The 57,773-nt window shown below is 45.1% G+C and overlaps 1 protein-coding gene across 1 annotated transcript; it reads left to right on the top strand.

Annotated features, from left to right (window-relative positions):
- The first annotated feature begins 19,963 nt into the window (after positions 1 to 19,963).
- On the top strand, positions 19,964 to 51,712 carry LOC141086531 (keratin, type I cytoskeletal 19-like). Its single transcript, XM_073572668.1, has 7 exons — positions 19,964 to 20,493; positions 30,156 to 30,238; positions 32,480 to 32,636; positions 34,879 to 35,040; positions 43,475 to 43,600; positions 47,741 to 47,958; positions 51,647 to 51,712. The coding sequence occupies exons 1-7, from the start codon at positions 20,089 to 20,091 to the stop codon at positions 51,660 to 51,662; spliced, it is 1,167 nt and encodes a 388-aa protein (XP_073428769.1). The 5' UTR covers positions 19,964 to 20,088; the 3' UTR covers positions 51,663 to 51,712.
- The last annotated feature ends 6,061 nt before the right edge of the window (positions 51,713 to 57,773 follow it).

Raw genomic sequence — 57,773 nt, 5'->3', positions numbered from 1 at the left:
TAGCATGCATGTAGTATATATGTAGTATGTATGTAGCATGTAGTATGTATGTAGCATGCATGTAGTATGTATGTAGTATGTATGTAGTATTTTTTTTTTTTTTTTTTAACATTTAACACATTAGCCGGATGATGGGACTACTACTGTCCCATCATTGGCTAATGTGTCAATCACTGTCATGGTAGCAGGCATCGCCAGATGGGACTTACTAGTCCCATCGGACGATGCTTGCACAGACCCCCGGACATCAGCACAGCCCCCCGGCAGGCCGGCACAGCCCCCCGGCAGGCCGGTACAGACCCCCACAGGGTGCACAGACCACCGGCAGGCCGGCACAGCCCCCCGGCAGGCCGGTACAGACCCCCACAGGGTGCACAGACCACCGGCAGGCCGGCACAGCCCCCCGGCAGGCCGGTACAGACCCCGGGCAGTCCACACAGCCCCCCGGCAGGCCGGCAGAGACCCCCGGAAGGCCCGAAATGACGGCGCATCATGATGCGCACACACCGCGCATCATGATGACGTCATTTCGGCTGTCAATCAACTTTGAACTTCAACTTCCGATTCCGATGCCGACTTCCGATATTGAAAAAATATCGGAAGTCGGTATCGGAATTCCGATACAGCAAGTATCGGCCGATACCCGATACTTGCGGTATCGGAATGCTCAACACTACTCACCACACACGGGGATATGAACACACACACAAAATGCGCCACACACTCCACGTGCTTCAACACATATACCACCCTCAGCACACATTTCACCACACATACACCAACCTCGCCACATAAAAGTCGAAACACAAAAGTCGCCACTCAAAACTCGCCACGCTGTCCCAGAGCTGTTTAAAAGATGAAAAATGAGCTGTGATTGGTTGCTATCAGCAACAGTTTTCTTTGTAGACAGTTGTGGTAACTGAGGCCTATTATTCTTATCATTTCTATGGTGTTATCGTCCTTCTCTAAAGCTGAAAATAACACAATTTATTACTGTGCTAACACAGACCACCCTCTGACACAGACTGCAGGGGGAGCCCAGTATCACAGAGGATAGGATTAGATACAAGGCTCAGCAGTCAGTATCACACAGGATAGGATTAGATACACAGCTCAGCAGTCAGTATCACACAGGAGAGGATTAGACACATGGCTCAGCAGTCAGTATCACACAGGATAGGATTAGATACACGGCTCAGCAGTCAGTATCACACAGGATAGGATTAGATACATGGCTCAGCAGACAGTATCACACAGAATAGGATTAGATACACAGCTCAGCAGTCAGTTTCACACAGGATAGGATTAGATACACAGCTCAGCAGTCAGTATCACACAGGATAGGATTAGATACACAGCTCAGCACACAGTATCACACAGAATAGTATTAGATACACGGCTCAGCAGACAGTATCACACAGAATAGGATTAGATACACGGCTAAGCAGTCAGTATCGCACAGGATAGGATTAGATGCACGGTTTTTATGTGCAATATAATCATAATAATTTGTTATAACTAACCACAGTTGGTTACTATGCCCAGGCAACGCTGGGCTTTTCAGCTAGTATAATATATATACTGTATATATTTATACAGTGGGGAAAAAAAGTATTTAGTCAGTCAGCAATAGTGCAAGTTCCACCACTTAAAAAGATGAAAGGCATCTGTAATTTACATCATAGGTAGACCTCAACTATGGGAGACAAACTGAGAAAAAAAAATACAGAAAATCACATTGTCTGTTTTTTTTTCATTTTATTTGCATATTATGGTGGAAAATAAGTATATGGTCAGAAACAAAATTTCATCTCAATACTTTGTGATATATCCTTTGTTGGCAATGACAGAGGTCAAACGTTTTCTGTAAGTCTTCACAAGGTTGCCACACACTGTTGTTGGTATGTTGGCCCATTCCTCCATGCAGATCTCCTCTAGAGCAGTGATGTTTTTGGCTTTTCGCTTGGCAACACGGACTTTCAACTCCCTCCAAAGGTTTTCTATAGGGTTGAGATCTGAAGACTGGCTAGGCCACTCCAGGACCTTGAAATGCTTCTTACGAAGCCACTCCTTCGTTGCCCTGGCGGTGTGCTTTGGATCATTGTCATGTTGAAAGACCCAGCCACGTTTCATCTTCAATGCCCTTGCTGATGGAAGGAGGTTTGCACTCAAAATCTCACGATACATGGCCCCATTCATTCTTTCATGTACCCAGATCAGTTGTCCTGGCCCCTTTGCAGAGAAACAGCCCCAAAGCATGATGTTTCTACCACCATGCTTTACAGTAGGTATGGTGTTTGATGGATGCAACTCAGTATTCTTTTTCCTCCAAACACGACAAGTTGTGTTTCTACCAAACAGTTCCAGTTTGGTTTCATCAGACCATAGGACATTCTCCCAAAACTCCTCTGGATCATCCAAATGCTCTCTAGCAAACTTCAGACGGGCCCGGACATGTACAGGCTTAAGCAGTGGGACACGTCTGGCACTGCAGGATCTGAGTCCATGGTGGCGTAGTGTGTTACTTATGGTAGGCCTTGTTACATTGGTCCCAGCTCTCTGCAGTTCATTCACTAGGTCCCCCCGCGTGGTTCTGGGATTTTTGCTCACCGTTCTTGTGATCATTCTGACCCCACGGGGTGGGATTTTGCGTGGAGCACCAGATCGAGGGAGATTATCAGTGGTCTTGTATGTCTTCCATTTTCTAATTATTGCTCCCACAGTTGATTTCTTCACTCCAAGCTGGTTGGCTATTGCAGATTCAGTCTTCCCAGCCTGGTGCAGGGCTACAATTTTGTTTCTGGTGTCCTTTGACAGCTCTTTGGTCTTCACCATAGTGGAGTTTGGAGTCAGACTGTTTGAGGGTGTGCACAGGTGTCTTTTTATACTGATAACAAGTTTAAACAGGTGCCATTACTACAGGTAATGAGTGGAGGAAAGAGGAGACTCTTAAAGAAGAAGTTACAGGTCTGTGAGAGCCAGAAATCTTGATTGCTTGTTTCTGACCAAATACTTATTTTCCACCATAATATGCAAATAAAATGAAAAAAAAAACAGACAATGTGATTTTCTGGATTTTTTTTTCTCAGTTTGTCTCCCATAGTTGAGGTCTACCTATGATGTAAATTACAGACGCCTCTCATCTTTTTAAGTGGTGGAACTTGCACTATTGCTGACTGACTAAATACTTTTTTTCCCCACTGTATATATAGATATATACCTATATATATATATATATACACTCACTGGCCACTTTATTAGGTACACCTGTCCAACTGTGTGTTAAGACTTAATTTCTAATCAGCCAATCACATGGCGGCAACTCAGTGCATTTAGGCATGTAGACATGGTCAAGACAATCTCCTGCAGTTCAAACCGAGCATCAGTATGGGGAAGAAAGGTGATTTGAGTGCCTTTGAACGTGGCATGATTGTTGGTGCCAGAAGGGCTGGTCTGAGTATTTCAGAAACTGCTGATCTACTGGGATTTTCACGCACAACCATCTCTAGGGTTTACAGAGAATGGTCCAAAAAAGGAAAAAAATCCAGTGAGCGGCAGTTCTGTGGCCGGAAATGCCATGTTGATGCCAGAGGTCAGAGGAGAATGGGCATACTGGTTCGAGCTGATAGAAAGGCAACAGTGACTCAAATTGCCACCCGTTACAACCAAGGTAGGCAGAAGAGCATCTCTGAACGCACAGTGCGTCGAACTTTGAGGCAGATGGGCTACAGCAGCAAAAGACCACACTGGGTACCACTCCTCTCAGCTAAGAACAGGAAACTGAGGCTACAATTTGCACAAGCTCATCGAAATTGGACAGTAGAAGATTGGAAAAACGTTGCCTGGTCTGATGAGTCTCGATTTCTGCTGCGACATTCGTATGGTAGGGTCAGAATTTGGCGTAAACAACATGAAAGCATGGATCCATCCTGCCTTGTATCAACGGTTCAGGCTGGTGGTGGTGGTGTCATGGTGTGGGGAATTTTTTCTGGGCACTCTTTGGGCCCCTTGGTACCAATTGAGCATCGTTGCAACGCCACAGCCTACCTGAGTATTGTTGCTGACCATGTCCATCCCTTTATGACCACAATGTACCCAACATCTGATGGCTACTTTCAGCAGGATAATGCGCCATGTCATAAAGCTCGAATCATCTCAGATTGGTTTCTTGAACATGACAATGAGTTTACTGTACTCAAATGGCCTCCTCAGTCACCAGATCTCAATCCAATAGAGCATCTTTGGGATGTGGTGGAACGGGAGATTCGCATCAGGGATGTGCAGCCGACAAATCTGCGCCAACTGTGTGATGCCATCATGTCAATATGGTCCAAAATCTCTGAGGAATGCTTCCAGCAACTTGTTGAATCTCTGCCACGAAGAATTGAGGCAGTTCTGAAGGCAAAAGGGGGTCCAACCCGTTACTAGCATGGTGTACCTAATAAAGTGGCCAGTGAGTGTATATATATATATATATATATATATATAGCTCTGGCAAAAATTAATAGACCACTGCAAAATGGTCTCTTAATTTAAAAAAAAAAGAAAAAAATATATATATATTACCATTAAATAAATATTTATGTGTAAAAAAACAATGATCTGACCTATTAAACTGTGCCACTAGTTATGCCCTTTAGTGGCAAAATCGATGCTTTATTATCATACTGCTAAACAAAAAGTGGAATAAAACGCGATTAAAAAAATTAATGAAATAAATATTAGTGATGAGAGAGTATACTCGTTGCTCAGGTTTTCCCGAGCATGCTCGGGTGTCCGAGTATTTTGGCATGTTCGGAGATTTAGTTTGCTTCGCCTCAGCTGTATGATTTGCGGCTGCTGGACAACCTGAATACATGTGGAGATTCCCTAACAAACAGGCATTCCGCACATGTATTCAGCCTATCCACCAGCCACAAATCATGGAGCTGTGTCGACAGAAATTAAATCTCCGAGCATGCCAAAATACTCGGAGGTCACCCGAGCAACTAGTATACTCGCTCATCACTAAAAAATATTGTATCTTTGAAAATGGCATCTTGTCCCGCAAAAATAAAGCCACCGTATAGCTCCCTCAGCAGAAAAATAAAAGAGTTATAGCTCTCAGAATAAAGCGATGCAAAAATAATTATTTTCCTATAAAGTAGTTTTTTCTAGAGTTGAGCGACTTTTGGTTTTTTAGGGTCGCGTTTCGTTTCGTGAAACCCGACTTTTCCAAAAGTCGGGTCGAGCAACATCGTCCGATTATAGGGAAAAGTCGGGGTCGTCCCGAAACACGAAACCCAATGTAAGTCAATGGGGAATAAAAGTCGGCAGTGAGAGGAGGACAGGAAACACACCTACAGTGCCCATTTGAATGCCAAAAGCATCAATTCTTCTTACTTAAGCTTGTCAACCTTAATTAACTTCATAATACAAGTTACGCACTGAAAAATGGGGGTTATTTGGCTAAAGTTGTGGGGGGGAGGGCTGGCTGCAGGTTTTCATGTGCCCTGGGCGAAAGAGCGCCCCTTTAACACATACCACAACTCATCATGCTCCAATACGGCAGATAAATAGCGGTATAGTACAATGAAAAATACCTCACTTTTTACATCTCATGACGAGGCCCATCTATTTCTCCATACAGAATCATTGGTCCCATATAATGTTTGAAACAGTATATGATGAGCTCCACATAATGCTACAGTATATGTTGGTCCCCATGGATGAAGCTCCACTGTCTTATGGGCCCAAATAATGCTCCAAACATAATGGGCCCCATTTCTAATGCTCTAGTGTATAATGGGCCCTGTAAATGCTGCTCCAGTGTCTGATGTCCACCTTTGGAATGTTCCAGTGTATGGAGGGCCCCATCTATCATTCTCCAGAGTATAGTGCTCCCCAAAAATTGCTGTCCGAACATTGAAAACAATCAAATAAGTCTCCTCGCTAGGGAATCCCTGTACTTGTCTGGACAGGTGCTGTAGCTTGCTTAACAGCTCGCCAGCCGTTCTCACGCCCAGTATGGATTGCACGTGATTGCACAAAGGTTAGAAAGGGTACCGTATCCCTGGATAACATGTATGGATAGCGTACACATTCAAAATATATGTCTCAGGAGGCAGGCTCAGACGGTGTCAGGCCCAGTATGGATTGCACGTGATTGCACAAAGGTTAGAAAGGGTACCGTATCCCTGGATAACATGTATGGATAGCGTACACATTCAAAATATATGTCTCAGGAGGCAGGCTCAGACGGTGTCAGGCACAGTATGGATTGCACGTGATTGCACAAAGGTTAGAAAGGGTACCGTATCCCCGGATAACATGTATGGATAGCGTACACATTCAAAATATATGTATCAGGAGGCAGGCTCAGACGGTGTCAGGCACAGTATGGATTGCACGTGATTGCACAAAGGTTAGAAAGGGTACCGTATCCCCGGATAACATGTATGGATAGCGTACACATTCAAAATATATGTCTCAGGAGGCAGGCTCAGACGGTGTTAGGCCCAGTATGGATTGCACGTGATTGCACAAAGGTTAGAAAGGGTACCGTATCCCCGGATAACATGTATGGATAGCGTACACATTCAAAATATATGTCTCAGGAGGCAGGCTCAGACGGTGTTAGGCCCAGTATGGATTGCACGTGATTGCACAAAGGTTAGAAAGGGTACCGTATCCCCGGATAACATGTATGGATAGCGTACACATTCAAAATATATGTCTCAGGAGGCAGGCTCAGACGGTGTTAGGCCCAGTATGGATTGCACGTGATTGCACAAAGGTTAGAAAGGGTAACGTATCCCAGGATAACATGTATGGATAGCGTACACATTCAAAATATATGTCTCAGGAGGCAGGCTCAGACAGTGTTAGGCCCAGTATGGATTGCACGTGATTGCACAAAGGTTAGAAAGGGTACCGTATCCCTGGATAACATGTATGGATAGCGTACACATTCAAAATATATGTCTCAGGAGGCAGGCTCAGACGGTGTCAGGCCCAGTATGGATTGCACGTGATTGCACAAAGGTTAGAAAGGGTACCGTATCCCTGGATAACATGTATGGATAGCGTACACATTCAAAATATATGTCTCAGGAGGCAGGCTCAGACGGTGTCAGGCACAGTATGGATTGCACGTGATTGCACAAAGGTTAGAAAGGGTACCGTATCCCCGGATAACATGTATGGATAGCGTACACATTCAAAATATATGTATCAGGAGGCAGGCTCAGACGGTGTTAGGCCCAGTATGGATTGCACGTGATTGCACAAAGGTTAGAAAGGGTACCGTATCCCCGGATAACATGTATGGATAGCGTACACATTCAAAATATATGTCTCAGGAGGCAGGCTCAGACGGTGTTAGGCCCAGTATGGATTGCACGTGATTGCACAAAGGTTAGAAAGGGTACCGTATCCCTGGATAACATGTATGGATAGCGTACACATTCAAAATATATGTCTCAGGAGGCAGGCTCAGACGGTGTCAGGCCCAGTATGGATTGCACGTGATTGCACAAAGGTTAGAAAGGGTACCGTATCCCTGGATAACATGTATGGATAGCGTACACATTCAAAATATATGTCTCAGGAGGCAGGCTCAGACGGTGTCAGGCACAGTATGGATTGCACGTGATTGCACAAAGGTTAGAAAGGGTACCGTATCCCCGGATAACATGTATGGATAGCGTACACATTCAAAATATATGTCTCAGGAGGCAGGCTCAGACGGTGTTAGGCCCAGTATGGATTGCACGTGATTGCACAAAGGTTAGAAAGGGTACCGTATCCCCGGATAACATGTATGGATAGCGTACACATTCAAAATATATGTCTCAGGAGGCAGGCTCAGACGGTGTTAGGCCCAGTATGGATTGCACGTGATTGCACAAAGGTTAGAAAGGGTACCGTATCCCCGGATAACATGTATGGATAGCGTACACATTCAAAATATATGTCTCAGGAGGCAGGCTCAGACGGTGTTAGGCCCAGTATGGATTGCACGTGATTGCACAAAGGTTAGAAAGGGTACCGTATCCCTGGATAACATGTATGGATAGCGTACACATTCAAAATATATGTCTCAGGAGGCAGGCTCAGACGGTGTCAGGCCCAGTATGGATTGCACGTGATTGCACAAAGGTTAGAAAGGGTACCGTATCCCTGGATAACATGTATGGATAGCGTACACATTCAAAATATATGTCTCAGGAGGCAGGCTCAGACGGTGTCAGGCACAGTATGGATTGCACGTGATTGCACAAAGGTTAGAAAGGGTACCGTATCCCCGGATAACATGTATGGATAGCGTACACATTCAAAATATATGTCTCAGGAAGCAGGCTCAGATGGTGTCAGGCACAGTATGGATTTGACGGCCCAGATTACACAGCGGAGGAGCAGGGAGAGGTAAAGATTGCAAATGCTGGGGCCCTGCCCAAGCAAGGAGGGCCCACTCGTGGGCGTCGGTACTGGCACTGGGCCCCTTATAGTACAGCGGTGTGTCTGACGGCGGGTGTGCACCACCACCGTCAGAGACACTTGATTGCACTATGAGGGACCCTGTGCCAGTGCCCGCGCCCAAGAGTCGGCCTACCCACCTGTCCAGGGCAACGGCACTCGCACGGTGTCGTGCGGTAGGTGGTGACCCCGGCCATGGGGGGGAGGCAGCACAGTTAGGGAGTTTTAGAAAGTGGCATATGTTGATGTTGGACATTCAGCTGATGCAAAAGGCGAAATAGGTGAAGTACCAGGAAGAGGTGGACCAAAGCAAGCCATTTTTCTGTCACCCTATGTGTCATCAGGGGAAGGTGGGACAAAATCCTTGGAAACCCATGCGTGGTTCATTTTAATGAAGGTTAGATCATCCACATTTTGGGTTGACAGACGGGTCCTTTTTTCTGTCAGGATTGATCCAGCTGCACTGAAGACTCTTTCCGATAGCACACTTGCAGCTGGGCAAGCGAGCTCCTGTAAGGCATATTGGGCCAATTCAGGCCAGGTGTCCAGTTTAGTGGCCCAATAGTCAAAGGGGAATGACCTGTGTGGGAGAACATCGATATGGGAGGAAAAGTAGTTTGTAACCATAGTTGACAACTGCTGTCTCCTGTCACTTTCCATCGATGCAGTATTACCAGTTGTGTGAGCGGTATTTGAAAAATCAGTCCACAACATTGTCATGAAACCCCTGTCTCCAACGCCACTTCTGCTGTGTGCACCACGAACACCTCTGCCAAGCTGCCCCCGGCCCGTACGGCTCGTGTGAGAACCATCACCGCTGCTGTGTGCTGGGAGTGCCTCAAGCAACCGATTTACCAGAGTTGCTTGTTTATTAGCCAATATTAGGTCAAGGTTCTCCTGTGGCATGATGTTTTGTAATTTGCCTTTATAGCGTGGATCCAGGATGCTGGCCAACCAGTAGTCGTCATCGTTCATCATTTTGGCAATGCGGGGGTCCCTTTTTAGGATCCGCAAGGCATAATCTGACATGTGGGCCAATGTTCCCGGTGTCAATGATGCACTGTGAGTGCTGGGTGGAGGAGCACTTTCTGGCAAATCCACATCCCTCCAGTCACGCACAAACCCTGTACCAGACCTTGCCACGCCAACATTTTCACTTGCCCCACGAGATGCATCCTCCTCCCCTAAGTAATCATCCCCATCATCCTCCTCCTCCTCCTCTTCGTCCTCCACCTCATCCAGGAGAGGTCCCTGAGCAGACAATGGCTGAATGTCATCAAGGATTCCCTCCTCCTCTTCCTCCTCATCAACATTGGCTGCAGACGCCTGCTCCTTAAGGTGCGTCAAAGTTTGCATGAGCAGACGCATAAGTGGGATGCTCATGCTTAGGATGGCGTCGTCTGCGCTTACCAGCCGTGTGCATTCCTCAAAACACTGAAGGACTTTACAAAGGTCTTTCAGCTTCGACCACTGCACGCCTGTCAACTCCATGTCTGCTCTCAAAGTGCCTGGCCGTGTATCCTCCCACAAATGCATTATGGCCTGCCTCTGCTCGCACAGCCGCTCCACCATGTGCAGGGTGGAGTTCCACCTTGTTGCAATGTCGATAATGAGGCGGTGGTTGGGAAGGTGGAGCAATCGCTGCAGCTTCTGCATACGAACGGAGTGTACAGGCGACCGGCGGATGTGCGCGCACAGTCTTCGCACCTTCTGGAGCAGGGCTGTTAACTCCGGATAATTTTTGAGGAAGCACTGCACCACCAGGTTCAAGGTGTGAGCCAAGCAAGGTATGTGGCTGAGTTTTGAAAGGGCTATGGCTGCCACAAAATTACGGCCGTTATCACTAACTACCTTGCCTGCCTCAAGATGTACACTGCCCAGCCATGACTCAGTTTGTCGCTTCAAGTACTCGGCCAGCACCTCTGCGGTGTGTCTGTCGCCCCAAACACATCATCTGCAACACAGCCTGCTGACGCTTTCCACTAGCTGCTCGATAGGGGGACACATCGTGTGCAACAGTGGCAGCTGCAGATGGAGTGCTCGTATGACTGCGCTCTGTGGACGAGCTTTCGCTTCTGGAGGAGGAGGAGGAGGAGGAGGAGGAGGGTCGAACGCCTACAGCCAACTGTTTCCTATACCGTGGGCTAGGCAGCACTGTCCCACCACCGCTGTCCCCTGTGGACCCTGCATCCACCACATTAACCCAGTGCGCAGTGATGGACACGTAACGGCCCTGGCCATGCCGACTGGACCATGCATCAGTTGTGAGGTGCACCTTTCCGCTCACTGACTGCTTGAGTGCATGGACAATGCGGTCTTTCACATGATGGTGGAGGGCTGGGATGGCTTTGCGAGAGAAGAAGTGGCGACTGGGTAGGTCATAGCGTGGTACTGCATAGGCCATGAGTTCGCGGAAAGCTGTGCTTTCCACCAACCGAAAGGGCATCATCTCAAACGAGATTAGTTTGGCAATGTGGGCGTTCAAACCCAGTGTACGCGGATGAGAGACTGAGTACTTTCTTGACCTTCTCATAGTGTCTGGGAGGGTGAGCTGGACTTGAGAGCTGCATATGGTGGAAGTAGCGGTGGACAGGGCGGACTGAGAGAGGGTTGATGATGGTGATGGAGTTGGTGTTCTTTCTGACGGCCTAGAATCAGTCTTTCGTTGATATAACAGTGGGATTCCCTGACTGCTGTGGTCTTGCAACGACACCTCAACATTTGCTGCTGTGCTAACCGGTGGGCTTACAGTGGGGGAAACAATGTAGCGTTGCTGACTACCTTCGTTGTGATCAGTTGCACATGTGGCACTTGAGGTTTGGTGTTGTGTCCACGCTTGCAAGTGCATGCTGGTTAAATGTCTAAGCATGCAACTGGTATTCAAATTTTTCAGATTTTTCCCTCGGCTAAAGGTCTTTGCGCACTTCTTACAGATAACCTTGGCCTGATCATGAGGATTTTGTTCAAAAAAGTGCCACACTGCACTCTTCCTACTTTGGCAGACATTTTGCGGCCTAGCACGCTGTGATCTTTTGACCCTCTGGACAAGCTGTCCAGCAACTCTTTTGATGTTTGGAACCTGTCTTTGGAGTGCTCCGGGCCTGCCAGATAACAGCTGTTGCGATGTCGATGTCTGCTGTGGATGCTCCTCATCTGAGCTATTGGAAGCAGCACCCTCTTCCCCCAATGGATGCCAATCTGGGTCAACAACTGGGTCATCCATCACCTCCTCTTCTATGTCATGTGCACCTTTCTCTGTGTCACCGTGTATGGTGGTATAGTGTGCGGGAAGGGGCACCTGAGTCTCATCAGGGTCAAAATCTGGCTCTGTACACTGCGAGGACAATGTAGTGCTCTGAGTGAATGTACCAGCAGAATCATCCATCAGCGGCTGTGCATCAGTGCACTCCATGTCAGATTCATCTTGGCCTGGGTAATTCACCATTTCACTTGATAATCCAGGCATGGTATGTGAAAACAGCTCCATGGAGTAATCAGTAGTATGGCCTGCGTCATCCTTCAATCTTGGTTGGGGTGAAGGACACAAGGAAAGGTGTGGTTCATGAACATGAGCCTCCAACGACGACTCAGTGCGTTTACTTTTTACAACTGAAGAAGAGGAGGCGATAGAGCTGGAGGCTGAGTCAGCAATGTAAGACAAAACTTTTTCCTGATGCTCTGCCTTTAAAAGCGGTTTGCCAACTCCTAGAAAACTAAGCGTTCGAGGCCTTATGTAGCCAGACGATGACGCAGGGTCAGCACCTCCTGCATTCGGTCCTATTTTGCTCTTGCCACTACCATCAGATCCACCACCAACACCATCATTACAAGCTGCCAACCCCCGCCCAATTCCACGGCCTCTTCCACCAGCCTTCCTCATTTTTGGTAGAAATGTAGACAAAATTCAACAAACTATATAGTAATGTAAAACAAGGTACAAGGTGTCTATAGGACAGGGGAGATTTAGAATTTCTGCACACACTTGTGGACAGTGGACACTTTTGGATTGTGTGAGGCCCACTGATATCTGAGCGCTATGTGACAGGCTCGATGGCACAGCTGCCTGTGACCAAAGTGACGAGAGGATAATGGAGATTTTGAATCTCTGCGCACACTTTTGGACACTGGACACTTGTGGATTGTGTGAGGCGCACTGATATCTGAGCGCTATGTGACAGGCTCGATGGCACAGCTGCCTGTGACCAAAGTGACGAGAGGATAATGGAGATTTTGAATCTGCGCACACTTTTGGACACTGGACACTTGTGGATTGTGTGAGGCCCACTGATATCTGAGCGCTATGTGACACGCTCGATGGCACAGCTGCCTGTGACCAAAGTGACGAGAGGATAATGGAGATTTTGAATCTCTGCGCACACTTTTGGACACTGGACACTTGTGGATTGTGTGAGGCCCACTGATATCTGAGCGCTATGTGACACGCTCGATGGCACAGCTGCCTGTGACCAAAGTGACGAGAGGATAATGGAGATTTTGAATCTCTGCGCACACTTTTGGACACTGGACACTTGTGGATTGTGTGAGGCCCACTGATATCTGAGCGCTATGTGACACGCTCGATGGCACAGCTGCCTGTGACCAAAGTGACGAGAGGATAATGGAGATTTTGAATCTCTGCGCACACTTTTGGACACTGGACACTTGTGGATTGTGTGAGGCCCACTGATATCTGAGCGCTATGTGACACGCTCGATGGCACAGCTGCCTGTGACCAAAGTGACGAGAGGATAATGGAGATTTTGAATCTCTGCGCACACTTTTGGACACTGGACACTTGTGGATTGTGTGAGGCCCACTGATATCTGAGCGCTATGTGACAGGCTCGATGGCACAGCTGTGACCAAAATGACGAGAGGATAATGGAGATTTTGAATCTCTGCGCACACTTTTGGACACTGGACACTTGTGGATTGTGTGAGGCCCACTGATATCTGAGCGCTATGTGACAGGCTCGATGGCACAGCTGCCTGTGACCAAAGTGACGAGAGGATAATGGAGATTTTGAATCTCTGCGCACACTTTTGGACACTGGACACTTGTGGATTGTGTGAGGCCCACTGATATCTGAGCGCTATGTGACAGGCTCGATGGCACAGCTGCCTGTGACCAAAGTGACGAGAGGATAATGGAGATTTTGAATCTGCGCACACTTTTGGACACTGGACACTTGTGGATTGTGTGAGGCCCACTGATATCTGAGCGCTATGTGACACGCTCGATGGCACAGCTGCCTGTGACCAAAGTGACGAGAGGATAATGGAGATTTTGAATCTCTGCGCACACTTTTGGACACTGGACACTTGTGGATTGTGTGAGGCCCACTGATATCTGAGCGCTATGTGACACGCTCGATGGCACAGCTGCCTGTGACCAAAGTGACGAGAGGATAATGGAGATTTTGAATCTCTGCGCACACTTTTGGACACTGGACACTTGTGGATTGTGTGAGGCCCACTGATATCTGAGCGCTATGTGACACGCTCGATGGCACAGCTGCCTGTGACCAAAGTGACGAGAGGATAATGGAGATTTTGAATCTCTGCGCACACTTTTGGACACTGGACACTTGTGGATTGTGTGAGGCCCACTGATATCTGAGCGCTATGTGACACGCTCGATGGCACAGCTGCCTGTGACCAAAGTGACGAGAGGATAATGGAGATTTTGAATCTCTGCGCACACTTTTGGACACTGGACACTTGTGGATTGTGTGAGGCCCACTGATATCTGAGCGCTATGTGACAGGCTCGATGGCACAGCTGTGACCAAAATGACGAGAGGATAATGGAGATTTTGAATCTCTGCGCACACTTTTGGACACTGGACACTTGTGGATTGTGTGAGGCCCACTGATATCTGAGCGCTATGTGACAGGCTCGATGGCACAGCTGCCTGTGACAAAAGTGACGAGTGGATAATGGAGATTTTGAATCTCTGCGCACACTTTTGGACACTGGACACTTGTGGATTGTGTGAGGCCCACTGATATCTGAGCGCTATGTGACACGCTCGATGGCACAGCTGCCTGTGACAAAAGTGACGAGAGGATAATGGAGATTTTGAATCTCTGCGCACACTTTTGGACACTGGACACTTGTGGATTGTGTGAGGCCCACTGATATCTGAGCGCTATGTGACAGGCTCGATGGCACAGCTGTGACCAAAGTGACGAGAGGATAATGGAGATTTTGAATCTCTGCGCACACTTTTGGACACTGGACACTTGTGGATTGTGTGAGGCCCACTGATATCTGAGCGCTATGTGACACGCTCGATGGCACAGCTGCCTGTGACAAAAGTGACGAGAGGATAATTGAGATTTTGAATCTCTGCGCACACTTTTGGACACTGGACACTTGTGGATTGTGTGAGGCCCACTGATATCTGAGCGCTATGTGACACGCTCGATGGCACAGCTGCCTGTGACCAAAGTGACGAGAGGATAATGGAGATTTTGAATCTCTGCGCACACTTTTGGACACTGGACACTTGTGGATTGTGTGAGGCCCACTGATATCTGAGCGCTATGTGACAGGCTCGATGGCACAGCTGTGACCAAAGTGACGAGAGGATAATGGAGATTTTGAATCTCTGCGCACACTTTTGGACACTGGACACTTGTGGATTGTGTGAGGCCCACTGATATCTGAGCGCTATGTGACAGGCTCGATGGCACAGCTGCCTGTGACAAAAGTGACGAGAGGATAATGGAGATTTTGAATCTCTGCGCACACTTTTGGACACTGGACACTTGTGGATTGTGTGAGGCCCACTGATATCTGAGCGCTATGTGACACGCTCGATGGCACAGCTGTGACCAAAGTGACGAGAAGATAATGGAGATTTTGAATCTCTGCGCACACTTTTGGACACTGGACACTTGTGGATTGTGTGAGGCCCACTGATATCTGAGCGCTATGTGACACGCTCGATGGCACAGCTGCCTGTGACAAAAGTGACGAGAGGATAATGGAGATTTTGAATCTCTGCGCACACTTTTGGACACTGGACACTTGTGGATTGTGTGAGGCCCACTGATATCTGAGCGCTATGTGACAGGCTCGATGGCACAGCTGTGACCAAAGTGACGAGAGGATAATGGAGATTTTGAATCTCTGCGCACACTTTTGGACACTGGACACTTGTGGATTGTGTGAGGCCCACTGATATCTGAGCGCTATGTGACACGCTCGATGGCACAGCTGCCTGTGACAAAAGTGACGAGAGGATAATGGAGATTTTGAATCTCTGCGCACACTTTTGGACACTGGACACTTGTGGATTGTGTGTGGCCCACTGATATCTGAGCGCTATGTGACAGGCTCGATGGCACAGCTGTGACCAAAGTGACGAGAGGATAATGGAGATTTTGAATCTCTGTGCACACTTTTGGACACTGGACACTTGTGGACTGTGTGAGGCCCACTGATATCTGAGCGCTATGTGACACGCTCGATGGCACAGCTGCCTGTGACCAAAGTGACGACAGGATAATGGAGATTTTGAATCTCTGCGCACACTTTTGGACACTGGACACTTGTGGATTGTGTGAGGCCCACTGATATCTGAGCGCTATGTGACACGCTCGATGGCACAGCTGCCTGTGACCAAAGTGACGAGAGGATAATGGAGATTTTGAATCTCTGCGCACACTTTTGGACACTGGACACTTGTGGATTGTGTGAGGCCCACTGATATCTGAGCGCTATGTGACAGGCTCGATGGCACAGCTGTGACAAAAGTGACTAGAGGATAAGGGAGATTGGATTGCTTTTAAAAAAGCAGTTTGCGGAGCAGTGGGTAAACAGCAATGCCAGCGTGTCAGGAAGCCTTAAAAGGCAGCCCAACAACCAACACCACTGATACACCACAATATAGCCTCCCCTTGCACTGCACACACAGTGACTTGTGTGTTGTGCAGGCCAAATCGCTAGCAGCAGAAGCAGTTTTTTTGTCTTCTTCCCTGCCTAATGCTCTCCCTACAGAATCAGCAGCAACCTCTCCCTATATTAAGATCGGCAGAAGTAAGATGGCGGTCGGCGTGCACGCCCTTTTATACCCCCTGTGACGCCCACCAAAGCAATCCAATCACTTGCATGCCCTTCTGAAAGATGGTGGTGACCCGTGCCTAGGTCATCACGTTGCCCACAGTGTCCGTGGATCCTGATTGGCTGAAAAAGAGCGCAAAACAAACTTTTGAAACGCGACTTTGGAGCGTAAGTCGCCGACCTCGTGGCCGACCTCATCCTAGGGTCGGGTTTCGTTTCATGAAACCCGACTTTGCTAAAAGTCGGCGACTTTTGAATTTTTTCGACCCGTTTCGCTCAACTCTAGTTTTTACTATGTAGAAGTGTCAAAACATCAAAAAATGATATAAATGTGGTATCGCTGTGATCATACTGACCCGAAAAATAGAGCTGCCTTATCAATTTTACCACATACGGAAGGACAAAAAAAAAACCAGAAAACAATTCCTGAATTGATGGTTTTTGCTCATTCCGCCGCCCCAAAAATCGGAATAGAAAGTGATCAAAAAATGTCATGTGACCAAAAATGGTACCAATAAAAATATCAACTCATCCCGCAAAAACAAGCCCTCACATGATTATTTTGGCTGAAATATGGAAAAATGATAGTTCTCAAAATATGGCAATGCAAAAACAAGGTTTCGCAAAAAAAAAAAAATTGTTTTTAGTGTATGACAGCAGCCAAACAGAAAAAAACAATATAAATCTGGTATCGCTCTTATTCGCACCGACCAGAAGAATAAAGTCTTATCACTTATACAGAATGAGTAATGGTGTATAAAATAATTAAAATCAATTCTTCACCTGCTGTTGATTTGTTCGTTCTGCCTCCCAAAAATCGCAGTAAAGCTGGGCTCACCAAGTGTGCCTAAACCGCAGTTATCCACATATTGGCATTTCTGTAGTAATGAGAACCCACCTAATTTACAGGTGCATGAGCTGGGCATAATGTAAGGGCACTGCAATGTACTAGTCACTACAATGACTAAAATGTACTGTTCACTACAATGGCAGTTTGCAATTTTCTCTCAGAAATATCCACTGCTGCTTGTTTCTGGAAAACACCCATGGAGTCAAAATCGTCACTACACCTATAGATAAATTCCCAAAGGGGTATAATTTCCAAAATGGGCTCACAAGGGGGGATTCTGCTCTTTTAGCATTTAGGGGTTCTGTATATGAAGTATGGAAAAACAACTCTAAGAAAATCTGCATTCCATGAGGTAAATAGCTCTCATGGCTAAGCAGTACTGTACAGCCACATATGGGGAATTTCTACATTCAGCAGAAATTGTGTGACGCATTTCCCAGTGTAAAAATGCAAAATCTTGGGCTAAAACAAAATTTTTGTGGTGAAAATGTAATTTTTTTTTTCTTCACTGCCCAACGGTAATAAAATTCTATGACCCACCTGTGGTGTCAATATGATCACTGCACCCCTAGATGAATTCATTGAGAGGCATAGTTTGTAAAATGGGGTATTTTATGGGAGGTTCTGCTGTTCTGTAACCTCAGGGGCTATGCCATTGTGACATGGCACCCTTAAACTAGTCCAGCAAAATCTGAAACTCCAATATGGCACTTCTCTTCTGAGCTGTGCACTGTGCTTCAAAAGTAGTTTTCAACCACATATGGGGTATTGCCATACTCAATAGAAATTTCACAACAAATTTTGGGGTCCATTTTGTCCTATATTTGTGAAAATGAGAACATTTTGGGTTAAAATAAAATTTTTGTGGGAAAAATATTTTTTTTCATTTTCACAGATCAACATTGTAAAATCCTGTGAAGCACCAGTGGGTTCAAGGTGCTCACCACATGTCTAGATAAATTCTTTGAGGGGTCTAGTTTTCAAAATGATGTCACTTAGAATCATAGAATCATAGAATGGTAGAGTTGGAAGGGACCTCCTTGGTCATCTGGTCTAACCCGTTGCTCAAAGCAAGATTCACTAAATCATCCCAGACAGATGTCTGTCCAGCCTCTGTTTGAAGACTTCCATTGAAGAAGAACTCACCAATTCTCGTGACAGCCTGTTCAACTCATTGATCACCCTCACTGGTCAAACGTTTTTTCTAATATCTAATCTGTGTCCTCCCATTCAGTTTCATCCCATTGCTTCTAGTCTTTCCTTGTGCAAATGAGAATAAAGATGATCCTTCTACAATGTGACAGCCCTTGAGATATTTGTAGACAGCTATTAAGTCTCCTCTCAGTCTGTCTTCTTGCGGGATGGTTCCAGTGTTTATGCACCTCAGGTACTCTCAAAACCCAACATGACACTCACAGACAATTCCATCAAAGTCTGCATTCCAAAACGTCACTCCTTCCTTTCGTCACTCCTGTTGTGCACCCAAACAGTAGTTTTCCCCCACACATGGGGTATTTGCATACTCAACAGAAAGTGTACAACAAATTATTGGGGCCATTTTCTCCCTTTACCCTTGTGAAAATAAAAAAATGGGACTAAAAACATTTTTGTGGGAGAAATGTAATTTTTTTTCATGCCTCTATGTTCAAACTTCTGTGAAGCACCTGAGGGATCAAGGTGCTAACTACACATCTAGATAAGTTTTCTGAGGGATCTAATTTCCAAAATGGTGTCCCTTGTGGGTTTTTTTCCACATGTAGTATAGTTCTTCTGAATTGCTATGTCACTTACCTCATGTGCAGGGCAATGCAGTAGCTTAGATATACCACTAACAACTAGCTGTCACTATGTGTGTGGTCATAACCATGGATACCTAAGCTACTGCAATGCCTGCACATGAGTTAAGCGACATAGCGAATCAGAAAAACTATACTACATTTCTAATTAAAGCTAGTTTTATTATTATTACACCTACTACATATTGAGGTTGGATCTTAGAGAGGGAAATACCCATTTTAGTCCTACTTTTATATACAGTGTAAGAAAAAATTCTGAAGCCTTAAAGGAGCTTTCTGGCTTGCAATTGTCAGAAGGATCCCTTGCTGTGATGTTCAGATATCAGCTGCAAGATGTAGGGACTTTGTAGAAATTATTTAATATCACAGCAGCGCCACCACAGGTAAATTGAATCATTACACAGTGCTGAAATTCAAATTTATGTAATACAGAATAGGGCAAATACTCAGAGCGGGAGACACTAGTTGCAATCACTCTTCAAAAGATGAGGATCCTGAAAAGAGGGACCCGCTATATTTATTCAGAATTTTACAATGGTGTATATGAAAATTTGCTCCATAACCTAGACACCACTCTTGAGAATTTCAGTCAAACATTCAGGTCATTGAAATTGCTTAATATGTGAGCAATTATAATGAGATGTGCAATGTGAGGGTAAAGGTTATTTCATCAGTCAATGAGGTATTGGGGCCTCTCAAATTTCATTGTTATACTGAAACCAATCTGAGGATTAGTCAATTTTCCTAAACGGAGCAATGACCTCCAGGACATGACGTCCCGGGGCAGTGATGTAGCTTTACTTATCACTATCCAAACATTAATGAGACTTTTACCACTGGATTCTGAACAAGGAAAGTTCATTTCATTTCTGAAATACAGAAGGAGGATCTGAAGGTCTCGTTATCTGTTTTCACAATGTACAACCAAACTTATATCAAGAAGGTGACATCTGTCCAAGTGGGTGCAAAGGCGGCTAGTATTAGCGGTGGAATATACCGCAAGGTCTCAGGAGATGGCCATGCCTCCAGTGGCTATGTTGGGGGAGAAGCACTGGGCACCAAAGTTTCATCCACTTCACATAATGCCTGGTTTACGACTGGACATGTACAATATGGAGGCACTCGAATCATGGGAAACGAGAAAGAAACCATGAAGAATCTGAACGAACGTTTGGCCAGTTATATTACCCAGGTTCATGCCTTGGAGAAGGCTAATGCTGAGCTAGAGGGACAAATTTGGGATTGGCACAGCAAAAACAAGGGAAATGCAGAAAGAGATGACCAGCGCTACTTTCAAACTATTGAGGAGCTGCGAAAACAGGTAATAAACAAGTTATATGGAAATATGATTAGATGAAAATGTAGCAAAGGTCAAATCTGTCCATGTCTTCTCTTTGACAAATTTTCCATTTATCTGTATTGCTCCGAGTCCTCACAAGTCAGATGATAGATAGACCATCTACCTCGTAAGAAGGTACCATGATTATTAATGATGACTAGAGTTGAGCGACTTTTGGTTTTTTAGGGTCGCGTTTCGTTTCGTGAAACCCGACTTTTCCAAAAGTCGGGTCGAGCAACATCGTCCGATTATAGGGAAAAGTCGGGGTCGTCCCGAAACACGAAACCCAATGTAAGTCAATGGGGAATAAAAGTCGGCAGTGAGAGGAGGACAGGAAACACACCTACAGTGCCCATTTGAATGCCAAAAGCATCAATTCTTCTTACTTAAGCTTGTCAACCTTAATTAACTTCATAATACAAGTTACGCACTGAAAAATGGGGGTTATTTGGCTAAAGTTGTGGGGGGGGGGAGGGCTGGCTGCAGGTTTTCATGTGCCCTGGGCGAAAGAGTGCCCCTTAACACATACCACAACTCATCATGCTCCGATACGGCAGATAAATAGCGGTATAGTACAATGAAAAATACCTCACTTTTTACATCTCATGACGAGGCCCATCTATTTCTCCATACAGAATCATTGGTCCCATATAATGTTTGAAACAGTATATGATGAGCTCCACATAATGCTACAGTATATGTTGGTCCCCATGGATGAAGCTCCACTGTCTTATGGGCCCAAATAATGCTCCAAACATAATGGGCCCCATTTCTAATGCTCTAGTGTATAATGGGCCCTGTAAATGCTGCTCCAGTGTCTGATGTCCACCTTTGGAATGTTCCAGTGTATGGTGGGCCCCATCTATCATTCTCCAGAGTATAGTGCTCCCCAAAAATTGCTGTCCGAACATTGAAAACAATCAAATAAGTCTCCTCGCTAGGGAATCCCTGTACTTGTCTGGACAGGTGCTGTAGCTTGCTTAACAGCTCGCCAGCCGTTCTCACGCCCAGTATGGATTGCACGTGATTGCACAAAGGTTAGAAAGGGTACCGTATCCCTGGATAACATGTATGGATAGCGTACACATTCAAAATATATGTCTCAGGAGGCAGGCTCAGACGGTGTCAGGCCCAGTATGGATTGCACGTGATTGCACAAAGGTTAGAAAGGGTACCGTATCCCTGGATAACATGTATGGATAGCGTACACATTCAAAATATATGTCTCAGGAGGCAGGCTCAGACGGTGTCAGGCACAGTATGGATTGCACGTGATTGCACAAAGGTTAGAAAGGGTACCGTATCCCCGGATAACATGTATGGATAGCGTACACATTCAAAATATATGTCTCAGGAGGCAGGCTCAGACGGTGTTAGGCCCAGTATGGATTGCACGTGATTGCACAAAGGTTAGAAAGGGTACCGTATCCCCGGATAACATGTATGGATAGCGTACACATTCAAAATATAAGTCTCAGGAGGCAGGCTCAGACTGTGTTAGGCCCAGTATGGATTGCACGTGATTGCACAAGGGTTAGAAAGGGTACCGTATCCCTGGATAACATGTATGGATAGCGTACACATTCAAAATATATGTCTCAGGAGGCAGGCTCAGACGGTGTCAGGCACAGTATGGATTGCACGTGATTGCACAAAGGTTAGAAAGGGTACCGTATCCCCGGATAACATGTATGGATAGCGTACACATTCAAAATATATGTATCAGGAGGCAGGCTCAGACGGTGTTAGGCCCAGTATGGATTGCACGTAATTGCACAAAGGTTAGAAAGGGTACCGTATCCCCGGATAACATCTATGGATAGCGTACACATTCAAAATATATGTCTCAGGAGGCAGGCTCAGACGGTGTTAGGCCCAGTATGGATTGCACGTGATTGCACAAAGGTTAGAAAGGGTACCGTATCCCTGGATAACATGTATGCATAGCGTACACATTCAAAATATATGTCTCAGGAGGCAGGCTCAGACGGTGTTAGGCCCAGTATGGATTGCACGTGATTGCACAAAGGTTAGAAAGGGTACCGTATCCCCGGATAACATGTATGGATAGCGTACACATTCAAAATATATGTCTCAGGAGGCAGGCTCAGACGGTGTTAGGCCCAGTATGGATTGCACGTGATTGCACAAAGGTTAGAAAGGGTACCGTATCCCTGGATAACATGTATGGATAGCGTACACATTCAAAATATATGTCTCAGGAGGCAGGCTCAGACGGTGTCAGGCCCAGTATGGATTGCACGTGATTGCACAAAGGTTAGAAAGGGTACCGTATCCCTGGATAACATGTATGGATAGCGTACACATTCAAAATATATGTCTCAGGAGGCAGGCTCAGACGGTGTCAGGCACAGTATGGATTGCACGTGATTGCACAAAGGTTAGAAAGGGTACCGTATCCCCGGATAACATGTATGGATAGCGTACACATTCAAAATATATGTCTCAGGAGGCAGGCTCAGACGGTGTTAGGCCCAGTATGGATTGCACGTGATTGCACAAAGGTTAGAAAGGGTACCGTATCCCTGGATAACATGTATGGATAGCGTACACATTCAAAATATATGTCTCAGGAGGCAGGCTCAGACGGTGTCAGGCCCAGTATGGATTGCATGTGATTGCACAAAGGTTAGAAAGGGTACCGTATCCCTGGATAACATGTATGGATAGCGTACACATTCAAAATATATATCTCAGGAGGCAGGCTCAGACGGTGTCAGGCACAGTATGGATTGCACGTGATTGCACAAAGGTTAGAAAGGGTACCGTATCCCCGGATAACATGTATGGATAGCGTACACATTCAAAATATATGTCTCAGGAGGCAGGCTCAGACGGTGTCAGGCACAGTATGGATTTGACGGCCCAGATTACACAGCGGAGGAGCAGGGAGAGGTAAAGATTGCAAATGCTGGGGCCCTGCCCAAGCAAGGGGGGCCCACTCGTGGGCGTCGGTACTGGCACTGGGCCCCTCATAGTACAGCGGTGTGTCTGACGGCGGGTGTGCACCACCACCGTCAGAGACACTTGATTGCACTATGAGGGACCCTGTGCCAGTGCCCGCGCCCAAGAGTCGGCCTACCCACCTGTCCAGGGCAACGGCACTCGCACGGTGTCGTGCGGTAGGTGGTGACCCCGGCCATGGGGGGGGAGGCAGCACAGTTAGGGAGTTTTAGAAAGTGGCATATGTTGATGTTGGACATTCAGCTGATGCAAAAGGCGAAATAGGTGAAGTACCAGGAAGAGGTGGACCAAAGCAAGCCATTTTTCTGTCACCCTATGTGTCATCAGGGGAAGGTGGGACAAAATCCTTGGAAACCCATGCGTGGTTCATTTTAATGAAGGTTAGATCATCCACATTTTGGGTTGACAGACGGGTCCTTTTTTCTGTCAGGATTGATCCAGCTGCACTGAAGACTCTTTCCGATAGCACACTTGCAGCTGGGCAAGCGAGCTCCTGTAAGGCATATTGGGCCAATTCAGGCCAGGTGTCCAGTTTAGCGGCCCAATAGTCAAAGGGGAATGACCTGTGTGGGAGAACATCGATATGGGAGGAAAAGTAGTTTGTAACCATAGTTGACAACTGCTGTCTCCTGTCACTTTCCATCGATGCAGTATTACCAGTTCTGTGAGCGGTATTTGAAAAATCAGTCCACAACATTGTCATGAAACCCCTGTCTCCAACGCCACTTCTGCTGTGTGCACCACGAACACCTCTGCCAAGCTGCCCCCGGCCCGTACGGCTCGTGTGAGAACCATCACCGCTGCTGTGTGCTGGGAATGCCTCAAGCAACCGATTTACCAGAGTTGCTTGTTTATTAGCCAATATTAGGTCAAGGTTCTCCTGTGGCATGATGTTTTGTAATTTGCCTTTATAGCGTGGATCCAGGATGCTGGCCAACCAGTAGTCGTCATCGTTCATCATTTTGGCAATGCGGGGGTCCCTTTTTAGGATCCGCAAGGCATAATCTGACATGTGGGCCAATGTTCCCGGTGTCAATGATGCACTGCGAGTGCTGGGTGGAGGAGCACTTTCTGGCAAATCCACATCCCTCCAGTCACGCACAAACCCTGTACCAGACCTTGCCACGCCAACATTTTCACTTGCCCCACGAGATGCATCCTCCTCCCCTAAATAATCATCCCCATCATCCTCCTCCTCCTCCTCTTCTTCCTCCACCTCGTCCAGGAGAGGTCCCTGAGCAGACAATGGCTGAATGTCATCAAGGATTCCCTCCTCCTCTTCCTCCTCATCAACATTGGCTGCAGACGCCTGCTCCTTAAGGTGCGTCAAAGTTTGCATGAGCAGACGCATAAGTGGGATGCTCATGCTTAGGATGGCGTCGTCTGCGCTTACCAGCCGTGTGCATTCCTCAAAACACTGAAGGACTTTACAAAGGTCTTTCAGCTTCGACCACTGCACGCCTGTCAACTCCATGTCTGCTCTCAAAGTGCCTGGCCGTGTATCCTCTCACAAATGCATTATGGCCTGCCTCTGCTCGCACAGCCGCTCCACCATGTGCAGGGTGGAGTTCCACCTTGTTGCAATGTCGATAATGAGGCGGTGGTTGGGAAGGTGGAGCAATCGCTGCAGCTTCTGCATACGAACGGAGTGTACAGGCGACCGGCGGATGTCCGCGCACAGTCTTCGCACCTTCTGGAGCAGGGCTGTTAACTCCGGATAATTTTTGAGGAAGCACTGCACCACCAGGTTCAAGGTGTGAGCCATGCAAGGTATGTGGCTGAGTTTTGAAAGGGCTATGGCTGCCACAAAATTACGGCCGTTATCACTAACTACCTTGCCTGCCTCAAGATGTACACTGCCCAGCCATGACTCAGTTTGTCGCTTCAAGTACTCGGCCAGCACCTCGGCGGTGTGTCTGTTGCCCAAACACATCATCTGCAACACAGCCTGCTGACGCTTTCCACTAGCTGCTCGATAGGGAGACACATCGTGTGCAACAGTGGCAGCTGCAGATGGAGTGCTCGTACGACTGCGCTCTGTGGACGAGCTTTCGCTTCTGGAGGAGGAGGAGGAGGAGGGTCGAACGCCTACAGCCAACTGTTTCCTATACCGTGGGCTAGGCAGCACTGTCCCACCACCGCTGTCCCCTGTGGACCCTGCATCCACCACATTAACCCAGTGCGCAGTGATGGACACGTAACGGCCCTGGCCATGCCGACTGGACCATGCATCAGTTGTGAGGTGCACCTTTCCGCTCACTGACTGCTTGAGTGCATGGACAATGCGGTCTTTCACATGATGGTGGAGGGCTGGGATGGCTTTGCGAGAGAAGAAGTGGCGACTGGGTAGGTCATAGCGTGGTACTGCATAGGCCATGAGTTCGCGGAAAGCTGTGCTTTCCACCAACCGAAAGGGCATCATCTCAAACGAGATTAGTTTGGCAATGTGGGCGTTCAAACCCAGTGTACGCGGATGAGAGACTGAGTACTTTCTTGACCTACTCATAGTGTCTGGGAGGGTGAGCTGGACTTGAGAGCTGCATATGGTAAAAGTAGCGGTGGACAGGGCGGACTGAGAGAGAGTTGATGATGGTGATGGAGTTGGTGTTCTTTCTGATGGCCTAGAATCAGTCTTTCGTTGATATAACAGTGGGATTTCCTGACTGCTGTGGTCTTGCAACGACACCTCAACATTTGCTGCTGTGCTAACCGGTGGGCTTACAGTGGGGGAAACAATGTAGCGTTGCTGACTACCTTCGTTGTGATCAGTTGCACTTGTGGCACTTGAGGTTTGGTGTTGTGTCCACGCTTGCAAGTGCATGCTGGTTAAATGTCTAAGCATGCAACTGGTATTCAAATTTTTCAGATTTTTCCCTCGGCTAAAGGTCTTTGCGCACTTCTTACAGATAACCTTGGCCTGATCATGAGGATTTTGTTCAAAAAAGTGCCACACTGCACTCTTCCTACTTTGGCAGACATTTTGCGGCCTAGCACGCTGTGATCTTTTGACCCTCTGGACAAGCTGTCCAGCAACTCTTTTGATGTTTGGAACCTGTCTTTGGAGTGCTCCGGGCCTGCCAGATAACAGCTGTTGCGATGTCGATGTCTGCTGTGGATGCTCCTCATCTGAGCTATTGGAAGCAGCACCCTCTTCCCCCAATGGATGCCAATCTGGGTCAACAACTGGGTCATCCATCACCTCCTCTTCTATGTCATGTGCACCTTTCTCTGTGTCACCGTGTATGGTGGTATAGTGTGCGGGAAGGAGCACCTGAGTCTCATCAGGGTCAAAATCTGGCTCTGTACACTGCGAGGACAATGTAGTGCTCTGAGTGAATGTACCAGCAAAATCATCCATCAGCGGCTGTGCATCAGTGCACTCCATGTCAGATTCATCTTGGCCTGGGTAATTCACCATTTCACTTGATAATCCAGGCATGGTATGTGAAAACAGCTCCATGGAGTAATCAGTAGTATGGCCTGCGTCATCCTTCAATCTTGGTTGGGGTGAAGGACACAAGGAAAGGTGTGGTTCATGAACATGAGCCTCCAACGACGACTCAGTGCGTTTACTTTTTACAACTGAAGAAGAGGAGGCGATAGAGCTGGAGGCTGAGTCAGCAATGTAAGACAAAACTTTTTCCTGATGCTCTGCCTTTAAAAGCGGTTTGCCAACTCCTAGAAAACTAAGCGTTCGAGGCCTTATGTAGCCAGACGATGACGCAGGGTCAGCACCTCCTGCATTCGGTCCTATTTTGCTCTTGCCACTACCATCAGATCCACCACCAACACCATCATTACCAGCTGTCAACCCCCGCCCAATTCCACGGCCTCTTCCACCAGCCTTCCTCATTTTTGGTAGAAATGTAGACAAAATCCAACAAACTATATAGTAATGTAAAACAAGGTACAAGGTGTCTATAGGACAGGGGAGATTTCGAATTTCTGCACACACTTGTGGACAGTGGACACTTTTGGATTGTGTGAGGCCCACTGATATCTGAGCACTATGTGACAGGCTCGATGGCACAGCTGCCTGTGACCAAAGTGACGAGAGGATAATGGAGATTTTGAATCTCTGCGCACACTTTTGGACACTGGACACTTGTGGATTGTGTGAGGCCCACTGATATCTGAGCGCTAGGTGACAGGCTCGATGGCACAGCTGCCTGTGACCAAAGTGACGAGAGGATAATGGAGATTTTGAATCTCTGCGCACACTTTTGGACACTGGACACTTGTGGATTGTGTGAGGCCCACTGATATCTGAGCGCTATGTGACACGCTCGATGGCACAGCTGCCTGTGACCAAAGTGACGAGAGGATAATGGAGATTTTGAATCTCTGCGCACACTTTTGGACACTGGACACTTGTGGATTGTGTGAGGCCCACTGATATCTGAGCGCTATGTGACACGCTCGATGGCACAGCTGCCTGTGACCAAAGTGACGAGAGGATAATGGAGATTTTGAATCTCTGCGCACACTTTTGGACACTGGACACTTGTGGATTGTGTGAGGCCCACTGATATCTGAGCGCTATGTGACACGCTCGATGGCACAGCTGCCTGTGACCAAAGTGACGAGAGGATAATGGAGATTTTGAATCTCTGCGCACACTTTTGGACACTGGACACTTGTGGATTGTGTGAGGCCCACTGATATCTGAGCGCTATGTGACACGCTCGATGGCACAGCTGCCTGTGACCAAAGTGACGAGAGGATAATGGAGATTTTGAATCTCTGCGCACACTTTTGGACACTGGACACTTGTGGATTGTGTGAGGCCCACTGATATCTGAGCGCTATGTGACACGCTCGATGGCACAGCTGCCTGTGACCAAAGTGAAGAGAGGATAATGGAGATTTTGAATCTCTGCGCACACTTTTGGACACTGGACACTTGTGGATTGTGTGAGGCCCACTGATATCTGAGCGCTATGTGACACGCTCGATGGCACAGCTGCCTGTGACCAAAGTGACGAGAGGATAATGGAGATTTTGAATCTCTGCGCACACTTTTGGACACTGGACACTTGTGGATTGTGTGAGGCCCACTGATATCTGAGCGCTATGTGACACGCTCGATGGCACAGCTGCCTGTGACCAAAGTGACGAGAGGATAATGGAGATTTTGAATCTCTGCGCACACTTTTGGACACTGGACACTTGTGGATTGTGTGAGGCCCACTGATATCTGAGCGCTATGTGACACGCTCGATGGCACAGCTGCCTGTGACCAAAGTGACGAAAGGATAATGGAGATTTTGAATCTCTGCGCACACTTTTGGACACTGGACACTTGTGGATTGTGTGAGGCCCACTGATATCTGAGCGCTATGTGACAGGCTCGATGGCACAGCTGTGACAAAAGTGACTAGAGGATAAGGGAGATTGGATTGCTTTTAAAAAAGCAGTTTGCGGAGCAGTGGGTAAACAGCAATGCCAGCGTGTCAGGAAGCCTTAAAAGGCAGCCCAACAACCAACACCACTGATACACCACAATATAGCCTCCCCTTGCACTGCACACACAGTGACTTGTGTGTTGTGCAGGCCAAATCGCTAGCAGCAGAAGCAGTTTTTTTGTCTTCTTCCCTGCCTAACGCTCTCCCTACAGAATCAGCAGCAACCTCTCCCTATACTAAGATCGGCAGAAGTAAGATGGCGGTCGGCGTGCACGCCCTTTTATACCCCCTGTGACGCCCACCAAAGCAAGCCAATCACTTGCATGCCCTTCTGAAAGATGGTGGTGACCCGTGCCTAGGTCATCACGTTGCCCACAGTGTCCGTGGATCCTGATTGGCTGAAAAAGAGCGCAAAGCAAACTTTTGAAACGCGACTTTGGCGCGTAAGTCGCCGACCTCGTGGCCGACATCATCCTAGGGTCGGGTTTCATTTTATGAAACCCGACTTTGCCAAAAGTCGGCAACTTTTGAATTTTTTCGACCCGTTTCGCTCAACTCTAATGATGACGAATGGTAAGAGAGGAAATTTTGCACTGGAGCCTAAGAGCTTCAAGTTTCGTTGGTTGAAGAGCATGACATATTAGGTACTTCTACGACTACACCATAGCATTCAAAGCTTTTGGGCAAATTTTTTATTAGCGTGACATTTGAAATATTTAATGCTTTTTTATTATTTACAAAAGGTATTTTGTTTAAAGATCTGTCCTTTAGCATAAGTATGTATTTTATCTGATGTAAATGCCACTGTCATTGTTGCTGTACCTCTCCTGTCCTGAGATATGACCAAAATGACTTCCATAGAGAACAGTTGGGAACCACAGCCACCTGGATGAAAAGACTAGCTTTGTATATAGTGAAGAGGAACAATATTTCAGGGCTTGAAAGGCACTAAAGCAAAGAAATTTCAACTTCATATTTAGGAGAGCAGCTGCATTTACACATGGAACAAAAATTCCATATTTATGGCAAGTGACAGGTCTTACTTAGCAGCATATGTAATATATCCAAACTCCTCAAAATTCTGAAGCTTTAACTATGGGTAACACGACTTTCTATATAGCATTTGGACTTGATTCCAGATCCTGATTCTCAGATTCCAGGACATCTATTAATATGAAATTTTCAGTCGAGTTAGATTCTTGGGTGTTGTGAGATATATTTATACATAGATACATAACTATTTCGTTTTTTTAGATTCTAGATGCAACCATAGAAAATGCCAGTATTTTCCTTCAGATTGATAATGTAAAGTTGATGGCAGATGACTTCAAAACAAAGTAAGAAACGATAAAATTAAATAATAAAAAAAAATTGTGAGGGCCATCGATAACATTGTTTGTATCAATATTTTCATATAAGTAAATTTGTACCTATAAATTGTACCTCATACCTGTGTTGTAGGTGCCTAAAGCTATATGACTAATATTTGGGGTGTAATAATAGGGGCTGCAGAGGTAACTTTTCCACTTGAGCTCTGATATCCTGAAACGTACCAAAGGTTCTTCTGTCACTTTAGAAAATCAAGCACTAGATCACAATCTACAGCAGGGGTCCCCAACCTGTAGATCGGGAGCCACATGTGGCTGGCGGTCCCATGAATTGTGGCTCACGGCTGTCTGCCAACTTGGTGTATTAGCTCCAGGTCAAGCAAACAGTTATGAAGAACACATCTCAAAATGGTGAACTTTGTGAGTAGCCCTGCACAGAAGAGCAGATCCGGATTCACATATACTGGTCTTAGAGGTTTCGATTTAATTTAAGTATGGTACGCTGGAGACAGGATGATATTACCTGTGAGAGGCCGTGCCTGAAGCTGGATGTGACAGTGTGTTGGGAATGCTGGATGGGAGCAAACTGAATGGAGGAATTGTGGGAACCACTGGATCTTGTTATACTGCTTCTGGGGGATTTCTGTGGAAAAGCTTTGGTTATCATTATACCCATAATAGGGGCTCTGTTTGCCACTACTTTGAGGGGGGCAGGAGCTGGATATGGCTTGCAACCCTCTCTCAGAGCTGAATGTGACTCTCTAGGTCAGAAAGGTTGGGGATCACTGGTCTACAGGTTTCGTGGTCAGGCTGTTCACTTTCTGTAATCATCAAAAAAAAAAATATTATCTACTCATATTACCTACTAGAAATAGGCATGAAGCTATCGCATTGGGAGTACGGTGTTCCCGACGCAGGCGCAGTAACAGCCGTGTTGTTACCACACATGCGCGGGTAGAGTGTGCAGTTGTGACTATTACTGACTGCCGCGGTGCCTTATGGGATTCGGGGACAGCAGCCAACTGGAGATTATATATAGATGTTTCAATATGGATTTCATTAGTGTCACAGCTAACTGTAACTTCTCCCAGAAGAAACATTTAGTTTACAGCCCGGAGTCTGAATATGAATATTCAGGTTAGTGATGAATGGCTTTTTGGCACCCAGGGCACACTCTCCGACAGCTCCCGGTAGCCAGTACAATGCTGCACATCTCACTTTCTTATGAAAAAAATAACTTGCGCATGTGCAAATTATAGAGTGTAATGAGTTTCATTTCATGAGGTTGGCTTATTTCCTGGTGTGGATTTCAGACACTCTCTGATGGCTAAAATATATCAATGCTCGCACACTAAGCAATGTAGACAGAAAACGTGTAGGGCTAGCTCCTAGCACTCTTCAAATAACAAAAGAGAAGATCAGGGCATTTTCCGGTATAAAGGTGCAAGGTCCAAAATCCAAGGAACCCACATGGATACAGCATGCACAGGAAAATAGTAGACAGCATCCAGCAGGTGATGAAGTTCAAAACATCTTTATACTGCCAAAGGATGCAATGTTTCGACCTGTCAAGTTTTTTCAAGTTTGCGACGTTTTGACCTGTCACAGGTCTTTTTCAAGCATGCTATAATGCCTGAAAAATACCTGTGACAGGTCGAAACCTCGAATCCAGTGTATGGCAATATAAAGATGCATTGAACTTCTTCACCTGCTGGACATTGTCTACGATTTTTCTTAGCAGTGTGGAGGGAAGGATCAGTGTGATTATATATGAAGAAGGTACGGGTGTGGAGCAAGTCAAACTGACAACAAATTGTGAGTGTTTTTACATTTAGTTTACTCATTTATTTAGAACCATAATTTCCACAGCACTTCACAGACATCATCATCACTGTCCCCTTTGGGGGCCCACAATCTAGATCCCCTATCAGTACGTCTTTGGAGTGTGGTAGTAAATCCGAGTTCCTGGAGAAAATCCACGCACACACGGGGAGAACATACAAACTCCTTGCAGAAAATGTCCTGGGTGGGATTTGTGCCCAGGACCCCATCACTACAAAGCTGTAGTGCTAAACACTGAGCCTCAATGCTACCTCATGGCTATTGTGGCGGTGATCATGCATCTGGTGATGTCTCTGAGTTTTTGACTGATCACATAAATGAGGAATCAAGAAAAATAGAACCAATAATGAAAATCTTTGGCCACTCATGTGTTAATGCTTGTTAATATTCACCCATTTCACACTCTAGGTTTGAAAATGAGCAAACGCTCCGGCTCTCAGTGGAGAAAGACACATTCGAAATTCGAAAGACGATTGACCAGCTAACCATTACAAAGACTGAATTAGAGATGCAGATCGAGGGCCTGAATGAGGAAATGATCTTCCTTAAGAAGAACCACAAAATGGTCAGTAACCATACTTTCCTTTCATTAATAAAGTACTATGATTAACGTGCAACGCTTCGCAGCTGAGGGCACAAGAAGTGTACCCACTATTGGTCATTTCAGCTTTTGTCACAAACATATGATATATACAGCTGCATTTTTAAAGTGTAATTTTTAATTTTTTTTATAACATTGAAGATTTGTCTTGTGAGACGTCTAGATAATAGAAAGCAGACGTGTGACCTTTTTATGACTTCGGATTAGAACATTCTAAAAGTGCAATTTCCTTCAGAAAGCAAAGGCATCATGCCATCCGTTAGTATGTGTTGAAGGCTGTGGGCCCAAGGATAATGTGGCCATTACAGCTAGTTCTTTCCATCTCAAGATGTAAGACTTAGAATTTCTTTTATTATCTCCTTTCTCATGCCTTGTAAAAGAGGTGGTGAACAGGTGGTGAATAACAGTAGCCTTGCCTGCTACTATTATCTGTAGAAAACAAGAAAATAATAGAACCCTGCAAAGGGTTTTATCATTTCAGGGCACCATAGCAGATTACAGGAAGGGTCTCAACCACCTTGGAGACTAAAGGTCCACATAAACATTAGTCTAATATAGGCCATACCAGCCGATATTGACATGTTCAGCAGGCACTGTTATATGAGTGGATGTGCCGGATGACTGATCTTCTGGTGAGATGCCAATAATAATAATCTTTATTTTTATATAGTGCTAACACATTCCGCAGCGCTTTGCAGTTTCGCACACATTATCATCACTGTCCCCGATGGGGCTCACAATCTAAATTCTCTATCAGTATGTCTTCGGAATGTGGAAGGAAACCGGAGTGCTCGGAGGAAACCCACGCAAACACAGGGAGAACACACACACTCCTTGCAGATGTCCTTGGTGGGATTCAAACTCAGGACTCAGCGCTGGAAGGCTGCAGTGCTAACCACTGAGCCACCGTGCTGCCCAAATCAGGTATCTCCAATTTTGGACTGCAAATCACATTTTTCTCTTGCGATAAACCTATGCCAGACTTGTCACTTGTTGGCATTCTTTTACAGAACACAAGAGCGCTCGGCTGAGGAAACGCTTATGTACATGGTAGAGATGGCGGTTAGGTGAATGACATACAAAGCATCATTCGGCAGACAGCCATCTAATGTGTATGGCAGGCTTAAGAGGTTTTTTACCACATTTCTGCTCTAGAGCCCTGTTCCACTACTTCTTCCTATAGCATACACTGCATACCATTGAGACCCCTCTTTTTTGAAAAATAGGGAATCCTTTAGGGCCATTTGGCAATTCTTTTCAGTCAAAGAGGGAGGAGAGGTGGTCACAGAAGAATATTTATAGAGATGGCCAGACAAGAATAGGTGAAGAGGTGGCAACAGAAGTAATGGTGAGATGGACAAGTCTAAGTGAGTCACGAGGCTATCTCCATAACTTCTTAGACCTCATTGTTGCAGGTTACATGAATATGCTGCCTCCTGTTTTTATATGTGGCTGGTATGATATCTAAGTTCTAGATTTTTTGGGTGACTCCCCACCAACGTTAGTTTGTCATGGTGTTTATGGTACAGTGGGTTTGGTAAGTATTCAGACCCCTTTTAATTTTTTGCTCTTTGTTTCATTGCAGCCATTTGGTAAATTCAAAAAAGTTCATGTTTTTCTCATTAATGTACACTCTGCACCCCTTCTTGACAGAAAAAAAACAGCAATTTTTTTGGCAAATTTATTAAAAAAGAAAACATGAAATATCACATGGCCATAAATATTCAGACCCTTTGCTCACTCATATTTAAGTCACATGCTGTCCATTTCCTTGTGATCCTCCCTGAGATGGTTATACTCCTTCTTTGGAGTCCAGCGGTGTTTAATTAAACAGATTTGATTTATACAGACAGGTGTGTGCCTTTACAAGATCTCACAGCTCACAGTGCATGTCAGACCAAATGAGAATCATGAGGTCAAAGGAACTGGCCAAGGAGCTCAGAGACAGAATTGTTGAAAGGCTCCTCTGGTGTCTCAGTACCATGCACCTCTAGAATGTCCTACCCACATAACCATCAATCTAACGAAACCATTCACCTGTCAGATCCATCCATATACTTCTATAAAGCCACTTTTTGTGTCTGCAGTAATGCGATGCCCGCCCAACCATAGTCCATCTTCCAAAATAAATATAGCGGTGTTACAAATATGTTTTGCTAAAAAATTGATGTGTTTATGTATCTTAATTTTTAATTGCACTAACCAGGAAATGGATGAACTTCATCAACAAGCAAAAGGCACTGTCAATGTGGAGGTAGATGTGTTGCCACCTGTGGATCTTGGTAAAATCATGGAAGATATGAGGGCTCAATATGAGCAGTTGGTTGAAAAACAAAAACTCGCTGCTAAAAATGTGTTTGATAAAAAGGTAAGTGATCTTCACGCCTTGGTCATCACCAAGTGTCCAATAAATAGTTTTCACTGTGAATCTGTCAGATATTTAATCTGAGAGTAGCATATACGAAGAGACCCTGATTCAAGGGATGTGTTACATATTAGGCTGTGTGCTGTAGTTTCAATACAATCAGTGTTTTATCAGCAGGAGATTATCACTGTCTCACGTTCTGCTAAATCAGGCTAATCTGTGTAACGTCAACCCCACCCCTGATTGGCAGCTTGCTGACAATTCACAAGGTACATAATAAGCTGCCAATGAGAGGTGTGGGTGACAAAATCAGGAATTAGATTAAAACTGCACAAAGCAGCCCAGTAAGTGACACATCTTTGGAATCATTGGATGTGTGAATGTAGCATATCTCACTGATTTGGAGATAATGGGCTGAATTAAGTCAACATTGAGGAAACGTATCACTTATGACCGAGTGTTAATAGGATGGAATTTAAAAAGTATTTTTATTAGCCGGAGTTTCCATTTATGCATGAAGGTATCATTTTATATGATTAAAAAAAATGAGACTGACCTGTGAGATAGATAAATACGTGCATAGAGAATATCCTTTCTGGTTATTTACAGTGGGGCAAAAAAGTATTTAGTCAGTCAGCAATAGTGCAAGTTCCACCACTTAAAAAGATGAGAGGCGTCTGTAATTTACATCATAGGTAGACCTCAACTATGTGAGACAAACTGAGAAAAAAAAATCCAGAAAATCACATTGTCTGTTTTTTTTTCATTTTATTTGCATATTATGGTGGAAAATAAGTATTTGGTCAGAAACAAGCAAACAAGATTTCTGGCTCTCACAGACCTGTAACTTCTTCTTTAAGAGTCTACTCTTTCCTCCACTCATTACCTGTAGTAATGGCACCTGTTTAAACTTGTTATCAGTATAAAAAGACACCTGTGCACACCCTCAAACAGTCTGACTCCAAACTCCACTATGGTGAAGACCAAAGAGCTGTCAAAGGACACCAGAAACAAAATTGTAGCCCTGCACCAGGCTGGGAAGACTGAATCTGCAATAGCCAACCAGCTTGGAGTGAAGAAATCAACTGTGGGAGCAATAATTAGAAAATGGAAGACATACAAGACCACTGATAATCTCCCTCGATCTGGTGCTCCACGCAAAATCCCACCCCATGGGGTCAGAATGATCACAAGAACGGTGAGCAAAAATCCCAGAACCACGCGGGGGGACCTAGTGAATGAACTGCAGAGAGCTGGGACCAATGTAACAAGGCCTACCATAAGTAACACACTACGCCACCATGGACTCAGATCCTGCAGTGCCAGACGTGTCCCACTGCTTAAGCCTGTACATGTCCGGGCCCGTCTGAAGTTTGCTAGAGAGCATTTGGATGATCCAGAGGAGTTTTGGGAGAATGTCCTATGGTCTGATGAAACCAAACTGGAACTGTTTGGTAGAAACACAACTTGTCGTGTTTGGAGGAAAAAGAATACTGAGTTGCATCCATCAAACACCATACCTACTGTAAAGCATGGTGGTGGAAACATCATGCTTTGGGGCTGTTTCTCTGCAAAGGGGCCAGGACGACTGATCCGGGTACATGAAAGAATGAATGGGGCCATGTATCGTGAGATTTTGAGTGCAAACCTCCTTCCATCAGCAAGGGCATTGCAGATGAAACGTGGCTGGGTCTTTCAACATGACAATGATCCAAAGCACACCGCCAGGGCAACGAAGGAGTGGCTTCGTAAGAAGCATTTCAAGGTCCTGGAGTGGCCTAGCCTGTCTCCAGATCTCAACCCTATAGAAAACCTTTGGAGGGAGTTGAAAGTCCGTGTTGCCAAGCGAAAAGCCAAAAACATCACTGCTCTAGAGGAGATCTGCATGGAGGAATGGGCCAACATACCAACAACAGTGTGTGGCAACCTTGTGAAGACTTACAGAAAACGTTTGACCTCTGTCATTGCCAACAAAAGATATATCACAAAGTATTGAGATGAAATTTTGTTTCTGACCAAATACTTATTTTCCACCATAATATGCAAATAAAATGAAAAAAGAAACAGACAATGTGATTTTCTGGATTTTTTTTTTCTCAGTTTGTCTCCCACAGTTGAGGTCTACCTATGATGTAAATTACAGACGCCTCTCATCTTTTTAAGTGGTGGAACTTGCACTATAGCTGACTGACTAAATACTTTTTTGCCCCACTGTATATGCGGCACATAGTCAGATTCAAAAGTTTTTGCATGAATGAAAATAAAATCTATCATGCAAATTGCAAATTTGTATATATTTTGTATGTCATGTATGTAAATAATCTTGTATTAGATGTAGGATTTAGAAAAGACAGAAAAAGTTAGCATTTTTCCATAAGTAGGAAACAGGAGTCTTTGCCAAAAAGGTGTTGGAATGATTGGATCATGGTTACCTTGTATGTATTGCTCTGTTCTCATGTTGTCATGCCCGGCAGACTTGTAGAGGACAGTAGGTGACAGTGGTGTACCACCAATGACGGCAGGCCACGTGGCAGCTGTGAGTCGGGGGGGGGGGGGGCTCTGTGCCAATGCTGACACCGGGCCCCCCCCCACCCATCGTCGCACATTCAACTGTATCAGCATCTTAAATTCGAACATATGTACCGACGGGGCCATAGACTAAACTGGAGATGACAGAGCAAATGTGAGCTCTGCCATGCATCATTTTCGGGTGTATACGCCTACTGGATGCGGACACTCAGATGTAGAAGACTGCGTCTCGGTGTCCACCTCCAGTAGGAGCATACACCCAAAAATGATGCCCGTCAGAGCGAATGTTCGCTCTGCCATCCCCATTATAGTCTATGACCTCGTTGGTGCATACATCCGAATACCGTTTTGCAGGAGTTGTCGGACGTAAGCTGTGACGGGGCTACTGAACAGGTGCCTGAAAACAATGTGAAAGCACCCTCCATCGTCTGCATTCTGTCAGTCTTTGAAAATCATACTGCTTTCAGATGTCATTCGAGTGCAATCCAATAGTTTCCACAGACCTAGAGAAGACATACTGCAGACAGAGGTTAGTAGGTTACACAACAGGGATATCATGAAAGTAAATCTACATTGAAATGACCCATTTACAATTGTGGAGAAGAAATTTCAGCCATGAGGCAGGGGCATCGCTAGTCACTAAAGGGCCTATCACACTAAGCGATATCGTTAGCAATATCGCTATAACGTCACTGGTTTTGTGACGTTATAGCGATATTGCTAGCGATATCGCTATGTCTGACACTTACCTCCGACCAGCTCCCCAGCTGGTTAACGCTGATCGCGCGAGAACGTCCTGGGCCGTTTCTCGTCGTCAGCTTCCTGCTGGGCTTCCTGTGGCGCCGACGAGCGACGAGCGTGGAGCCGGGCGGGAGGACGCAGGATCGCCTCGTCTGACAGGTAAGTAACGACCCCCGACCCCTGCGATGTCGCTGGTGAGATCTGCCTGTGTGGCAGCTCACTAGCGACCACTTAGCGATGCACCAGCGATCCTGACCGCGTCATATCGTTGGTCGGGATCGCTGGTGTATCGCTACTTGTGACAGTACCTTTAGATCCACGAGTGCTTCCCCAAATCTCTAGTTAACTTTTTTTTTTTTCAAAATTGCATCACGAGGAGGTAGAGGAAGGAGGTACTGGGGCAAAGGCAGTAGGTGACAATAAGGCCGCCGGCCCTGAGGAGGGTGGAGACTAGTGCAGCCATCTCCCATCTGTGTCTGCTGCTCCCCCACAGTAATGTCACTAGCAGCTCAGCAGTCAGAATGAGTGAGAGAGGGAGGGGGCTTGGCAGAGACAGTGCAGGCACACAGGAGGTCTCCATAATCTGGCAGCTGAAATCCAGCTTAAGATCCCCCATCCAAAGTGATTATATACTGTGCATATGTCATATGTACAGTTAGGTCCACATATATTTGGACAGAGAAAACATTTTTCTAATTTTGGTTCTAGACATTACCACAATGAATTTTAAACAAAACAATTCAGATGCAGTTGAAGGTCAGACTTTCAGCTTTCATTTGAGGGTATCCACATTAAAATTGGATGAAGGGTTTAGGAGTTTCAGCTCTTTAACATGTGCCACCCTGTTTTTAAAGGGACCAAAAGTAATTGGACAATTGACTCCAAGGCTATTTCATGGACAGGTGTGGGCAATCCCTTCGTTATGTCATTCTCTATTAAGCAGATAAAAGGCCTGGAGTTGATTTGAGGTGTGGTGCTTGCATTTGGAAGGTTTTGCTGTGAAGGAAATATGCGGTCAAAGGGGCTCTCCATGCAGGTGAAACAAGCCATCCTTAAGCTGAAAAAACCCATCCGAGAAATTGCTACAACATTAGATGTGGCAAAATCTACAGTTTGGTACATCCTGAGAAAGAAAGAAAGCACTGGTGAACTCATCAAGGCAAAAAGACCTGGGCGCCCACGGAAGACAGCAGTAGTGGATGATCGCAGAATAATCTCCATGGTGAAGAGAAACCCCTTCACAACAGCCAACCAAGTGAGCAACACTCTCCAGGAGCTAGGCGTATCAATATCCAAATCTACCATAAAGAGAAGACTGCATGAAAGTAAATACAGAGGGTTCACTGCATGGTGCAAGCCACTCATAAGCATCAAGAATCAAAAGGCTAGACTGGACTTTGCTAAAAAAACCATCTAAAAAAGCCAGCACAGTTCTGGAAGAACATTCTTTGGACAGATGAAACCAAGATCAACCTCTACCAGAATGATGGAAAGAGAAAAGTATGGTGAAGACGTGGTACAGCTCATGATCCAAAGCATACCACATCATCTGTAAAACACGGCGGAGGCAGTGTGATGGCTTGGGCATGCATGGCTGCCAGTGGCACTGGGTCACTAGTGTTTATTGATGATGTGACACAGGACAGAAGCAGCCGAATGAATTCTGAGGTATTCAGAGCCATACAGTGTGCTCAGATCCAGCCAGTTGCAGCCAAACTGATTGGTCGTCGTTTCATACTACAGATGGACAATGACCCAAAACATAAAGCCAAAGCAACCCAGGAGTTTATTAAAGCAAAAAAGTGGAATATTCTTGAATGGACAAGTCAGTCACCTGATCTCAACCCAATTGAGCATGCATTTCACTTGTTAAAGACTAAACTTCAGACAGAAAGGCCCACAAACAAACAGCAACTGAAAACCACCGCTGTGAAGGCCTGGCAGAGCATCAAAAAGGAAGAAACACAGCGTCTGGTGATGTCCATGAGTTCAAGACTTCAGGCAGTCATTGCGAACAAAGGGTTTTCAACCAAGTACTAGAAATGAACATTTTATTTACAATTATTTAATCTGTCCAATTACTTTTGGTCCCTTTAAAAACAGGGTGGCACATGTTAAGGAGCTGAAACTCATAAACCCTTCATCCAATTTTAATGTGGATACCCTCAAATGAAAGCTGAAAGTCTGAGCTTCAACTGCATCTGAATTGTTTTGTTTAAAATTCATTGTGGTAATGTCTAGAACCAAAATTAGAAAAATGTTGTTTGTCTCTGTCCAAATATATATGGACCTAACTGTATGTGCAGTGTCGGACTGGGGTGGCAAAGGCCTACCAGTAACCAACTCCAGGGCTCCTCTTTTCAAATATGACATTATCCTCAATCACTAATTAATATAACAATGAACTGGGCAGATTGTTAAATGAATGAGATGCGGCCTTTATCTGAACATAGTGATTCATGTATATAGTGCCAAGTACTGCTCATATAAGTGGATGGTGGCCCACTGCACAGGGCCCACCGGAGGATTCTCCTGCTCTCCTGTGGGCCACTGTGTATGTGTGTGTGTATAACATCTATGTGTGCAGTTCATGTGTCTTATATGTGTATGGTGTGTGTTCATTCAGATATCATGTATGTGTCCTGTGTGCCTGGGTGTTTGTATGCTATATGTATGATATGTGCCTGGGTGTGTATGATGTATTTGTGCCAGGGTGTGTGCATGATTTATGTGTGATGTGTGCCTGGATGTGTGCATGATGTATGTTTGATGTTTGCCTGGGTGTTTGTATGATGTATGTGTGATGTGTGTGATGTGTGTCTGGGAGTGTATATAATTTATATGTGATGTGTGCCTGGGAGTGTGTATGATGTATGTGTGACGTGTGCTTTGGTGTGTGTATTATGTATGTGTGCCAGGGTGCATGTATGATGTATGTGTGATGTGTGCCTGGGTGTGTGTATGATGTATTCTCCAGCAGGACTTGGCACCTGTCCACACTGCCAAAAGAACCAATACCTGGTTTACAAACAACAGTATCGCTGCGCTTGATTGGCAGAAAACTCACCTGACCTTAACCCCATAGAGAATCTATGGGATATTGTCAAGAGGAAGATGAGAGACACCAGACCCAACAATGCAGACGAGCTGAAGGCTGCTATCAAAGCAACCTGGGCTTCCATAACACCTCAGCAGTGCCACAGGCTGATCACCTCCATGACACGCCACAATGATGCAGTAATTGATGCAAAAGGAGCCCCGACCAAGTATTGAGTGCATTTACTGAACATACAATTCAGTAGGCCAACATGTTGGATTTTAAAATCATTTTTCAAGCTGGTGTTATAAAGTATTCTAATTTACTGAGATAATGACTTTTGGGTTTTCATTGGCTGTAAGCCATAATCATCAACATTAACAGAAATAAACACGTGAAATAGATCACTCTGTTTGTAATGACTCTATATAATATATGAGTTTCACTTTTTGTATTGAAGAATGGAAATAAATTCACTTTTTGATGATATTGTAATTTTGTGAGAAGCACCTGTATTACATTCACATTTTCCAAGCAATTTTTTTCCAACGTGTTGCATTTATGTTTGCACTTCGGTTTGGTTCCGTTGCCATTTATAATCACTGCGTTTATTGTATTTTTACGTGGGACTGCAGGTTTCATATACATGGTCTGCACTTGTAGCGAGGCACGGAGCGGTAGTCGCTGACGAGGCACTCGTCTCCTTTTATGCCCCGGCACTCTACATGAAAGCGTGGGTCATGGCTGGGTGTGTTGACTTGTGCTGTGGGGGCATCACACCTGTGCAGGCCGTATGTAGCGGAGGTGTGGGCTGGGTAGGACCATAGGTCCCACAGTTCGATAAAGGAGACGGTTGTTCAAATATAGAGTCTTTACTGAACGATAACTTGGGAAAGGTTATGTGCAAAGGATAGCGGGTACAAAGTCTTATGGGCGTTTCCTCTATGGTATAAAGAATTTTCCCCTCACACCGCTTCCTTCCTCTGTAGTTCGATTTCAGGGCTCGGCAGCCTCACTGTTTCATCTTACATTGTCACAATCCGGCCTGAATGCCACAGTCCTAATCAACTACTCTATCTGCTTGCTCAGCTGTTCCACAATCTATTTTTTCCACTACTGGCGTCCTGGATCTATTGCTCGGGACCCCCACAAGTGATTCGAACTCAGTCCTGATTAGGTCCATTGCCTCAGCCATTGCAATCTCAGGGGTTCACGACTCAGCGTTCTATTCACCGATGCTTCTTCCGGAAGGCCCCTGTGACTAATCAGTAACCTCTTCTTAAGGATCTTGCTATTCCAGTCATAAGTCTCCTGTTACTGTGGATCATCCCAATGGCAGCACTGCTCACATTACACTCTAAACTCCAAGTCCCACTGACTATCTCCAGAAAGCAGTCACTTGCCCGAACAATATGCATCTCCCACTATGGGCTAGTCCCAAACATTAACTCTATCTTACCATACTGTCATCACCTAAACTACTGTCAGCTATCTATCCCTATACTACCTATCTTATACACAAAACTACTGTCAGCTATCTATCCCTATACTACCTATCTTATACACTGTTCTACACTGCACATTACTAAAATTACCTATAACGCATTATAGTATACTGTACTATACTATACTCATCACGCTCTATATCACAATACATTACAACGCACATTACACAATATGTACAACACAATGCGATTGGTGTCTTCAAGGGTAGGAATGCGACACCACAGTCCACCATCCTTACATACTCAGAATTATCTGTGGTGTTACATAGGACTGCAGGTGACATCTACTACATTACCTGTACTTGGAGAGTAATCAATGTGTTATCTGTGGTGTTACATACTATAGGACTGCAGGTAACATCTACTACATTATCTGTATCGGAAAGTTATCACTGTGTCATCCATGGTGTTACATTTTTGGAATAGTGAGGGTAGATGGCTACAAAACATATGTCCTAGGGCCTGGGCCCCTGATTGTTCCTGACCCTAGCTATACCCCTAGTGTACACAGAGGGGAATATATTACATGGCTGGGATATCAAGAAAGTAAATGTATATTAAAATGACTCAATTGTAGTAAATAATGTAAAGAAAAATGTCAGCCACGTGTTTGTTTCCATCACAGGTAGAAGAGTGGACTATGGAGATACGAACCAACACAAGTGAGCTAGAGAAGTACAAGAAAGAAATGACGGCATACAGACAGAAGGTGCAAGAGCTGGTCATAGAGTCTGAGGCTGAGCTCAGGAAGGTCAGTTTCTGGGATTATAAAAAGGGGTCTTTGCATTTTTTCTCAGAAGAAGCGTCACTCTGGTTCACGGACTGTATCTAGCATTGTAGTCCTGTCCCATAAAAGTAATTGAGGCTAACATGCAATAACAGATACAGCTTATGGGCAGAAAATGGCACTCTATCTACAGAAAAGCCGACATTTTATTCTAGTCCTGGGTTGTACAAGTGTAAAAAAAAACACCTGTCCAACATTGTGTATGGTATTGAAGCAAAGTCCTATTCATATAAATAAAGCTGAGGTGCAATGTCCTACATAGAGTGGCATGGAAAAGTTTGGTCAAAATTACTGTTTTTTTTTTAAACAGTTAAGCAAGCTGAAGATGAAATGATCTCTAAAAGGCCTAAAGTTAAAGATGACACATTTCCTTTGTATTTTAGCAAAAATGATATATATTTTCATGTTCTACATTTTAAAAACTACAAAAGGAAAATAGGCAGATGCAAACGTTTGGGCTCCCTGTGTTGTTAATACCAAGTAACACCCCCTTTTGTGAGTATCACAGCTTGTAAACCATTTTTGTAGACAGCCAGGAGTCTTTCCATTCTTGTTTGAAGGATTTTCTTCCATTCTTCCTTGGTAAATCCTTCCAGTTCTGTGAGATTCTTGGGTTGTCTTGCATACACTGCTATTTTGAGATGTAGCCACAGATTTTCAATGATGTTCAGATCAGGGGACTGTGAGGGCCAATGTAAAACCTTCAGCTTGTGCCTTTTGAGGCCGTCTATTGTGGATTTTGACGTGTATTTAGGATCATTATCCATTTGTAGAAGGTATCCTCTTTTTACCTTCAGCTTTTTTACAGATGGTGTTATGTTTGCATCAAGAATTTGTTGAAATTTCAATGAATCCATTCTTCCCTCTGCATGAGCAATGTTCCCCATTCCATTGGCTGTAATTTCAACGCATAATTGATCCACCCCCATGCTTAATGCTTGACGAGATGTTCTTGCCCTAAAATTCTGTGCCTTTTTTCTCTATATATACCTTTGATCATTGTGGCCAATAAGTTCTATTTTAACTTAATCGGTCTACAGGACTTGTTTTCAATATGCATCAGGATTGTTTAGATTTTTTTGCATACCTCTGATACTCAATTTTATGGTAAGGACACAGGAGAGGTTTTCTCCTGATGACTCTTCCATGAAGGCCATATTTGTGCAGGTGTCACTGAAAAGTAGAACAACGTACCACAACTCCAGAGTCTGCTAAATCTTCCTGAAGGTATTTTGCAGCCGCTCTCATTGATACTTTGCTTGGTCTTTCAGAACTAGATTTGACCTCCACAGTTCCTGTTAACTGCCATTTCTTAATTACGTTTTGGACTGAGGAAAGTGCAACTTGAAAACACTTTGCTATCTTCTTATAGCCCTCTTCTCCTGCTTTGCAGGACTCTATCATGTTCATTTTCCGAGTGCTAGGCAGCTGCTTAGAAGAACCAATGGCTGCTGTTTTTTGGCACAAGGTTAGAGGAGTCTGAGTTTTTATAAAACTGGAAAATTTGCATCACCTGGCCTTCCCTAATAATGATAGTGCTCAAGCCATAACCGTAACAGGCTAATTAAGGTCTGAAACCTTAGTCAAAGTTATCTGAGCACATAAACCTCAAAGGCTGCCCAAACTTTTGCATCTGCCCTTTTCCTCTTTATAACTCTTTATAATTTTTGTGTCATCTTTAACTTTAGCAGTTTTAGAGATCATTTAATGTTCGACTTGCTTAACTGTTCATAATAACAGTAATATTGGCCAGGGGTGCACAAACTTTTACATGCCACTGTAACCAATGTACATGTGTGCAACTGCTTTGGAAATATGGTATAGCCATGTATTTCTAGGCCTGTAATATTTAAGCTAATTTCCACTTTGAGGAAAATCTCAGGCCATAGTCATTGAGTTCAGTATTGTGCATGCTTTGATATCCCACCTTATAAGAGTGTAGTATATTTGGGTCAATAGTCTATTTCTCTTCTTCCTTTAGTCTGAACCTGTATACTATTTTTTTCTTTTATCTATTAGTTATCTGATGAATCTGTTCCACATTTGAGTCGTTTTTCTGTATTTCAGCCTGTTATACTAATCTATTGTATTACTATATTACATTACAGTATACTACAGTGCCATGCTATTCTTTTACTCATTGTAGACTGAGTGCTTACTATCTATTTGCATCTTTTGTAGATATCACCTGTAGTTTTATGTTTGTCCTATTAATTCATAACCTGATATGTTACTCTATTTATCATTCTATTCATCCATACCATGATTATTATTACATTAATAAAATTATACAAAAATTTGACTATTTTAGTTTCCACAATTAGTTTAGGGTCTGTTTTTAGAATAATACCAACAGTGGCTTGAGAAAGTATTCACCCCCTTCTCTTTTTGTCTATTTTATTACATTAGAACCTGTGTTTAAATGATTTTGTAATGTGATTTGGGTGTGACGCGTCAGCACTAGCCTAAGTTGGTGAAGAGAAGTGAGAAACATCTGGGCATGAATTAAATTTATGGGATCAAATTACTAAAATTTGGCATGTGCATATGTATTCACCCATTTTGCTATGAAGCCCCTAAATTTTTTTGTTGTCAACAATTACCTTTGTAAATCACATAGTTAGTGAAAGGAAGTCCACCTGTGTGCAATCAAAGTGTCACATAGTCTGTCAGTATATACACACCTTTTCTGAAAGGCCACAGAGGCTGCAACACCATTAAGCAAGAGGCACCATTAACCAAACACCATGAAGACCAAGGAGATCTCCAAACAAGTCAGGGACAAAGTTGTTGAGAAGTACAATTCAAGGTTGGGTTATAAAAAAATATCCCAATCTTTGATGATTCCCCAGAGCACCATCTAATCCACTATCATCAAATGGAAAGAACATGGTACCACAACAAACCTGCCAAGAGCGGGCCAACCACCAAAACTCTCAGTCCGGGCAAGGAGGGCATTAATCAGAGAGGCAGCACAGAGACCAAAGGTAACCCCAATGGAGCTGCAGAGCTACATACACTCCATATAGGTGGACTTTATGGAAGAGTGATGAGAAAAAAGCCTTTACGTCCACACCAAAATTGTAAGGCTCATTTTGAGTTTTCCAAAATACATGTGGAAGACGACTTATCCAAAGTGATTTGCAGCTGTAATTGCTTCAGAAGGAGGCTCTACAAAGTGCTGAATTTATGGGGTGAATAGTTATGCACACTGCAATTTTCAGTTATTCTGTCCTACTTGTTGTTTGCTTCACAATGAAATGAAAACCACAGTTCACAGTTGAAGGTATGTTCTTTACATGAACTGATGCAAACCCTCAAAAAACTGGGAAATTCCAGGTTGTGAGGTAGCAAAATACGAAAAATGCCAAGGGGGTTGAATAGTTTGCAAGCCACTGTAATTTTAAGCTGTTTGTATTGCGTCCCACAATATCCCGTAAGACTTTATTTACACTACCCTATTACAGCTCTGTATAACTTCCAGGCAGTAGTGAGCAGATTTCTATGGGACCCTACTTTATTACAGCTGAAGGTATTCTTGAAGCTCCTTGATATGGTACTGTATGAAATCCAAAAATACACAGTTGGTCTAACTTCTGACTTGTATTATTAGTAAAAATCCAATGTGTACTAGGTTCTGGTTAAAACATGGTATTACTGTCCAACAAGTTTTAAATGTAATAATGTTCTCATAAAAGATAAAAAACATGCTGACCAGTTTAGTGCACTGTAATACAATACTTTAATCAGAAACTAACAAAAATTGATTGGATTTTTAGCTATTAATTCAAGTTAGAAGTTGGACCAACTGTGTTTTTTTTAATGGTAAAGGCAGACCTGACAAGGGTAAGGTCCGGTGCTTCTGAGTACAGTCATAATAGAACAATTGAGCAGGTCTCATCATTTTTCTATTTTGCATGCTGTATGGAAGCACCACATATGGCAGCACACAAATTGCCTTCAGACATGTGTTCATAATCCGTTAGTAGAATGCATGTGGCCTAGCAATGAGCTTGCAGGTTTTACACTTGGCCATATCCAGTACAACCAATTCCATCTTTTTCTATTGCTCAATATAATGCACTGATATTATTATATTGGCAGAAAAATGCAGCAGCTTCCATGTTGGAGAATAGCGATGCCCAATATGCCACACAGATTACCGAATGGCAAGAAAACATTAATAACATAGAGACTCTACTTCAGAAAACACGCCGAGATGTTGGCCACCAGATATCGGAGTTTACTCTCCTTTTGAGCTTAAAGAACAGATTAGAAGCTGAGATTGCCACCTACCGTAGTCTCCTAGATGGAGCAGCCAGGTGAGACATAGTCATTTTATGTTTTGACTGATAGGACACAGGCTATATATGAAGAGATTCCAATAAATACTGGTGACCAGAACTGAGTATTTCATAGTGTAGATTTTCTACCAAACAGGTAAATGGTGTATCTCCTATTGTTGTCTAGTTCATCCATTGTAGAATGGTGTCTTAAGCTTCAAGTAATTTAGTTGTATCCACCTTTTTCTGATATTTTGGCGAAGAGAACCCGAACAAGTAAGTATGAAGCCAGGGTAAAAGGCAAGAGGAGAGACATATTCAGTTTTCCATGGTCCCTTCTTCAGGCCTAAAGTTTCACTCTATACTATAAAGACCAATTGTCCATTTTTCACACTTCCCTTTTATTTTTCTAAGCTTGATTTTTCTCAAACTAGAGATAGAATTCATCAGTTGACATACCTTACATGTAGGCTTCCTCCTCCATTACCTTCCTTACAGATTATGTTCCAAATGTACAGTAGGTGAATAATTCTCCAAGTCCTAATTTTGCCAGGATTGTCAAATTTGGACAAGTTTTATTTTGTGTTTCTATAAATTCTACCTGAAAGTTGGAGTTCTCTTCCAGTTTGCCTTTCCTGAGGGTGAAATTTTAACATCCCTATTTTTAACTAAAGTTATTTTTGTAAATACGGCTTGATTTAAAAAGAGAAAACACAGTAGTTTAACAATAAATGGCGTCACCCAACCACTAACCATGAGTGAAGAAAAAGTTTTGGTGTTATCATTCATATTCTCTGAAATAAAGCCAAGAAAGCAAAAATTCTGCTGGGGTATGTAAACTTTTGAGCACAACTGTATGATTCCTCTGGGTAAAAATGACTACTTCAGAGACAAGCCTTTCGATGACCACCTTGCACCCAACTGACTATTTTTACCACCACTAGCCACTGTCAAATGTTAAATATAAAATTATTGATCATATCCTATCCTAGTGCCCAAAGGAAGAAACAAGTAGAATGTCAATGGAGTTCATTTAGGGTTAATAAACAGTCAATCCCCATAAAGCATATGAGGATTAAAAACAGGATTAGGATTAAAGTAGGCGTCATAAAAATTGAAGAAAGTTACATGATAATGATATGGCTGAACTTGTCACTCACCAATACTGAATCTCATAATACCAGTAGAGTACACAATGCCGAGTTAATCTGTTTGTAGGAGCCCTTGATAATAGCGCTAATGCACTATGGGTGGGGTTATACAGTAATATTGACTTTCAGTAAGAGGCTTTTGTTATGCAGAACAACTGTCCTTAACTACGCAATTCTCTGTTTTCAACTATTTGCCTACTGTGGGGACCAATAACCTTAGAAATAAATAAATATTTTCCTGGCTTCTTAATATCTCTGCTTCTTAAACAGAGATTATCTGGGCAAAAGGTGCTCAGCATCTTGGGGATGGATTCTGTAAAAATAGCCAAATAAATCATACTCTACTGAATCCAGCGCAGGCCACTCCAAGGTCTGCTCCATAGCATTGGCTGTGCCAGTCAACCAGCCACAGGACTGCTGAATTTGTGATAGCCTGCAGCGATGAACCTAAGTCATTTGGTGTTTCAAATCCCATGACCACTGCAACCTATCACAAGCAGAGGCAGTTCTGTGGCTGGTTGAACAGTCCAATCGATCTTCCAGTATTGGCAGAGCTCATGGAACAGCATGCACTGGATGAAAGAGTGATAACAATCACCCAAGGAATGAATACCTTTTGCCTGGACAACCCCTTTAAGAATTAGTTTCATAGCTGTTTACCCAGGATTAAGTGTGTGGCTAGAGTGGGAGCCACTGGTTTAGGTACACCTGGTGCTGATTACCAGAGGTGGCGCTAGTGTGCCATTCTACCTTTGCAAGAGTATTTAGGCTATGTGCACACGTTGCGGATTCCGCTGCGTTTTTTTTTTTCCAGCGCGGAAACGCAGGTAAAACCGCAGGTAAAGTGACCTGCGGTTTTCCTGCGGTTTGGTCTGCGGTTTTGCCCTGCGGTTTCACACCTCTACTATGGTAGAGGTATGAAACCGCTGCGGAAAACGCACAAACAATTGACATGCTGCGGTTTGTAAACTGCAGCAAAACCGCGCGGAAAAAAACGCACCGTCAGCACAGCGATTTTGAAACCCCATAGGGTTTCATTGTACTGTACTTGGTCAGCGGAACTGCTGCGTTTCCGCAGGGGCAAAACCGCTGCGGAAACGCAGCAGAAACCGCACCGTGTGCACACAGCCATAGAGTATTTTCCACTTGGATAGCAAATTGAATCTCTTCTCAGGATGTAGGAAAGCCTAGCTATTAATATGTCTTGTATAATATATATATAAGAGCACCTGGTGTGCAATACTTAAGCTTCAACATAGATAATAATTGTAGAAATAGTCACCTGTCAATGGAGTGGAATACTTTCTGTTTCTCTGATATATTCTTTGATTGTCCATTAAATCAAAAGATAAATGTGTTGGGCAGAGATGTTTGTGTTAGTAGAAATCCTATTCAAGACCCACATCTATTAACCAGAGTGGGGAGTGGCTGCAATGTGTCCCAAGTCTCTTCCATACTGATTGCCAGCTGAAAGCTGTAAATTAATCTTACCCAGGTCTGGGATGCTCCAGAACATCTCATCACAGAGCGGTGAGAAGAGCAGACTGTTTGTCAGTACATGTCTCACCCTGAGCCTGTTCTAAGCTATTGTGGTGTTGTATACTTTTTTCCATCTTGTGTTGCTGCCTTTTTGATTGGTCAGTGTCAGAAAGATGAAGAAGTACAAACCTCCAGTGAAATCTCTCTGGTAATGCCCACTTGGACTTGGAAAAAAAATTAACTGCCTATGTGCCGAATATTTTGATTGCTAGTATCTCCGCAACTGCTCTGCAGCACCTAATAAATTTAATAAATAAAATAAATAATAAAATGTTGTCAAAGGTTCTCTTTAAGGCTATGTGCACACAGTGCGGTTCCTTCCGCGGATTTTATCCGCGCTGATTTTACTAAATCCTCAGGTCAAATCACATGCATTTTTGCTGCAGATTTTTTCCTGTTTTTTCGCGGTTTTACTGCGGTTTTTGTGCGGTTTTCCACCTGCGGATTTGTAGAATGGAGCAGGTGGAAAGCTGCAGCAAAACCGCACAAAAGAAATCACATGCTGTTTTTTTTTTTCCGCACAAAAACCGCGCGGAAAAATCCGCAGCATGTGCACAGGGGTTTTTTTTTACATTGGCTTTAATGGTGCTGTACATCACCTGCAGTTCTGCTGCAGATCCGCAGCGGCGAATCCGCTGCGGATCCGCAGCAGAATCCGCACCGTGTGCACAGGGCCTAAACATCACACTAAGTCTTGGCATCCAGATGAAAGGGTCATAGGAATGCAAATACATTCACCCACAGTGCTCCTGAAAAGTGTCTTAAAAAATTGTCAAGTACAGTTTCTTTACAATGCTAGATATATCCCCCAATTTTGACATTGATACCTATAGGTTCAGAAGGACACATACGAATGATAAGTAATTATCCTACAAATGGATTAGATGATCAGTATCCAGCTAGGCCAGGTCTGACTTTCACATCTCAAAGCTTCATTCATAATGTAAGGCAGCTATTAGGGGCAGGTGTGAATATCTGTGTTCTGACTGCTCCCATGTCTCCGCTCATTGTAACCAACGACTTCTTTTATTTTACAGCTCAATACCCAAATGAAGAGGAAACAAAACCTGCTGAATGTGTGTCAATAAAGCCATAGAGCAGTGCCCAGCTTCTGTCATTTGTGGTTTGCAATCCCTTTATGAAACTGTATAAATAGTGTAACGACAAAGAAGAAACATTTGGCATGGAGCACATGTCCCTACGTGCAGGAAACCCTGATCTCTGCCAATTGGCAGAATATAACATACTCTTCTTTTCACAGACTTGCTATCGCTCTTATCCATTTTTTTCTCACACATGAATCCTTCTTATTACAAATATTAACTTAAACGAATACTAATATGTGGTATGTCTAGCACAGGGCCTGTGTTTATGATCTCTGTGGGGTTTTTTCTGAATCCCCATAGTAGAGTGTATACTATTCACCGCCCAATCAGACCTGTACTGGGCATAATGTAGTTGTCTGGAGTGTTCCTTTAAAACCACTTTCTAATAAGCCCTCATATGCATGGCCCCGATTCCCATTTTTTGAAAGACCACAGCATAGAGAAGTTTGGACAGAGATGTGGTAACAGATGTGCCATGCTGATCCACTTTAAAGGGAACTTGTCTGTCAAGTCATGCTGAACTAACCACAAGCAGAATGATCCAGAACCTAAATAAGCGGCCAGGTATACTTTCCCTGAAGCACTAGTTTTAAGATCCGGCCAGGGACCATATGCAAAGATGAGACTATTCTGGCAATGTCCTGGGTGGGCTCCTCCCAGTACCATTAGAGGTGATGTACACCATGGGAGAAACCTATCAATCACCTGGCATGACATAGAAAAAAGTCAGCCAGGGGAAGCACCAGACTAGTCTCGTCAATCATACCTCCAGGCTCTGATGTAATCTACCCATGGGTTGGGCAGCATGAACTGTCTGAGAGGTTCATTTTAAAGAAGCAGACACATTTTTTTTACTTTGTACATATAATAGTATATCACCACTAATAATCTGGCTCTTGATTTTTTTCATCTCTGCTAATCTATAGCCATACATTTAAAACGCCAACATTTTGGTCAGCTGTGCCATTTAATCTTTAATCTGATCTCATATATGGGCCAGATGTCAGTTTCTAATTTCCTGTAGACTACGGAAAGACGTCATCACCTATCAAATTTCTTCTGGCTGATGTTGGATCCCATTACCTTTTACCTAGCCATATTCCCCCCATATTATCTATGAGCGCATTGTTCAATTTCTTCAGTTTACTTAATGTATAGCAGCTTCAGTCTGTCCCTCTGCATCCTGTTTGCTAACAAGAAGGAACCCATAACAAGCAGAAGGAGGCGTTTTGAAGAACCTGCTTCACATAGTATACAGCAAGTGTCACGGTGTGACTGGAGCGGTGTGAAACGACCCCACGAAAGGTTGGAAGGCACAACACACAAGGGTACACCAGGGAAACTTTAATAATGGTGGGCCCTGTCGATAGGGAACAGGGGAAAGGGACACCTCCTGCACTCACCTGAGGAAGTGCCCTGATCTTACTAGCATCCCTATACGGGTTCCTTCACCCCGTCACCGAGCAGGATACCTAATCCCTCACTTGCCCTGCTCCTATCCCTAAGTAGGGAACTGGCAGGTGAGAGCACTGGACCCACCGCTCAACTAATACCACAAAAGGTAAGGACAGACAGACACCAAAAGGGACAGGGTAAACAAAAAATGCAACACTTAACTCCCTCTGCTGCAAAGCACCACACAGCAGAGTAAGGCACCTGACAAGCGAACTTAGCAAAGCAGCATTGCACCCAGAGAGCTCTTTGGTCGCTGTAGAATGAACTCACACCGACAGTCAGCTGATGCATCAAGTGACCTCTTAAAGGATGGTGGGAGTGGTCACCACCTGCATCAGCTGACCCAACAGCGATGCAATAACACCAGAAGGCCAATGGGGGAAAAACTGACATTAACCCAGCAGTTTTATGTCTCTGTTCTATCATTGCTGACGTTAGGTAGGGCTCAGAGCAAAGCAATTGCAGTGAGATCAGAATCTGCCTCCTCTGCAACACAAGAGGTTTCATAGCAGATGTATTAAAGGAGAAAAAGCAAATAAAATGGTGTACATCCGAGAAATGGCACATCAACTAAAACAGGTACATATAAGTCATACTCATTCTATAATAAAATCCTCATCTGAACGAAATAGACATATAAAAAGTTCTGATATTCTTCCTTCATGTCTGTGGGCAAACTGAATAACCATGGAAGAATATACATACCCTTCATACACATAACACTGCTATCAGACAAAGACTCGATTTTCCAATGCCTAATATTTCACACTTTACCATAAAAATGCACGGTTGACTCATGTGAGTGTGCTTTTTTTTTTTTCAAATGGTAAAGACACCCCTCTGGAAATGCTTTATCTGCCACAAGGGACACTGAAATACTACATAGCCATTTGTTTTCCACCACATTTGGGAGAAGGAGGCAATTGGGAATCCATGAGGGTCAACCAATCCACATGAAAATAGCAAATTAAGACAACATTTATCTCATGTGAGTGACCTAAATACAGACCCATTGTGAATATTTAAGACCTAGAATAGGAAGTATTAAGGTTTGTGCAGCCGATCAGGGATTCCCATTGAGAAAGGAATTGTACACTTGACAGATCAACGTGTGTGAGCTTTGTATTAGCACAAGAACACAGGCTGGACCTCTGAACCTCAGAGTCTCAGACTTTGTTTCTACCTTAATCATTACATCTTTCAACACTAGGACTTAAGTGCCCTCGACTCGAGGATCGGGAACGTTCTGTATTAAACAAAGTAACAACATATCAAGATCTAAAGAAATCACGTCAATTTGTCAGGACTCAGGACGCACCCGTGGTTTTAAGGATGAGTGCCAAGATTAATCTACAGTTATACAACCTGGGTTTCCTGCCGCCAACCATTGATATCATGGGAGATACAAAAGACACTTGACTTGCAGTGTCCTAGAGGCATGTGCTATGGAAACTGAAAGTCAGCGGGTCATTTAAGACACCCTGCTGATGTCAGCTACGACACTAGGTAATTGAGATAGTACTAAGCCCGTATGAGAACAAATAGCTGCAGTGTAAAGCATGAGGGAGAAATACAGTCTGAAGAACCTTAGGCTAACTGCAGTTATTAATAAGAGCTGTAGCCTAAGGGAGCCGGTAATTTTCACCTATATTGTCCTGTTTGTCATTGTAAGGACTCAACTCGGGAACAAGGGGCAATGTTTCTCATTGCAGAGAGTGACATGTTAAGTATGCAGAGATGAGGAGACTTTAATGGCCTCTGTCACACATCAGTTTTTTGCCATCAGTTGCAATCCATCGTTTTTTGAAAAAAAAAATGGATCTGGTGACTAATGCCGCTGGATCCGTTTTTTTCTCATAGACTTGTATTAGCGAAGAATTGCGACGGATGGCCTCACGTTTAGTCCGGCGTTCGACGGATCCGTTGGAAATTCTTTGTCCGGCAGCCAGAGACAACGCACTAAGCAACGTTTTTTGTGTCCGTCGAAAAATCAGACAGCGACGGATCTGTAAACCCCCTGCAAACCCCTGCACAGACCCCCGCCCAGACACGCACAGACCACAGACCCCTGCATAGTCCCGCATACCCCCGCACAGCCTCGTAAAGACCCCCGCACAGACCCCCGCAAACACCCCGCACAGCCCTGCAAACCCCTGCACAGACCCACGCACAGCTCCGCATACTCCCGCACAGCCCTTCAAACCCCCCCGCACAGACCCGCACATAGCCCCACATACCCCCACACAAACCCACACACAGACCCGCACAGCCCCGTAAACCCCCGTACAGCCCCGCACAGACCCCCGCAAACCCCCGCACAGACCCCCACACAGCCCAGCAAACCCTCGCACAGACCCGCATAACCCCACACAGCACTGCACAGACCTCCACACAGACCCGCGCACAGCCCCCCGCACAGACACACAGACACGCACAGACCCCTGCACAGTCCTGCATACCCCCGCACAGATCCCCGTACAGCCCTGCAAAGACCCCCGCATACCCCCGCACAGACCAACAAAACCCCCGCACAGACCTGCACAGAGCCCCTGCAAAGACCCCGCACAGCCCCGCAAACCCCACACAGACTATCGCACAGTCATGCATACCCCCGCACAGACCCCCGCACAGCCCTGCAAAGACCCCCACACAGCCCCACAAACCCACGCACAGACCCCCACATACCCCCGCACAGACCTGCACAGAGCCCCTCGCACAGACCCCCGCACAGCCCCACAAACCCCCGCACAGACTCCCACAAACCCCTTGCACAGCCCTGCAAACCCCTGCACAGACCCCCGCACAGCCCCGCATACCGCCACACAGCCCCACAAACCCCCCGCAAAGACCTTCACATAGCCCCGCATACCCTCGCACAGCCCCGTAAACCCCACACAGCCCCTGCACAGACCCCCACACAGCACCGCAAACCCTCGCACAGACACCCACGCACCCCCCAAAAAAAACCCACATAGACTCCCGCAAACTCCCCGCACAGACCCCTGCATACCCCCGCACAGCCCCACAAACTCCCCACAAAGACCTGCACATAGCGCCGCATACCCCCGCACAGCCCTGCACAGCCCCGTAAACCCCCACACAGCCCCTGCACAGACCCCCGCACAGCACCGCAAACCCTCGCACAGACCCCCACACAGCCCTGCAAACCCCCACACAGACTCCCGCACAGCCCCCCACACAGCCCCCCACAGACACGCACAGACCCCTGCACAGTCTCGCATACCCCCGCACAGACCCCCGCAAACCTCCACGCAGCCCCACAAACCCCCCGCTCAAACCCACATACCCCTGCACAAACTCCCGCACAGCCGCGTAAAACCCCGCACAGCCCCGCAAACCTCCACACAGACCCCCACACAGTCCTGCAAACCCTTGCACAGACCTGCATAACCCCACACAGCCTTGAACACAGCCCCCCACACAGACACACACAGACAAGCACAGACCACTGCACAGTCCTGCATACCCCCGCACAGCCCTGCAAAGACCTCCGCACAGCCCCGCATACCCTGCACAGACTCCCGCAAACCCCCCGCACTGCCCTGCAAACCCCTGCACAGACCCCCGCACTTCCCCCAAACCCCCGCACAGATGTCACGTGCCCCGTCCTGAGTGACACGGCCAGCAGGCCGGTAACTGATACAACAGGACATGGCACGTGTAAGTGTCCTATGTGACGCAGCCTGCAGGCCAGTAACTAATACAATAAGACAAAGGGAATAGGGAAAACCTGGGTAACAATAACAATGGTGGCCCTGCGATAGGGAAACGGGGAAGTGGAGACCTCCTGCACTCCCCTGAGTCAGTGTCTCTACACGCCTATCGTTCCCTAGGCCGGTTCCGCACCAGGCGCAGATCAGGAACCTAAAAACCCTGACTCGCCCTGCACCTAAACCCTCACTAGGGAATTTGTCGGTGCGGAAACTAATCCCACCACTGCACTAAACACACATAAGGAAAAGTGACAAAACAGGGGAACACCACTTAGCTTTGCTCTGCTGCTTACACTCCCAGCAACAGAGCCCACCACCTGCGTGCATCTATTCCTCCACCGTGTCCGACATCTGGGTCGCTGTCCAGAAACGGACCTTCTCAGCATCATAGTGCAGCCTTGGAGCAAACAGAGTCCACACCTGCGTGCAGCTGTCCAGAAACAGAGTTCCGCAAATGAGTCCAGCTTTTCTGCCAAAAAGTCCAGCATGCTTGAGTCCAGCTCTCAGCAACAACATCCAGCATTTTGAGTGCAGCTCTACACCATAGCTGCCACTCCACCAATCCATGAACGAACTCCTTGCTGACACCATAGCTGCGACTCCACCACGCCATGCCAGCACTCCTTGCAGACACCACAGCTGACACTCCAGGAATCTCACTGAGCTGCCAGTGACTCTCCTTTAGCTCCATCCTTCACCCAGGCTTGCTTGCAAAAGAAGACCTTATCACCAACAGTGATTAACACACCTGATACTCTCTTATAGAGCTATCACACCTGTTACATAATTACGTGCACAAACTAAGGTAACCAAAGTGCAATGACCCTAATGGCCACCGGGGGGAAAACAACTGAAATCACCACAGTGGC

The sequence above is a fragment of the Dendrobates tinctorius genome, unplaced genomic scaffold, assembly GCF_039654945.1.
Source record: "Dendrobates tinctorius isolate UK_male_01 unplaced genomic scaffold, ASM3965494v1 ptg000032l, whole genome shotgun sequence".
In the NCBI taxonomy this organism is placed as follows: domain Eukaryota; kingdom Metazoa; phylum Chordata; class Amphibia; order Anura; family Dendrobatidae; genus Dendrobates; species Dendrobates tinctorius.
Note: the sequence above shows the minus strand (reverse complement) of the source record. Positions and strands in the feature narration are given on the sequence as shown.

What these genes read in the sequence shown, in the direction of transcription:
- LOC141086531 (XM_073572668.1), top strand. Translation starts at nt 20,089, where the DNA reads ATGTACAACCAAACTTATATCAAGAAGGTGACATCTGTCCAAGTGGGT. An exon ending in TTGAGGAGCTGCGAAAACAG is followed by an intron (nt 20,494 to 30,155) that starts GTAATAAACAAG and finishes TCGTTTTTTTAG; the next exon opens with ATTCTAGATGCAACCATAGA. An exon ending in GCAGATGACTTCAAAACAAA is followed by an intron (nt 30,239 to 32,479) that starts GTAAGAAACGAT and finishes TTCACACTCTAG; the next exon opens with GTTTGAAAATGAGCAAACGC.